Here is a 72089-nt window from a genome sequence, read left to right as displayed (position 1 = left end):
TCTAACTTTCATTTATTTATATAAAGTCGTACTAGTTTCGGGTTACTCCATCATCAGCGACAACTATAATGAGTACAAATCATAAGATAACATTCAAGAAAGTTGGTTTATACAGTTAAGTGATGTTAACTTGAACCAAATTTTAAAAAAGAGAATTTGATATATAAAAATTAGAAGTTAATTTAAAACATATATCTGTTGGATGAACAACATTTCATTTCTCATCCTCATTTTGTTCATCCATCAGATAGCACTTTTTCCACTTTATTTTCACTTTTCCTCATTTTCCTCGTGGTTAGTTTTCTATTACATAAAAAAGTTTTTCATTTTTGAGTGTATCTTGCCTCAAAATTTAAATAAGTTCATTATAGAATTTTTAATCGGTTTTTTCGTTTAATTGTTGAGATTTTTAATACATTTCCATTTATATGTTTTAATTTAACTTCTAATTTTTATATATCAAAATATTTTATCATAATCATTAATTCATCTTTTTTTAAATTTGTTTCCAGTTAACATCACTTAACTTTATAAACCAACTTTCTTAAATGTTATCTTGTGATTTGTACTCATTATAGTTGTCGCTGATGATGGGGTAACCCGAAACTAGTACGACTTTATACTTTATATAAATAAATGAAAGTTAGAAGTTAATACATGGTTTTTATTTGATCATTAATCTTGCAACATGGATAACTCTTTCAAATTGATACTTTTTATTTGGGTTCATTGGGAGTAGTACAGCTAAGGGGGTTCTGGGACCGAAAACTCTCGATGGCATGCCTGATGGCCATGGGGGGGTTACCACTCTTCAGAAGGGTAGTTCTTGTAGTTGGTACCCTTAAGCTGCTGAAGAACTACCCCGAAGAAGAAGTTACCTGATCTTACCTGTGACTCGTTGGTAGTGGTAGTGGTGGTGGGGGTTAGAAGGGTAGTTCTTGTACACGCAACCCTTGGTTAGCCCCGAAGAAGAAGAACTTACCTGACTTTACCTGTGACTCTGACGTCACAACGTTTTATCTAGCAGAGGTCAACAAGGTTATTTAGGTCAACGGTGGGGTTATCGATAACACACAGGTCAAAGGTCACACGCTGTATTTAATTGATGTTGATGAAAAAAAATTATTTTCCACAGTATTTAATAATATTAAAATTAGCAATTTTCGTAAACGTAAATTCAATGTAGGTGATCATGTAAAGATATCTAAATCTCGAGCAATTTTCGATAAATAATATACTCCTAATAGGTCTACTGAAGTTTTCACTATTAAACGTATAAAACTTAGAAATCCAACGTCCTATATAATAGAAGACTTTAATAATAAAGAAATTCAAGGTGAATTTTACGAAATACAACTTCAAAAAGTTATGTACCCAAATGTTTACTTGGTTGAAAAAATTTTAAAACGAAAGAAAGAATATGGTATTGTTTAAAAGTATAATACAGTAATTAATATTAATATACGTTTGTTTTATTTTCATAACCTTACACTCTCTCTCTGATTATCAACATCAATTAAATACAGCGTGTGACCTTTGACCTGTGTGTTATCGATAACCCCACCGTTGACCTAAATAACCTTGTTGACCTCTGCTAGATAAACGTTGTGACGTCAGAGTCACAGGTAAAGTCAGGTAAGTTCTTCTTCTTCGGGGCTAACCAAGGATTGCATGTACAAGAACTACCCTTCTAACCCCCACCACCACCACCACTACCAACGAGTCACAGGTAAGATCAGGTAACTTCTTCTTCGGGGTAGTTCTTCAGCAGCTTAAGGGTACCAACTACAAGAACTACCCTTCTGAAGAGTGGTAACCCCCCCATGGCCATCAGGCATGCCATCGAGAGTTTTCGGTCCCAGAACCCCCTTAGCTGTACTACTATTGGGCTTTCTGATGCTTGCTTTCAAGTTTCTGTAAAATGATGTAAGTGGAAAAGAAGTGGGCCAACTACGATATCAGGTTGCTACGCAATCCACCCAGTGTTCCCGCAGACAGAGTTCAATTTCGTCAATTTTGATTTTTAGGTTGTTAATTCGTGCTTTTATTAATTTTCGTGTCAACTTCGTGTAATGCCACTAACTAAGATGTTTTCATCTAGCTGAATTATTACGTTGACTGCTTTGCTAACAAACTTCCTTGCTTTTTATTTTCATGCATCATATAGTACGAACTATTCATCTAAAGAGATTTCAATATTTCTTTATAAAGCAGAAGCAGAGTACTGTATTTAGTAGCTTAGATTTTCGTGAACTTCAATTTGTAACATTTATATGGTTTTTTATTTTTACAATGTTTTACCAAGTTTTCAATTTAGTTCTGAATCACAGAACTATACTACTTTATTGCTCAATTGGATGATGTCAAAAACAATCGGGTTTGACGTAAATGATACGCTACCTGATGAAAAATGAAATCATTTTTCCATTCGATTGTTGAACTACGGATAAGCCCAAAATATGTACCAGATAGTGCTATCAACAACATAGTGGTAAAAGACGATTGGTGAGGTATTAATTACCAATAATTTTATCTAGAGTGTGATTTATTTTTAACTTTATGACTGTAAGTTGTAGATGTATTATTTTTTCTACTTATTTTTATAATCGAATATCTGTCATATGATGTTTTTTAACGTAGATTCGTCTGATGATGAGTAGTACACTGCTCGAAACCGGTTCTGAATAAATATATTATTTTTAAAGCATGTAAGAAGTAGTTTTACAAATTTTTTTAAATATACTTTTTATTTGGGTTCATTGAACTTTCTGGAGCTTGCTTCCAAGTTTCTGGAAAACGATGTAAGTGGAGAAGAAGATCCTGATTTATGTCAATACTTTTTATTATTTGTACTAAGTACTATGTCGTCTTTTTAGGTTGAGTTAACTGTTCATCGACCGTGGTAATCAGATATTAGTGAATGTTGTGTCTTCCGCATGAGACTGGACCAGGTATGTCTCTAATTTTATTAGTGCTTTTTTAGTGATTTATTATTAGGTTTTTGCTTATTTGTACTGGCGAAAGTTTTTATCGTCGCTCTTTCCTCAAGAATTACTGCTAGAATTAAGCGAATTAAGCTAGAAGTCTTACTGTCTTACTTTAAGATATCTAATTAAAGATAATTTAGCACTTTGACAATGGAAATTTATCCATATATCTGCTTTTACCGGTTTCGCCTTTGTGGCATCATCAGAAAGCAACGTCAATAAACGAATACTTGTAAATGTTTAAGTTGTTCCATGTGACAAGTTTAAAACCTTTTAAAAGGTGTACACAATAAGTTAAAATAACACAATGTAACTATTGTAAAGAATGCTGTGTCTGAGTTACACGTGGAATTAACAGAATGTTTAACATTGTTGATTATTAATTGGAATAAGCAAAAAGACTCCATTTAATTTAAGATATCTGTCTTGTTTCTTAATTAGTCATAGTCAATCTGTTTGCTCTTTTTTTCGTGTTCATCTTTCGCTATCCTTAGTCATCTTGACTCCTCCATGCGTTCAACATGGTTTATCAATTCTCGTCTTTTTTTACTGGTCCATGCACAATGTCTTGGATATCGTATATCTCCCCGATATCATCACTTCTTTTTTAGTCACATTAGGTGTATCTTCTTAATCACCTTAGCGTCATCATTTCTGCTGTTTTCGTGATAGCAATTTTAGATAATACGTCTTATACATGTCCTATATATGATAACCTTGCTTTCTAGGGACATATACTTGTTTTTCCATATTATATCCCTCAGGGAACCTGATATCAAAACTCTTTCCATTGTTTGAACTATAACTTCTTGGATGTCCTTATGACTCGTAGCATTGACAACAATGTATTTAAAACTCATCACATGTTCTATAGGCTTTGTTAGAGATATTGTTGAATCGATTTTTTGAACCTGTAAAACCACAATATTTCCAATTACAACGTTAAATTTTTCCAATACGGTCATCTCACCGTTTGTTGGAAAAATGTCAAATACTGGTCTGAAGGTTCTGAAACAATATCTCGATATCCTATTTGGACTTATTAGTCTCGTAAACAGGGTAATAATCTGAATAGATTCACTCGCATTATGTGCCATTAATGTATTTCGAATTATTGATGTTGTTTTCAAATCATTTGTGCAGCAAGATACCAATGCCAGAAGCTGGTTTCTTGTTCTCTTTTTATTTACTGCTCTACATAAAAATATAACCGTCGTATTTAGTGTGTCTATCGCATCTTTTTATTTGTAGTAGGATTTTCAAATCTTTGATATTCATAGATGCTACATTGCAGCACCCCATGTTGTCATAGTTCATACTTATCCTGTTTGATATGAAATTGTTTTTCCTTTGAGCATTTAGATCTTTTTATCTCAGATAAGTTGCTAACCTTGCCTGAGAATCCCTTCTCTTTTATCAGGACTTTGGACCAGCTCTAAAATCACTGTGCTACTCAATCCACCCAGTCTTCTCGCAGGCAGAGTTCAAATTCGTCTAATTTTGATTTTTAGGTTATTAATTCCTATTTTTATTAATTTTAGTTTCGAATTTGTGGCTGGAGTGACTTTGACTGCTTTGCTAATATCTTCCTTGTCATGTATCATATATGAACTATTAATCTAAAGAGATTGTTTATAAAACAGAACCTGAGTACTGTATTTAGCGATTTAGATTTCATGGTTTTCAATTTGTTTTTTATTTTTGCAATCTTTTTCCAAGTTTTCAATTTAATTCATCAAAGTATAGATAAAAAGATATTCTTTTAATGAATATTTAAAAAGAAAACAAGTAGGTATATTTTATGAATGTCCATCGTAAACGTTTATTACAGCTGACCAGAACGTTATTCCGGTTACTTATCAACGAAATTGGTCGGTAATTGTAAAATATATACCTCCGCGCAGTTAGATAAAAAATCCAACCACCCCGATGGCTAATTCATAGAAATTTTCGGGCCGGCACTGTGTAATTTTGTCGTATCCTTTTTTTCTTTGCCTCCCCATCCCGGCGTGGTACCATGCGTTTTCCACGGAATTCCTCTTACTACCACAACAAAGAGAGGGTCCGCGCCGGGACGAATTTTCCCTCGGCACCGTATAATCCCAACCCTTCCATATACTTAATCGTTCAACTTTTTTTTCTGAAGGAATTTTCCAGGAAAAATTAAAACCCTCGCGCATGCCCCTAAATTTTTCATCAGCTCTCTACTAATCTGTAATTGGAGATTCGGCGGTCGTTGTTCCGTTCAAATTACGCAACGACATTTGTCATGAATAATGTATAAAACGACGACGATGGTCGTTGTTCGGTACACAGTTCGTTTTCTATTAGATGAATTACCCGGGGGCCATCACAATGAACGTTATGAATTAATCAGAGATTGATCATATTTTGTATAGATTTAACCATAATGAACATTAAGCAAGTTTATAAACTCGACGACTCACTTGATTTATAATCAACTACAAAGTGATTTATTGGACTCTATAATATGCATAAATGACATAAATTTGATGACAAGAGAAACAATAATTATTAAATATCTATGTACCAGACCATAAAATGAAACCTAATAATAAATTAATAAATAACATTAACTCTAATTACGAGTTACAAGGAATTAAAAAGAAATAAGAGTAAATAACATTTTGTTTTGTCTACCTGTTTAATTATAGTTTAGTACATGTCGTCTGTTAAATAAGTATAATAATAATACAGAACCAATTTGGTTCGTGCTACTGCCGTTCGAATGAGAAATAAAAAGGAAAAAATAAGAATTATAAGAAGACGTAGACGATGTTTGTTGTTTTCGCCGCACCGGAAACCAACGGAGGCGAAATTGCGAATAATTGCGGATCCTTCGGGTGTCCTTTGTGCCCGCAATAATGACAATCATTACCGACGGCCCCTAACTCTAACACCGAACGAATCTATCTTTAGGTCTTCCAGTTGCACACGGCAGTTGTCTCAAGACCGGTGTTTTTGCCAATAACACCCGAGCAAATAGTGTTTCTTGAGTTCTCTGATGGAGGTATCCGAGTTCGGGAAGACCAGTTGGCCCTCGAAGTCGGTGATATTAGTAATTTTCCTCACTCTATGTAAATCTAGCAGGTGCTTAGCCCGACAGAATGCTTAGCTGTCATCTGTCGGACTTAGATTTATATTTCGCGAGCGAAGTGAGCCATCATTTGCGGGAAAGAAGGGAAGCAATAAAAAAAGAAGAGGTATTCAAACGGTGGGCACATGTCTGATGATACGCTTCTCAAAAAATACTGGTGTTAGCCATTGCTGGGAAACCAATTGACCATAATTACCCTGTACGGTCGGCAGTTGTGGCGCGGTTTAATTTCAACCGAACTTGGTTTAAATGAGTACTTTTGGACGATTGTGTTTCATTGCATATTTAGTTACTTTTTGTTTTAATATTATAAAGATGGATAGCTTATGCATACTTATAAGGGTGGATTAATTCTTGAAATAATGTATACTTTAAGTATTAACTTAAATCCTTCTTAAAAATTGCTTCTGCGACATCATTAAAATTTTCCATTGAAATTGCAACAAAAATAACAAAACTTAAAAGCTTATTTAAGATAATTTTGCAGACAATTTTAATATATTAAAGGAAATATGTTATTTTTATTGTATTTGTACCAATAAATGGCACTTCTAGTAATTATATAACAATTTATTGAAGAAAAAGATGTTAAGTACGAAGATAATACGATGCGAGACTTATTGGATGTCTTTGTCGAGCAGAAGCATCCACCATATCGAATTAGAATGAATCCTTTATCAAGCAAATACGATTTGTCAAGATCAACAAGAAGTTTGTCAATTATATTGGTTGGTGGTGAACATATTTAATTCACTCTCGATTATAAGAAGTTTATTTATAAAAAGCAGTTCGCCGTATCAACGTAAACAATTAAACAAATCGATAATTTTAACTCGCTACTATAAATTTATCTTCCATCTTGGAAGAACAATCATTTTGGAAACTAAAAGATGTCTATAGAAAGAATCTCCAATACTAATCCATTAATGTTGCAAAAGAAACTCTTCATCAATCTAGGAAGCTCAAAGATCTCGCTTGGTGTAACAGTATCAGTTAATTGTATTAACCCAACCCATCAACAACATAACCAAACTCGACTAAACTGGACAAACTCCAGAAAATAACAAGACTCATGAAAAAATGTGTTTAATGCTTGCTCAACTTACTTATCACAATAGCTCAATAACTAATTTGCTAATAAAAATCATAATTTAACACTTTAAAATTTCTATGACCACAACTATCTATGTTGTGATAATAATGATTTCAGACATGATACAAACAAGCATTATCTATAAATTCCATCCACAAATTATATTATACACAACACTCAAATAATACAACATATACATATAACATTTGCAAGTCACCAGCATAATCATTGAGGAAGAGAATGAAAAATCTAGAGCGGCCTACACTTAACTATAACATATTTTTAAACACATTTAGATACTGCTGCAATTTGCAATATGTCCACCATTTATCCGTGGAAAAATGAATACCAAGAAAACTTAGTTAATTTGAAAATAAAACTCAACCTAACAGCTAATAGATTTGGATAAATGAAAAATAGACGGTGATAATAGAGCTGTATTATTCAGCAACTGTAAGATCTGGAATTCTTCAACCACAAACATGAGTTCTGCAGTTATTTGAATTATACTCAATGAAATGGTTGATCGTTAGCTTAATCAGCTGTTCAAAAATCAACCAAAATAGCTGCTACTGTTACTTTTGGAATTACAAGTTAAGTTTTTAAAATTAACCTTGTTATTAAACAATTGCTGAATTCAGGGAATTTTTGAGTGAAACCAAAAATGATTCCAAAACTTGGAGATTTTCCCATAATGTTTAAATTTTCTATAAAACAACTTTGACTTGCTCTTCTTTGTTGAGTAACAAAATGATGTTTGCAGTCCCATCGAATTAATTTGACAAACATCAACAAGCTCTGTTTCGCAGTATCTTAGAAATACTTCCAAAAAAATGACACTAAATGTTCAATAGATGTTATTAGTTCATTGGAATCGTTTTGATTGAAACCAAATTCGCCTGCCTTAAATCAACATGGTATAAAATAAGTTAATGTTGTGTATCGACGTATTCGAAAATCTTTTTTACGACAGCTAGATATGGCTTAGTAGGATTTGGTTGGGTTGTCTGACTTGGACCATGGATATCGGATTAATTACTTCAGGATTATGAAGCCTACGCTAACATAAGACTGTTGAGCGTTGCGACCAGACGTCAATAAATAAGCAAAAGCTTTAACTCCTCCGGTATATTGATTGAATGCTGAAAGCTACGAGGGAATTTTTCTGCAATTGAGACCATAATTTCCACACCATAACTTCCTTTTTACAATTTTTAAACTAGGTATATGGTAAAAGTTGTCAAAGTCATAAAATTATGGTCACAGTATAACTCACGTCGTTTTTCCCTTACCACATATTTTTACCTTTGCCTACGTAGCGTCGTATGAATTTGCGTCTCCCCAACTTAGAGATATTGTAAGATATCATTCTCAACTGGTGATGTTGCTGTTTACTAGATAGAACAAATCGCCTACAAGTTATTTGTGTAGGAACTTATAAGTATAATTGGAGTTTTTTTTGACAAAATCCAAGGATTAGAGTAGTTGATTCTAACAACCAACTAGTTAAAATGATCTCCATCCTGGAGTTATTAATAATTTTCCTTGATAATAAGTTTCATCATTCCAGTATGTGGTACACAATGCTCACATTTAATAGCGCAATGAAATTAACCTCCAAAGAATTTGGGATGTCCAAATCTCGTTAGACCATATCTGGATAAACAAAAAATTGTATATATTGCAGAAAATCATTATGGATGCTCATGATTTATCCGGAATTGTTTCATTGAAATCGTTGTTGAATCACAACATGGCAAACAATACTTGCTAATTTCTTAAATCATTTAAACAGCTAGAAAATGTTCACCATGGAAAGAGAAAAAGGCAACCATTTATCATTCTTTGATAGAATAGTGACCAGGACCAATAATGGACCACTTCAACATTTAGTATACCGGAAAATAATGCAAGAGACTAGCAACAGTAATCAACTTATTGGTTTCACTTATCTTTCCATTGTTTTAGGAGTAATGCAAATAATAGAGGAACGACTGAAAAAGGACGACTTCGTGGTCTGACATAGAATAATCAGCAATCTTCGGAAAACCCAGTTAAAATTCACTTATAAAATAGATTGCAGCAAGATAAAAATGTAACAGAAATTTATTACCATAAGAGCAACATCAACAGAGAGGTCTTTTCAGAAATCAAAGATCACTTCAAATACACCACTTCAAATAACAAACAACAAAACTTAAATACGCAGAAACGTGATTACCGTGATTCAGTCACTTTGTTACAAACACTCTAATAATAAGTTTTAATCATGTATCTCTGTGTATCTCCCGTTAATTTAACACGTTTTTTTAGCGTAATCTAAGCATGTCTTCTGGACTATCGTCATCAACGATCGAAACTCGCCTCTTATTTCTTCGAACGTAACCGTGCAAAAGGAAGAGAGCCGACTCATTAACATAAAACAATGCGATTTCAGTAATTACGATCGCTTCTCCTCATAATTGAGTCTGTAATTACTGGCGCGGCGAAGGCGGTTTGGTTCTTTCCTCTCTCCTTCTTTTTTCTTTTACTTTTCGACTACGTTTTCTCAAGTTCCCGGTATTGTATGGTTTACGATCATGGGTATCATGACCGACGAGGATGATGCAAAGTTGATTTTGAAAAGCTAGTTAGGTAATTAATTAGTTGTTATATATGGCTATATTATAATTAAGAACAATAAAATCAATAAATAATTATATAGCATCATGACTTGAAACTTGAGTATCAAGTTTGATTTTGCTTGGGATTGATTAGGAGGTGACGCAACAAAGAATGTAACTATATATAACAAATTAATATAACAAAGCAAAACGTAAATATAAGAAAAATAAAAGTAAAGAGGGCTGTAAAAGTAGATGGTAAGCGCGAGCACAATGTAAAATGCGGCATAATGCTATGCACAAAAATGCAGAAGCCACGCCTGGGACCTCGAGTCCGTCCAATAGGGTTCAACAGCGCAGGCCAAGATTATCGGTCGGGCCGAGACGTGGATTATTATAGGTTAGGATCGGTTTATAAATATGTATGATCGGCGGGGAACACGCTATAACATACGTGTGCTGGTTTAATAAATCCCCTCTGCGTTGTGAATGTGTGTGTTGCACCATTCGTCGCACAATTGCACTGACTGCCCGAACACATCGACAACCTGAGGATATTGACTTTTATACATATTGTAATAATACATATTGTATATACATATATATTTCATTGCATTTATTTTTATATCTAATTAAACTCCTGATGATGATCGTCACGAATCGAAATCGGTAAAGGAAATAATGACAAATCGAAAGAATCTATTTTGAACTCAATTGAATCATCACTTTTTAGGATTAACTTGAAAATAATGTATAAATGTGATTTCGTGGAGAATATTGACAAAATTTTCATTAATTATTAATCACTATTGACGAAATTTTCATTAATTATTAATAAAAAAGTCAATTGTTCAATAAGAATATCTTTTCTTGAAAATCACTTTTAGTTCTTGAGATACACGATTTATAACTTACTCGAAATTTATGTCTATTGTTAAGTTTTCTCGGATTGACTTAAAAGTTTTATACAAAATCAAGTTTTTGGAAAATATTTACGAAATTTTCATTAATTATAAATAAAAGTGACCACTTTTCAATAAGAATATCGGTTTTAGAAAATCTCTCTTAGTTCTTGAGACACATGACTTATAACTTACTTGAAATTTATGCCTATTATTACGATTTCTTGGATTAACTTAAAAGCTTCATTCAAAATCTAGTTCTTGGAAAATATTTACGAAATTTTCGTTAATTATAAATAAAAATGTCTACTTTTCAATGGGTATATCCGTTTTAGAAACTCACTTTTAATTCTTGAGATACACGATTTGTAACTTACTCGAAATTTATGCCTATTGTTACGTTTTCTTGGATTAACTTAAAAGCTTTATTCAAAATCAAGTTCTTAGAAAATATTTACAAAATTTTCGTTAATTATAAATAAAAGTGTCTACTTTTCAATGAGAAAATCCGTTTTAGAAAATCACTTTTAGTTCTTCAGATACACGATTTACAACTCACTCGAAATTTATGCCTATTTTTACTTTTTCTTGAATTAACTTTAAAGCTTTATTCAAAATCAAGTTCTTGGAAAACAGTTATGAAATTTTCGTTAATTATAAAAAGATGTGTTTACTTTTCTGGAAAATCTGGATATATTTTTGAATTACGTAAAAATACACAGTTAGAAACTCTAAAATCCACCATTTTCATAGAATGAAATAGTTTATAATAAAGGTCGCTAATATCATAGAGAAGTCACCTTCATTTAATATCCTGCGACATTTACATCACTGAATAAATTCTAGTTTTAAATTAATAGCTGAGGTGGAACTTGTCTAATCAATGTGTAAATGTGAAATTAACACATACACACGTCAATGTTATCAGAATGAGTTAAGCTTGGCTCATGAGTGTTGTCAAAGACTAGTTGTAAATTAATAAAAAATAGTCTTGAAAATCGTCTTAAAACGACGAATTGATATAATAAGAATCAAATTATGGCGAAATTTTAGTTAATTATAAATAAAATTGTCTACTTTTCAATGAGAATATCCATGTTAGAAAATCACTTTTAGATTTTGAGATACACGATTTACAACTTACTTGAAATTTATGCCTTTTGTTACGTTTTCTTGGATTAATTTAAAAACGTTATTCAAAATCAAGTTCTTGGAAAATATTTACGAAATTTTCGTTAATTATAAATAAAAGTGTCTACTTTTCAATGAAGATATCCGTTTTAGAAAACCACTTTTAGTTCTTGAGATATACGATCTATAACATACTCGAAATTTATGCCTATATTGTTACGTTTTCTCGGATTAATTTAAAAGCTTTATTCAAAATCAAGTTCTTTCTAGGAAAATATTTACGAAATTTTTGTTAATTATAAAGAAAAGTGTCAACTTTTCAATGAGAATATCCGTTTTAAAAAATCACTTTTAGATTTTGAGATACACGATTTACAACTTACTTGAAATTTATGCCTATTGTTACGTTTTCGTGGATTAATTTAAAAACGTTATTCAAAATCAAGTTCTTGGAAAATATTTACGAAATTTTCGTTAATTATAAATAAAAGTGTCAACTTTTCAATGAAGATATCAGTTTTAGAAAATCACTTTTACTTCTTGAGATATACGATCTATAACATACTCGAAATTTATGCCTATATTGTTACGTTTTCTCGGATTAATTTAAAAGCTTTATTCAATATCAAGTTCTTTCTAGGAAAATATTTACGAAATTTTTGTTACTTATAAAGAAAAGTGTCTACTTTTCAATGAGAATATCCGTTTTAAAAAATCACTTTTAGATTTTGAGATACACGATTTACAACTTACTTGAAATTTATGCCTATTGTTACGTTTTCGTGGATTAATTTAAAAACGTTATTCAAAATCAAGTTCTTGGAAAATATTTACGAAATTTTCGTTAATTATAAATAAAAGTGTCTACTTTTCAATGAAGATATTAGTTTTAGAAAATCACTTTTAGTTCTTGAGATATACGATCTATAACATACTCGAAATTTATGCCTATATTGTTACGTTTTCTCGGATTAATTTAAAAGCTTTATTCAAAATCAAGTTCTTTCTAGGAAAATATTTACGAAATTTTTGTTAATTATAAAGAAAAGTGTCAACTTTTCAATGAGAATATCCGTTTTAAAAAATCACTTTTAGATTTTGAGATACACGATTTACAACTTACTTGAAATTTATGCCTATTTTTACGTTTTGTTGGATTAATTTAAAAACGTTATTCAAAATCAAGTTCTTGGAAAATATTTACGAAATTTTCGATAATTATAAATAAAAGTGTCAACTTTTCAATGAAGATATCAGTTTTAGAAAATCACTTTTACTTCTTGAGATATACGGTCTATAACATACTCGAAATTTATGCCTATATTGTTACGTTTTCTCGGATTAATTTAAAAGCTTTATTCAAAATCAAGTTCTTTCTAGGAAAATATTTACGAAATTTTTGTTAATTATAAATAAAAGTGTCTACTTTTCAATGAGAAGATCCGTTTTAGAAAATCACTCTTAGTTCTTGAGATACACAACTTTCAAATAACTCGAAATTTATACCTATTGTTACATTTTCTTGGATTAACTTACAAACTTTATTCAAAATCAAGCTTTTTGAAAATATATACGATATTTTCGTTAATAATAAATAAAAGTGTCTACTTTTCAATGAGAATATTCAATCTAGAAAATAACTGTTAGTTCTTGAGATCCACGATTTATAACTTACTCGAAATTTATGCCCATTATTACGTTTTCTTGGATTAATTTAAGAGCGTTATTCAAAATCAAGTTCTTGGAAAATATTTACGAAATTATCGTTAATTATAAATAGAAATGTCTACTTTTCAATGGGAATATCCGTTTTAGAAAATCACTTTTAGTTCCTGAGATACACGATTTATAACTTACTCGAAATGTATGCCTATTTTTACGTTTTGTTGGATTAATTATAAGCTTTCAATTAATTTGTTGGCAAATATTTTCGAAATTTTCATTACTGATTAATAAAAGTGTCTACTTTTCAATAAAAGTACCCGTTTTAGAATATAAGAGTACACATTCTTAAACTCAATCGTAATGTTTGCTAATTATTACCTTTTCCTGGATTGATTTGCAAATTTTGTCCAAAAACGGATTGTTGGAAAATGTTTAAGTAATCATTATCATCGATTAAAGTATGTAATTTTCAGTGAAATATTCATTTTAAAAAATGAAAAATTGGATTAATTCTTAGATTAATTTAAAATCTTTGTTAGAATGAAATATTTTATAATAAAGGTCGTTAATATCATGGAGAAGTCACCTTCATTTAATATCCTGTGACATTTACGTCACTGAATAAATTCTAGTTTTAAATTAATAGCTGAAGTGGAACTTGTTTAATCGATATGCAAATGTGAAATTAACACATACACACGTCAATGTTATCAAAATGAGTTAAGCTTGGCTCATGAGTGTTGTCAACGGCTACTTGTAAATCCATAAAGAATAGTATTGAAAATCGTCTTGAAACGACGAATTGATTGATATAAAAAGAATCATATTTTGGCATTCAAATACTAATAATATATTTATAACTCAGTTAACTTTAGAGTTGTAGTTTTACCCATCTGGATCATAATTTAAAGCAGTAATCCTTTACAAATGATTGTACTCTGTGTTGTAAGTTGTGTTAAATATAGCCGCCTTGGAGAAGTGTTTCTTCAAAGTTGATTGCGTTGTGGTAACGATTTTCATTCATCATTAAAGCCTAAACGATAAGTTATATTTCCAATAGATGTAATGTCTACGTCCTTATCGATTAAGCCATCTAGGTGGTGTAGAATCCCTGAAACTAAAGAGAATAATGTGACAATAGAAGGTTTGTGATATGATAAGAAAGTATTTGGATAAAGGTTATTTCCAATAGATGTAATGTCTACGTCCTTGGGGATTATGTCATCTAGGTGGTGTAGAGTCTCTGAAAGTAAAGAGATAGTTTCAATATATACAATATATACAGACAATATATAAACATATTAATAATTTAGTCTCAACCACAACAATGATACCTCTGGACATCACAAAAGCTAACTACTTTACTACAATAACTTTAAAACCAAACTTTCTGCCGTGCTAATTAATTTAGATAAAATGTTACTGCCTGATTTCATAATCACAATCAATGAATTATTTTGAAGCTTTTGGAACTACTTCCAATAGCTAAAATTTTAGTTCAATTGATTTAAAAGTGGTCGACTGCACAACTTGTAAATGTATCAAAGATATTTAACGAGTGATGTTGAATTAGTATATAGACATTTTAACAAACGTACTTAAAGCATCAGTTAATAAAATTATTGCTGCTGATGCTGATATTTCTGCAGATGCAGCAAATGTAATATAAATATCATCTAGAATAAATGTCAGGAAATTCCTTGTTATTATTTTTACAATTATACTTTGTGGAATCTTCGTTGGAAGGAATATCAGTCAGAAAATTTCGTGGACTTATTAACAATTAGACTGTAAGTAATTTTCGATTGGATATGAGCAAACTCGTTAGTCTTGCGTTTGATGGATATTCAACTATGGCTGGAATAGAATTGGGTATGCCAGAAAAAATTAAAATAAAAGTTTTGTTGTTGATGACTTATTTGATTCGGGAAATTCAAAATTGCTCTTCAAGTGTTAAAAAATTCGTAAAATTTTTTTCGAGAAACTAAAAAAGACGAGGTTGTCGGCAAAATATAAAGCATTTCGATTTTTTTCTGAAAACTGCCTAAATATTTATGAAGATCTTGCTACGAATCAACATTTAACGCAGCTACAAGAACGAAAGATTAACAGCTATATTTGAAAGACACACAACCAAACTTTACAAACCACTTGTTCCATTGAATAAACTTTTAGCACATTAAGAAGAGTGCAGTCAATGCTCAGGTTTACAATTACCGGTACAGATACTGACCAGCGATTGAGACTTTACATGTTAGGTGTCCATTAGGGACAATGATCAATTCTGCAATGATATTTTACATCCAAGGAAATTAATTTTTTTATTCAGAGAAGGTAGGAGTTATCTGGTTTCAAATAAAGGAGTTAGCATAAAGTCTATGGCTAATTAGATGTCCAAAACTACGTGAATGTTTTTCCTAAATAACTCAAGAACCGCAAAAGACTATTTTAATTCTTGCATGTTTTTGTTAACTTGTTGAAAAAATGTAGGATTAGTATCAGGTGTCTCTTTATTTCGCTGATGGAAAAAATTAAAGTGTGAATGAAATGAAAAGACTTGGTAGACTACCTACATTTTCTGTCGAAATAGAAAAGCTGCTTACTGAACACATTCTGAAAGTTGAAGAATGTCTTTTTGGATGTCGGAATAAAGAAAATAAGAAAGTTGGTTTTTAATGTCGCTGAAAAATACTCATTGCCACACACTTTCAACAAAGACAAGAAGACTGCCGGGAAGAAACGGTTTTACGATAAATTCCGAATTGTTCGTTACCTGGTTGAAACATTTTGAACATCATGTCAATTGCACCAATAACAAGAAGGTACTTTTATTACTAGATGAACATACCATGCAAGATAATGGAATAATATTCTTACAGTTGTCTGGACACACTACTCATCGTTTGCAACCTTTAGATGTTGCTTTCTTTGTCCCATTACAAATTTATTTTACTCAGCCACAAGAACCTTTTCTCCGTCAATGTAAAGGGGACAAAATAAGTCAAATATTTATTTGTAAATTGCGGAATGAAGCATATGGAAAAGCACCTACAGTTGCAACTGCCGAAAATGCTTTCCGTGCCTCTGGTATTTGGCCTGTAAATCGACATGTCTTTCAAGATAGCCAAATTATACTATCAGATATTTTGCAACCTAAACCATGTACTTAGTCTGGGCCAATATCGTATATAGGTAAATATATATAGAGCAATCGAAAAATTTGAGAACGTTCTCCATGAAGTGTCACCGCCTCCAAAACTGAATCCACTGCTAGGACCATCACCTTCTCGATCTAGAGAAATTCCCAGAAAGCTACATTAATAACATGCAAGAAAAATCTTTTAAAACTGCAGCAAAACAAGAAAAATCAAGAAAAAAGTTTTGTTTTATGTGTGAGGAAGAAAAAAAAGCAGACATGATCCGGTGCATCAAATGTCACATATGGGTGTACACAAAATGTGCTGAAATGAGCCCAAATGTCAAGAAATATTATTGCATTAACTGTATGTAATGGTCCAACCTGGGAGACTGATTACCTTGATTGGACCAAAAACACAATTTTTTTAAATGTATTTGTTTGCATTCTAAATTCTATTTTCAATATTAATAAATATACTAACATGTAGACAATACTTGTACCTTTTATGTGCTATTATTGTTTTCATCAAAAATATGTGCATATTCGCATAAAATTAAAAAACGTCAAAACAGTCCATCCTAGGTTACTCTCCCCTATCAATTGGAGTGTGTCTTTTCTCTCTGCAGTGTGTTTTGATACTTGAAGCCATAATAACAAAAAGAATTGCGTGTAAACTCAATACCAATATTTCTTCAAGTTTGACTTTCGAGCCAACCTCTTTTGCACTCGATGACGCATTATGTGCGCCACATAAGACTGTTATACGGTCCATAGATTCGTTATAACCTACGAATCACTCTTTCTTGTAAGATAATGAACTATCAGATGTTGCATCTATCAGATAGGCGAGGAACGTCTTTCCAGCGACTTCTTTTGTCCCGATTAAGCGAATGTTCCTATTAAACGGTGGACCAATTAAGCGGACCAATTAAAGTGGACGAAAATACTTTAGGATCTATTTTATTGGAATGATTAATTATGTTTTGCTACATTGTTATCATCCCAAGGAAGAAAATTGCTGTTCTGAAGGCAATAACTTGTAAATCCGATCCCTTACAAAATGCGATAATTTTTGCAAATAACACACGACATCCAAATATAATAATTAGGAAAGGAATATAACGAACTATTTTATAAATGGAGATTTAATTGTAAAGGTTAAGTCGTTCTAATGCATCATTATACGTGATTCCGTCGGACAATTCCCGTGTATTATGATAATCCGGGGTTTCGTAGGTTCTAGTTAAAAATTTGTTAGTCGAATTTTTTGGGTGAAAACCTCGGACCAAAGGGACCTGGGGTATCATCGCAACGACGGCGTCGTTCACCCTATAATTTAACGGTTGGACGCCGCGTATCCAAAAATTAGGTCGCCGGTACGCGAATAGTTTTGCATAATGACCACAATTTCGGGGTTGAATCCGGGATGGATTCGGCGTTACCATGGCGAAAACAACGTTATTAAAAACCGCCCGTCGTGTAATTCCCCCGAAATCCGTATTAAAACAATTCCCACCCGCTCCGTCCTGATGATAGGCTCTTCAACCGAAATATGGCGTCCGATTTTTTTAAAAATCTCGCGACGATCCGACCGATTATTTTCAAAATTACCATAATCTCGCTAAAATCGATTACTAACCCCTTTCCCCTTTTCTCGTCGGTTTTCGCGCAACTCACTATTAATATAAAACATGTGTTTAACGTTAAAGACAATGAAGAAGAAGAAGGATTCTCTATAACGAACGATGGTGAATCTTCTTCCTCCAGCACGGTTTTAGAACGCAAGATACGTTAAAAGGAGGGGTACAAAGTGAGGTAATTGTTGGTTGGAACCACGCGGACTTGCTGCGGTTCTTCTCGATGCATCGAATTTTTTTCTTCTATTTTCGTTCGCTTCGACGATGCTGGTTGTTTTCTTTTACCTTTTTGCCGCACGGCCGCCATTTTTTTACAACGTGATAGAACCTCCGGAGAGGTGTTCACTTTTCGACGACGACGGAGGTAAATTGAAGTTTTGTAATTGGCCGGAGATCCCATCTGTCGATTAAACGATGAGAAAATCGGGAAATGTCGACGCCCCGAACGAGGCTTTCGTAATCGTGAGGCTTCAGCCTTCTCCGTGTCCTTCGAGGTACGTGTTTTAATTATCATTTCCATTAATGGCTATGCGATGATCATAATAATAACATACGAGAAAATTGAAGACGTGAACGGATTATTGAGACTTTTTCACATCTTTAATATTTCGTGAGGGGGGAAATTTGTGTTCGAAAGGTTAGAAGTCAACGGTTCAATCAATCTGATGATCAATCTTTTATTTTGATGTAGTCGCGTGATTGGATAGTTTAATCTAACTTTACCGAATCAAATATTAATTCTCAATCATGTACGCTCTTTTCCAATTGACCTAAACCGATTGATTTTACGATAGACGATTTAAAAAAAAATTTACAAAAAAGCACATCCCCTAAAGGAGGTGTAGTACAATTTTAATAACCTATTTTGAACCCACCATTACACGAACACTTCCTCGAATTAAGCCCTGTCTCTTTGCATTTAATTGCAGTAGGTTTTAATTGCAAACGTTTCCTGGAAATTTAACGCAAATTAGACAGAGAGACGCAAAAAACGTTGCTCATAATCTTCGACTACGTTGCATTACGCACCTAATTCTATATAAAGTAGTAGAAGTAGTTTTTGATATTCATTCGTAATAATTGCACGTTTTTTTTATTTACAACCGGTCCAACTGGTCTCTATCTTTGCAATAAAGACGTAGTAATAAGTCTATCGAACTGTGGACAAGGTATAATTTTCCTTTTTTTTTTCGAATTAATGCACTCGGAATTTTACGTGGTCGCATCGCTGCGTTTAGTTCGGGGAAAATCCATGTCTGAGAGAGAAATGCTTCGAGAAATGTGACGGTAACGTCCTAAGGTAGAGATTTAATCGTTTGAAACGATTGTCGTTCGGCAATTAAATTGTAACGTTGAGAATTTATTTGTGGGAATCGCCTTTTTCTTCTCACTATGTCACTCAATTCTCAAAATCAATTTGTAACAGTATACCGAAGAAGAGAAAAGAATTTTATCTTTGACTCGAATCGGGAAAACTTATTCGCTAAACATTATTATTATTATTATATCCCATAAAATGAGCAACGTAAATTCGCGTGATCGCGAGATCGACTCAAAATTAATTCGTATAATACATAAGTAAGAGATAATTCGGTCAAATTGCACGTATTTGCGTAAACGTGAAATTACAGTACGGAGTACGAGCACCCAAATGTACCCCAGCAAACGGCAATTACGACGCCATTTGTGGTATTATCAGCGGTGGTCTGCATTAACGTTCGTCGTCGAAGAAAAGACGCACTCCTTCTGGCTGAAAGAGCTTTCACGAGAAAATGATGTCGTCGCACATCGTTATTGCGGTTGGACTTATTTGAAAATTATTCTGTTTAAAATTAAACCCGACTTATTTTTTAACGACTGTTTACTTTCAAGTATAATAGGGTGTAATTTGGAAGTAAAATAACAAAAATTGAAATTAGACAAGGTATTACTATGCATTCTACGACGTATACCTAAATTAAATAATTTATTTTTGAAGAAGTTGTCAAGGAAAGTGTTGTCAGGTAACTGTTAAATCTGTGCGATTATCAATCATCGACACATCAAGTCGATGATGACGATTTTTGTGTCTCCCGGCGTTTCCTGTTTGACGCAAAGAATGTTTAAGTCTTTATGTAAATTCGCATTTCGCACGTACCACGGACAATCTACGATCATCGGCAGTTGAATCGCTTTAAGAGCCATTCTATTTGAGCCTTGTGCCTACGTCATGTAGATGATTTGTGGTGTTATTATAGCGTTTTGACTCATTGAGTTTGATTTTCCATTTTAATGTCCACTGTTGAAGTATATCCCTATAGCTTACTGGTTGCTTCTTGTGGTGTTAATCCAATTGCAAGTATTGCCATATCCTCAACGGATATTGCTAAAGTTACACCGCCGTGTTTGGGCAAGATACATAAAAACAAAAGCTACCTAGATACAAAACACTACCTTTCCAATATTTGCACTAAAGTCTTTGAAATTTGAGTATCCCACTTTTTGCTGTACTCTAAAATCCTCCAGAAAGGTGTATTTCGAAGAATTATGTTGTTAACATTTTATTTAGCTTATGAATCATTTAGCCAAACCTCATCAAAACTATGAACTACATCAAGGAAAATCGCTAAGTAATATTACTTATTTTTTAGAATTGTCTCGATTTGATCTGTAATCTTGTGAAACTGATCAATGGATGAGCATCATTTTAAACTCATAAAGAGAAATTTTTCGAATACCATCAATATGATAGAATGCAATGATATTGGCCTGAAAAATTATGTCATTAGATGGTTTATTAAGTTTCGGCAACATGATGACTTCTCCTACTTTCCAGCAATCTTGCACTTGTCTAAATCAGATTACGACGTTGCATAAGTACAAGTTCTTAGGTTCAAGTTGGTGTAAATTTTTGTTACCACTTCACGTGGTGATACTAAAGTAATCCTTTCATCCTCAGTGTCCTCAGTGTTAATATTGACTGAAAAATCAATGTTTACGCTATGATGTGGTCTGAAGATAACTCTAGTCGTGATTTTTAATAATTGAGATTACTGAGGTTGCTCTTTATGTTTAATGCCAATGTCAGCTGACAATAATCCGTTCAGTTATGTTATAATTTTGAAACCACTTACCAAAAATACTTTATCTGCAGTTCAAGCATGCTTTCACGTTCATTAATAATAAAGTTTTGTATATACGGTATATAATCATATCCGAAGCCACTTGCTGCAGAGACCAGCTGCAGTTACCAAAAATATTTTGTGTGTAGCTCAACCGAATTTTATATTTGAAGAACGAACAGAGGAAGCAAATCTTCGTACAGCTACATTTTGCTGTAAAATTCGAATTGCCTTGAATAATATAATTTCCTACAGGAAATTAGGTTTATAGAGAGGCATTTATAAAGAAAGATTATCTTATTTACAAAATGAGCTAAAATTAACCGGAGTGATCCCAAGAAATAAATGAGCCCAGGACAGTAATCATTAATTTTAAACGACATCAAATTTATCGGAGGCAGAAATATTCTTTACAATGTTAAAGATAGTAACAAATTTATTTCATTTTCATGCGTGGTATCGTATAAGAAAGACAAGTTAACAAATATTCCAAAATAATATGATGATAATACAAAAATAAATAATATGATTATGCTGAGATAAGGATAATATCCAAAATAGTTATTTTCAAGTTACTTCTAGAACTTTTAGATATATGAAGACATTTTTATGCAAAATATCTTATAAGATAGCTTGATTAATAACGAATTGAATGAAATATAACGCGTTAGATTTGAGTATTTCGAAAGTGACAAAATCCAATTACTTTGAAGACCTTTACTTTGTTCATATAAAAATTGGTATTTACCTTCGGCATTTTTGAGATAAATGCGATATTTTCATATATCATATCTTACAAGAAAGCTAAATTAATAAATATTAATACATGATATGACTTATCTTAACATAGTATTTTCGGGAGATCCAGTTGTTTTGAAGATTTTTGTTTCATTCATAATTTATTCATCTTCTGAATAAATGCGACATTTTCATATATGGTATCTTATAAGAAAAATAAATTACCAAAAATTCTAAAATTATGTGACTTACCTGAGCATAATATTCAGAATTGTTATTTTCAAATTGCTCAAAATAGCTTAAAAAAAATCATGATCGCGAACTTTCCTTTCGACATCTTTTGGATGAATTAAGATATTTTAATACAGAATATCTTAAAAGACAGCTTGATTAATCATAAATTGACTGTGTTATGACGCATTGAATGTGTGTATTTCGAAAGTGGGGAAGTGCAGTTGTTTTAAAGATCTTCATTCAATTCATATTAGCTTTGGTATTTACCTTCTGTACCTTCTGAATAAAAAACCAACCCACAGCATTTGATCGTATATTATGTAGTTAAGCTAAAATAACACTCTCAGACACCAACTTAAATGAGAAAACACCAGGGCCAAATTTTACCTTACCAAAGCCATTAATCAAATTATCAACCCTACAGTGGCCATAGCATTGAGCTTCCAAAAAGAAGTTATTTAGATCGTCTTCGTTTTTTAAGTGTTGTGGAAGAGAATGAACCTGAAACCACGTTTTTCTCACTTAATAGCGGTATTCACAAGTTTTCTTAATTCTTTATAATAGTTCCAGTCAGCCTGACTTTCTGTTTTTTTAAATTTTGACAGAGCCTCATCTCTTAAGTTCCGCATCAATCTAACATTATCAGTAAGCCACGGATAGGGATTCTTGGCAGAAGTTACTCTTACACAGGGGGCATATATGTCAATAGCTAAGATCAACAAATGATTTAGCGAGTTTACATTGTCGTCAATGACATGTGGGTGATATACATCATCAAAAGGAAGTGAGTAGATGAAGTTTAAAAAGAGAGCTTGATCAGAATATTTCAAAGACCGACTGATGTCGACAAAGACTCGACTGTTAAATTCCAAGTTATAGAATATGAGTACATGATCACTTACATTGTGCACAGAAACAACTTTTGCTTCGGTGATAAAATCACTATGATTACAAAAAATTGCATCAATTTAACTACTTTTAGTCTCAATGGCTGATATCAGGTTTAGCTTTTACCTTCTGCACCTTCTGAATAAATACGACATTTTCATATATGCTATCTTATAAGAAAGGTAAGTTAACAAAAATTCCAAAATAATAAGACTTACCTCAGCATAATATTCAGAATTCTTATTTTCAAGTTGCTTAGAATAGCTTAAAAAAGACAATCATGACCGCGAACTTTTCTATCAACATCTTTTGGATGGATTGAGATACTATAATACAGAATATCTTAAAAGATAACTTAATTAATAACAAATTGATTATACTATGACTTATGAATTATACCATTATACTATATGATAGATATTTACCTTTTGTACCGCTTCGATAAATGTGACATTTACATAGGTATATGGTATCTCATAAAAAAAGCATGAGTTAACAAAATTTCCAAAATAATATGTCTTACCTCAGCATAATATTCACAACTGTTATTTTCAAGTTACTTAGAATAGCTTGAATAGAGAAAATTATAATAATGCCATTTTCCTTCAATAACTTTTAAGGGAATCCAGATATTGCAATGCAAAATATCTTAAAAGATAGCTTGATTAATAGCGATTGAATATGATATGACGAATTAAATTTAAATACTTCAAAAGTAGGGAAGTCGAGTTACTTTGAAAACCTTCTTTATATCTTACGCAAATGTGATATTTTGTATCTGATGTCTTATGAGAAAACGGTATCCACAAAAATTTCATCATGATATGACTTCCTTCAATCACAAATATTTCCTAATATTATCAGTATTGATAATTTAATTCCAAATAGGTTATTTTGGGATCATTATAATCTTTATACCGGGTGTTTAAAAAGTGTGTTCGGATATTTTGCCCACTTATGGTTCCCATCAAGATAAACAAAAAAGTCTTAGTAAACCTAGGTCCTAGAAGCAGTGGATTCGAAGATATAAACAATTCCAGTGTTATTAGTGAATGAAACGTCTTGGTCTTCAAATTTAGGAAAAATACAAACAGAACATAAAAGCTGATCAGAAAATGCTTAAATTAAATGCTCTACATGACCTCCCTCCGTTTGAAGACATGCTTGACATCTTCGTACAAAAGAATCGCGTACTCTTTCGAAGACTCCTGGAGATTGGCGAATAGTCTCACATGCGTTTTGTATTCTTTGCTGGAGATCCTCCAAGTTATTAATAGGTGCTGAATACACTAATGATTTTAAGTAACCCCATGTAGAAAAGGTCTATTGAACCTCCTCTTCCTATTCATCTACCATAAAATTCAGTATTAACAAAAATTACAAACAATGATTGCAAAATGTGCAGGCGCGCCATCATACTTGAACCATATTTGTAACCTATCCTGGAGAGGTACATATTCGAATAATATCGGCAAAGTGTTTCGCAGAAAGTCCAAATAAGTTTCACTAGTTAAGCGATTAGGAAGAATCGTTGGTAATATCAAGTATACCAGGCCAAACATTTACGGAAAACTTATACTGGCTTCTTGATTACACAACAGCGTGATGATTTTCATCCGCCCAAACGTGGTTGTTATGAGAATTTAAAATTCCGTCTTTTGTAAAAGCTTCGTCAATGAATAAAACACTAGGATGGAATATCGGATTTTGTGCAAGCTTCTGCAACATCACTTCACAAAATGGTCTTCTCGAAACGTAGTTAGGAGCGACAAGTTCTTGCATTCGTTGAACATAATATAGAATTGTTGCTGAGGTAAAATTCTCCAAACTAGATAGGTATTAATTTTTACTGCAGCAGAGATCCTTCTTACACTCCTACCTGGATTTATTTTATTCAACCCTTCTCAAAACACCCTCTTTTACTGCAGGAGTACTCACAGATCGAGGTCGACCAGCATCGTGGTGAGTTGTTTTAACCCTTTGTGTCCCAAGAAGTCAAACATTTTGAAACTTTGTGACAGAATCAGACAGAATTAAAACGCTATCAAAATACACTCAGTAAAGGCCTTTGGAATAAAATTTTAGCAAAATATGCAATCCCCCTATTTTCGCATAGTCTAAATGTCAAAAAAGATGCTAATTCAAAAATTCCTGGAAACCGTGTTTATTGAAATTAAGAAATAAAACTTATTTTAAATTGAAGCTTAAAGCTTTCTGTTTAAATCGATGTATAACAATCGATGGGTTGAATTAGAAAATATTGAGAAAAAGAGTATTGAGTTAAAACTAACATTTTCGTATAATCTAAAAGTGTCAAAAAAGATGCTAATTTAAAAATTCCTGGAAGCCGTATTTATTGAAATTAAAGAATGAGACTTATTCTATATTAAAGCTCAAAGCTTTCTCTTTAAAATGATGTATAATAATTGTTGGGTAGGATTGGAAAAATATTTTAAAAAAATTTTGAAATAAAAAATACATTTTCGTATAACCTAAGAATGCCAAAAAAGATGCTAATTTAAAAATTCCTGGAAGCCATTTTTATTGAAAATAAGGAATAAAACTTATTTTAAATTAAAGCTCAAAGCTTTCTCTTTAAAATGATGTATAATAATTGTTGGGTTGGATTGAAAAAATATAGAGAAAAAAAATGTTGAAACAAAACTTACATTTTCGAATAACCTAAAAGTGTCAAAAAAGATGCTAATTTAAAAATTCCTGGAAGCCGTATTTATTGAAATTAAAGAATGAAACTTATTTTAAATCAAAGCTCAAAGCTTTCTCTTTAAAATGATGTATAATAATTGTTGGGTTGGATTGAAAAAATATAGAGAAAAAAAATGTTGAAACAAAACTTACATTTTCGAATAACCTAAAAGTGTCAAAAAAGATGCTAATTTAAAAATTCCTGGAAGCCGTATTTATTGAAATTAAGGAATGAAACTTATTTTAAATTAAAGCTCAAAGCTTTCTCTTTAAAATAATGTATAATAATTGTTGGGTTGGATTGGAAAAATATAGAGAAAAAAAAAGTTTAAATAAAACTTACATTTTCGTATAACCTAAGAGTGTCAAAAAAGATGCTAATTTAAAAATTCCTGGAAGCCGTATTTATTGAAATTAAAGAATGAAACTTATTTTAAATCAAAGCTCAAAGCTTTCTCTTTAAAATGATGTATAATAATTGTTGGGTTGGATTGGAAAAATATTGAGGAAAAAAAAGTTTAAATAAAACTTATATTTTCGTATAACCTAAGGATGCCAAAAAAGATGCTAATTTAAAAATTCCTGGAAGTCATTTTTATTGAAAATAAGGAATAAAACTTATTTTAAATTAAAGCTCAAACCTTTCTCTTTAAAATGATGTATAATAATTGTTGGGTTGGATTGAAAAAATATAGAGAAAAAAAATGTTGAAACAAAACTTACATTTTCGAATAACCTAAAAGTGTCAAAAAAGATGCTAATTTAAAAATTCCTGGAAACCGTATTTATTGAAATTAAAGAATGAAACTTATTTTAAATCAAAGCTCAAAGCTTTCTCTTTAAAATGATGTATAATAATTGTTGGGTTGGATTGAAAAAATATAGAGAAAAAAAATGTTGAAACAAAACTTACATTTTCGAATAACCTAAAAGTGTCAAAAAAGATGCTAATTTAAAAATTCCTGGAAGCCGTATATATTGAAATTAAAGAATGAAACTTATTTTAAATCAAAGCTCAAAGCTTTCTCTTTAAAATGATGTATAATAATTGTTGGGTTGGATTGGAAAAATATAGAGGAAAAAAAAGTTGAAATAAAACTTACATTTTCGTATAACCTAAGAGTGTCAAAAAAGATGCTAATTTAAAAATTCCTGGAAGCCGTATTTATTGAAATTAAGGAATGAGACTTATTTTAAATTTAAGCTCAATGTTTTCTTTTTAAAATGATCTGTAATAATCACACCTAATAACCATTTATCAAAGAAATACCTTTTTGAACAACAAAATTCAACAGCACCACTTTTCACTAAACTTCTAACCTCACATCTGGATGAATAAGTTTAAAGTGTACCTGAAAATCCTACAGTGCGGATTGCGACGTTTTTTTATACAGGTTCTCTCTTGTATACACTTGTATAGTAGAAAGTACCGACAGCTTTAAATGCGCCGAATAGATAACTACAGTTTAAAATGAGTGTTTAAAATTACCGGTACTTTAAAGTACCGTCGGGACACAAAGGGTTAAAAGCCCACTTCCGACAAACGTTGATGCAATTTTGTGAAAAATTTATCACTATTTAAGTTACGGTTGCGGTAAGTTTCCGAGTAACAACAACGTGCCACATATACGTTACCATTTGCAGCACCGTACATAAAGTGCATGTCTACCATTTCTACATTTGTGTATGCATTTATGCTTACATGAAATAAAAGCACCCAACTACACCAACGAAAGTGACGTGAGATTGACAATAACTAAAGACAAAATGTGTTTAGTTTTGCATGGGTAAAACGACTAAACGATTATATCTCTGAAAGAATTGTTTTTTGGACATAACTTTACTAACACTTTTTTGTTTATCTTGATGAGAACTATAAGTGGGTAAAATATCCGAACACAATTTTTAAACACCCGGTGTAAGAAAACGGAAGAAAAAAGCTTTTTGAGTAACCGACGAGACGATAGCAACAAACTTTTTTCTTCATATTTCCACCTACTTCTCGGGCTCATATCTTCGTTATCTTGAAAGATAGCGAAAGACTAAGACTATACTAAAAACACGGTTGGAAAGCTAGGTCTTTTCTTTATCTTAAACCGAGTTTTCGTCCGCCGATATGTTGATAATAAGAGCAAGAAAAAGTAAAAAAACGTGACGCTGCATTCAATTTACATCAAAATTACTAAACTTCACGGCCTTATGCAGCCGTTACCAGATTGAAATTCAATAAATGGTTTGCATATTCGGAAAGAGCTGACCTTGGACTATTTTGGATAATTTTCACATATATCAACGGACTCCACAACATCAAATTTACGATAGAGAACGAACAAATGAACAAACTAAATTTCCTAGACCTTAATATAGAAAAGAAAGACAAACGCTTAGCGTACTATATACATCGAAAGAAAACTCAGACCGATATAATAATCCCATACAAGTCACACCATGAACACTTCCATAAATTTTCAGCGTTCCATTCTCTAATAGACAGAGCCCTCACCTCGAACATAAGTCAAGAAAAAATAGTCATAGAACTAGATAAAATTAAACAAATAGCTCACAATAACGAATACCCAGAAGAGGTAATAGAAAAATTCATCAACACAAAGCTCCAGAAATTCAACCTCTCCAAGAAGACCAGGTTAACATCAAGAGAAAAACCAGAAAATAAAAACTCGAACCATACAATATCAAGGCGAGATAAATGGGAAAATAAAAAAATTTTTTAACAAATACAACTTGGAATTGACTAGCAAAAACAATAACACACTGAGTAGACACCTAATAAACAACAAAGACAAGATTAACAAACTGGACGACAATGGCATATATAAGTTGCAATGTAGATCTTGTAGAGCAACATACATAGGACAAACGGGAAGAAGACTAGGACAAAGAATTTATGAACACAAGACTAAACAAAATTCTAATTTTGCAAAACATCTAATATTTAATACAGAACACGAATTTAATGATAACGAAGATGCTACCTTAATACACAAGACCAATAAAGGACATCTAATGGAAATGCTAGAAAATTATGAAATAAATAAATTTAAGAACAAAATTCCTATGTATAACTGCTTAAACGAACAAACAGGAACAACAAGAAAACCTCTATATCTATATTTAAGAACTCCTTTTACACCACTAAAAAAGATAGGCAAACCACCAGAAGAACGAAGGTTGCCAAATAAATAATATTTGGTTTCCGCAACTTCCGAGTGTGTATATATTTTGTTCCTTACTACAGTTGCATTCCCAAACACATCTTTCCTTAACCTCCAACAGTCTTCAAGATCTACAATAATTAAATTAACGCATGCGCGAAAAGTCTCACATACTTATTTTTCATTTCTCAAAGTTTTTCATCTGCATAACCTCTAAATTGTCAACAAATGTACAACGTGATTTCACCACCACACATCATTCGGTTATACTGCATATTTCTATCATAATTTGGGAATAACTCTTGTTGTTTAGTATGATTGTTGATCAAACTTTCCAACCATGTTATTAGTTTTTCGCTATCTTTCTAGATAACGAAAATATTGGCCAGAAAAGTAGACGGAAATACAAGGGAAAAGTTTGTTGCTGGGCTGAAAAACTGAGATGTGTTATATACTGTTGAAAAGAGCAGAAAATTTCCCATAAGCTTAATATAGTTTTAGAGCTTTCTCCCCGTCAAGTAAGAGAGTTATTAACCCACGCGTGGTTTAGCCGCGGCAAAAATTCGTGGCAGCGCGACGTTTCTTATTTTTTCTTGCTCTTATTATCAACATATCAGCGGACGAAAACTCGGTTTAAGATAGAGAAGAGACCAAGCTTTCCAACCGTGTTTTTAGTTTTTCGCTACCGTTATAAATAACAAAGATATCCGTCCGAAAAGTACATAGATGGAAATACAAAAGTAAAGTTTGCTGCCAACTATAGGCTCCTTTTCAGGACCGTTTTTTTTACAGACGCCGACAGATATTGACGGACGAAAACTCGGAATAAGATAGTCCAGGGTCAGCACTTTCCGAATATGTAAACCATTTGTTGAATTTCCATCTGGTAATGACTGCACAAGGCCGTGAAGATTACTAATTTTGAGGTAATTTGAATGCAGCGCGACGTTTCTTACTTTTTCTTGCTCTTATGATAAACATATCGGCGGACGAAAACTCGGTATAAGATAGAGAAAAGACCAAGCTTTCCATACGTGTGCTTAGTTTTTCGCTATCTTTCTAGATAGCTAGAAGATATGGGCCCGAAAAGTTTGTTGCTGGGCGGTTTGTTGCTATCGTCTCGCGGTTTTTGAATATACATTTAAAACACGAGAAGTAGAAATAAGAACGAGTAAAACATGAAACGAAAGGTCTAACTGTTAAAACGAAAGAAAGACGTCCGATGATAAATCGTTTGCGGCACACTTTAAATCTAGCAACGGAATCAATCAGCCGATCAGGGATCGGTGAAAAAGTAATCAGAATCGCCGAGCTCGGCCGATAATGAGCGGCCGCGAACCCCGATAATAACTCACTCGCGGTCCCCTATGTATGTCGCGCAGCCCCCTATGCGATCGAAGATGGACGGGCCGGCGCGGCCGCCCGCGTTTTTGCGCCGATCCGGTGTGTGAAAACAATGGCACATCGTCGGGGCCGGATTCTGCCTTTGAAGAACCGCGCTATGCGCGGACCGCCGCTGGTATCCCGCGACTTTTTTACCGCTAAAGCTCGCGGGAAACACTTCAAGATCGATTCACACCAAATAAACAAATTACAAATCTCGTTTCAAAAAATAAATTCTAAAATTACCAATTTTCGGTGTTATAGTCATCATCAGGAGTTATAACACAAACATTATGAAAAAATTGAAACGATACCGACAATAAATTCACTGTAACCATTACATTAAGGTAATTTAGTGTAATCCATAGTAGATTATCAAGTTTATTACAACATTTTAATACATCCATGCTTCACGTATATATGTAATCGAAACTTACGGGCAGCAAGGCGTCAGGTTGCAAATGCGTTTTAAATAGGTACGTTCGCGGTTATGGATGCTTCTGAACTACTTTCAAATTAACTCTAATTGAAATAATTGATAGCGATTTTTCCTTAATTATAACAAGAGTTTAATCCTTTACTATTAATTTTATAATTAAGGGGTAATATATCGTTTAAAAAAAAATTTATCTTCGCTTTTTAAAAATTATTTTGAATTTCAACGCCCTCCGGTCTTGTACGTTCGGTAGCCGGGTAATAATATGACGGAAACCGGCGGGGTTTTTTGTATACGAAACAAACATGCAGAAAAGTCTAAGACGAACCAAAAATATATGATAATGCATGCAAATGACGGACCGGCGGATCAGTTCCTTTTAATATTCGTCAAAGTTTCTGTTTGAAAACGAGAATCTCTCCGAAAAGGAACGAATAATTTAATATTTAATGAACCTACCTTCTATATGCTCTGTATATGCGAGTTTGGCGCCAGCCCCCACGTCTTTACGGGCACTAATTGCCCTATTTGATAACTTCGAAAAATATAAAAATTTAATATCTAAAAACCCGCTTTAAATTCTAATTCAAGTTTAACATACGCGACATCCAGACGACGCGACATAAATAACGGTATGTTGAAAGTGTAGTTTTTGTCGAAAAGATATAAATTACGGGATGTATGAAAATATATCATTAAATTTTAGTGAAATTACGGGTGTTTGGAAAGTAAGATTTTTGCTTAATATATTCTTCCTCATGGTGGTAGTGGTGAAAGCGGAGATTATCTAAATCTTGGTAAATTGGTGTTGATTTGGGATTAAATTACTTTTAAAATTGTTCATTAGAATAAATTGATTTAATTGATTCTAACGAAGTAATTAATTTAAGTAGTTTCTAATTATATGGATAAAATTCATCTTAAATCTTGTGATATTTTATGAAAATGATTATCTAAATTAGTCTGAAATAAGATAATAAATTTAGTACAATACTACCTATGTATTATATTATTATAGTTTATAGCTGGTTTAGTTAACTCGCATAACTCTAAATCATAAAACATCCCCAAAGTATTAGTTAGAAGAACGTTGGTTTTGGAAATACAGTAGAGCCCCGATTATCCGCGGAATTGGGTGGCAAGATAACCCGAAAAAGACTAAAAATAAGGTGGAAACACAAAACATAATTCACCATAAAGACTATTTTACTTAAACCTTTCTTCTACATGTAAATCACTAAAGACTAAAGTAAAGACTAGTAATAAACAAAAAATAATATGTACATATGTATTGTATCACTGTACTGTAAACAAAACTGTACTGTAGATCTGGAGCTAGTGACCGATCTTTTTAAAAAAATCGGTCACTAGCTTTTGCTTCTTGCTTTGGAAGCACCTTTTCTTTATTCTGGATTGTACGTTCCTTAGCATAAGTTTTTCTGCCAGATGTGCGTCGTCTTGCTCCTCTAAATATTGAAGCAATCCGTCTACATGCTGCAAAGCAGTTTCATGTGTCATCCGCGCAAGCACCTCGCCTTCTTCACTTTCAATTTCTTCGTTTTCTTCGTTCACTCCCATTGCTTTGTTTGTTATTTCTACGTCAGATAGTCGTTCAAACCCTGGCTCATTTTTGTCACATTCCAGCCACTCTTCTATGTTTTCTTGATTTACATTCTCACCTCCCGGAACGGATGTCACTAAGTCAATAAGTGCAGCGATAGGCATGTCTTCATTATGTTCTTCACCAATGTTTTGGTTGACATTTACTTCAATATTTGGAAAGAGTTTTCTCCACGATTTGACGACGGTTGACGGTTTAATACAATCCCATGCAAACGCAATATCGTAAATGCTATCCAAAATTGTATACATCTTCCAAAGCTGCTTAAAATCGTAACCTTCTTCAATTTTTGTTTTTACCAACTTTGTTCTGTATATCCTGTTCACAGTTGCAGTGACCCCCTGGTCCATAGGCTGTATGAGCGCAGTAACATTTGGGGGCAAAAACTTTGCAAAAATTTGTTCATCAGAAGATTTAAGCACACTTGCGGCAGGGTGTGAAGGCGCGTTGTCAATTAATAAAACGGCCTTTCTTGGTAAATTCTTTAAATCAAGGTGTTTACGTACTTGAGGCACAAAAATCCTTTCAAACCATTCTTGAAAAATCTGCTGGTTCATCCAATCTTTTTTTTGATTGAAATAATCGACTGGTAAATTGTCTGCTGTTGTCCCCTTAAAAGACCTTGGTTTCTTAGATTTACCGATTACAAGAAGTTTCAGTTTGTGGGTACCAGCAGCATTGCTGCATGGCAAGATTGTGATTCTTTCCTTGCTACTTTTGTGTCCTGTCACTTTATGTTCACTTTCAAATGCTAAAGTGCGAGTGGGAAGACACTTCCAAAAAAGCCCTGATTCATCAGCATTATAAATTTGTTCTGGTGACAAATCTTCCGACATTACAAACTTTTCAAAATCACGTTGAAAATCGTCTGCTGCTTGTTGATCACCGCTCAGCTTTTCCCCATGAAGACCTATCTCCCTAATTAAATAACGTTTCTTAAACCAACCGGACGACGCATCAAAATTTCCTTCCAGTCCTAACAAAAAAAAAAAAGAAGAAGACTTTTGCTTTAGCTGCAATGTTAGGACCGGATACAGGGGTGCCTTCACTTCGCTCTTGAGCTAGCCACTCCGCTAATGCCGAGTCAAGTTCACTGTACGTGGATTTCTTCATTGTTTTTCGTTTTTTCATTCCAGAAACACTATTTGAAACTGTTGCAAAAGCCAATAACTTTTCTTTTTGCTTTAAAACATCTCGCACTGTTTCCCCAATCCCGTATTGTAAACACATCTACTTTCTTCATGCGCCATTTTCTATTTTAGAAATCATTTCTATTTTTTGTGGAATCGTTAACACAACCTTCTTTCGTTTTTCAGCCATTATTTATTTCAGGAACAAACTAATAATCTGCTAATAACCACCGACAAAGAAACACTACTGTAGACGTTGTGACAAGTCGAAACACGCTTTAAAATGAGTCGAAACACACGTTCGTCTGATCAATATCGAGTGCAATTCGCATAAACACACGAACACATTTCGATATATAACGAAAATCAAATTAAATTTAAAAGAAAAGAATATTTCACGGCACTCGCGGATAATCCGCTCGCGGATAATCGGGGCTCTACTGTATTCCAGTAATTTTGATTGATTTCTAAATGGATTCTCGGTGATATTCTGGGGTTTCCGAATACAATCAGCGATTTAGTAATATTCTCCAAAAATTTTCGAAACAAAGCAAAAAGTTGTACCAATTTCAAAGGAATTAGAAGCATTTTAAGAATTTAAGGTATACCAGAGTATATGTATTCGAAAATGAGTAAATGATATATAAAAATTAATATCTTAGAAACTAAAAGTTTCATATAAAGATTTCAATTCTTTTCAACTCCACAAAACATCTGATTAGTAAGTTGTCTTCAGATAAATTTTCATAACTTGCTAAGACATATTTTAATACATCTGGATGGTGTGGAAGAGGATGCCTCGCTAAATGATAGAAGTATAATCCAGTTGATTTAACAAAGAACGCGCTCTAGAAAAAGCTGTTATTACACCATAAGTTCTTAAAATATCGCTTTAACACGTTCGCTACCGGCGCACAGAAACGAATTAGTTAAAAATCTTGGTCAAAAAGATATTTTTGTCAATTTCTTACTTCAAAATTGATGGAAATTAAAAAGTATCTATACAATGAATAAGAATGCAGTATTTTATGATATACTGCGATTTTATTTAATTGTATCTAAATTTTTATATACAGGATGTCCCGTTAAGCGTACGGAGCGGCTGTATCTCAACAACGGTAAGGCCTAGAGGTTTGGGAAAAAAATCCTTATAAGCAAAGTGGGCAAGAGAAATAGCTGGAAATTATTTTGAAGTTCGTAATTCGACCGCTAGGGGGCGTAACTGCCATAGAGAAACATAAAATTCCCGCTATCTCAGAAAGTTAGACGATGAGCTATAACTTTGACAACATCTAGGAGTAGTAACGGTCGTTACTGTTAGGAACTAAAGTAGTTTATTCGGATACACGACCAACACGACAAAGGCTAGATAATTGAAAAGAGGCTTCCTTTTATCTTTACCGAGCTTTCGGAAATTTTATTTTTCCTTCTTCATAGGTAACTACAATATTGAGAAAACAAAAGTTACAATAGTTAACAAGCAAAACAATTGAACAACTTACAAAAATGGATTGCATAAAGGAACCGAACCAAAGCTAAACATGAGGTCGCAAACTTTGAGCACTAGACATATCTTATAAAGACTATACTTCTAATAATTCACTAAAGGTGAGCAATTAAAGATCAAAAGATACTAAAAATCATTACAAAGTTAATAAAAAAAAAATACTTATTTTAATAGTTTCAAAATTAACTTTGTAATGATTTTTAGTATCTTTTGATCTTTAATTGCTCACCTTTAGTGAATTATTAGAAGTATAGTCTTTATAAGATATGTCTAGTGCTCAAAGTTTGCGACCTCATGTTTAGCTTTGGTTCGGTTCCTTTATGCAATCCATTTTTGTAAGTTGTTCAATTGTTTTGCTTGTTAACTATTGTAACTTTTGTTTTCTCAATATTGTAGTTACCTATGAAGAAGGAAAAATAAAATTTCCGAAAGCTCGGTAAAGATAAAAGGAAGCCTCTTTTCAATTATCTAGCCTTTGTCGTGTTGGTCGTGTATCCCAATAAACTACTTTAGTTTGACATCATTTAGTAGCTTGGATAATATCGCATCGCTTTTATTTTGTGATATTTCTCATATCTGTCATAATAAGGGAGGGGGAGGCCAATGCGTTTTCAAATGTTTACATTTTAATATCTCCTGGACCATTCAACCGATTTGAATATTTTTAGTCTTGTTTGAAAGAGCATTTCATGCTCTTTTAAAAGATATTTTCAGTAAGACCGCTTGCTTTAAAACAAATAAGCTAGAGGGCGTTATCTGCAGCGGTTACATATTTTTGTGATTTAAAAAAAAAATTTAAATGGAACGGTACTATTTACTTGCCAGACCGTTAATCACCATAAAATTTGCTAAATATTAGTGAAAAGCGCATCTCGATATCTCCATCCATTCTCGAATTATAAAAGAAAATGTTAAAAATTCGTATATCTTAATCGGATCAAGTTACCTTAAGAAACAAATAAGAGAGAACAATAATTTTATTATCTAGAACCTTCTAGAACACTTTATCCAAGCTTAGAACTGCTTCAAAACTACTTTTGAGGCGTGTTGAAAAGCCAACGGATCAATGAAACATCAACAATGATAATAAAACAAAATAAACCAAAACACTAAAATAAACGACGAAAAAAAAGCGCTGCTTAAGTCTCGGCCCTAGATACGTTTCTACTGGTATTTAGTGTTTTGTCATATTTTCCCTGGCTATTGGTTTTTCTTGAAAAGTCAGGTCGTTTAGTCTACCCAATAAATAAAGGGGTGAAAGCAATGTGGGTTTTTCTCGAACCAAGAATGCATATTATGCAAGTTTACATCAGCTTGTGGACAGATGCTTCATGCATCCATAGCATTTGTGATAAAAGGTTTGGATTTGCCCAAATCATATTTAAAAGTCAATGGTAATAGTTCAGTCTGTTATCATAATCGGTATCTGTTAAGGCCTAATGTAAAACAACGTGGTGGAGATATTATTCTCTTGAGAACTCTTGTGGACATTTGTTTTCGGAGTTACCAGATTATGAGGGATCACATTACGCACCAATGTGATTTACGAATTCATAGAGATGTCTGAATGGGCTACACGTTGCCAGTTTTCCGTAATCGCTAAGTCAATCTTACAAACACTTCTAGAGAAAAATGTCTTTCTTTGTCGTAATTGCATTGCACATTTTTGCCATGCAGTTGCATCGTATTCGAAACATTGAAAATAAATCATCATACGCTCTATCATACGCTTCTGCGTTAATAAATGACATGTTTACAGTTACCATGGTTATGTGCTTTGTTTTTCTCGATGAGGTAACTGGATCCGATTGATGGCACTCGAGTTTTTAACATTTTCTTCTATAATTCGAGAACGGGTGGCGATATCGAGATGCGGTTTTCACTAAAATTTAGCAAATTTTAAGGTGACTAAGGGTCTGTGAAGTAAATATTATCGTTCTATTTAACTTTTCTTCAAAAATCACAAAGATATGTAATCGCTACAGATAACGTCCTCTAGCTCATTTGTTTTAAAACAAACGGTCTTACTGAAAACACGTTTAAAAAGAGCATAAAATGCTCCTTCAAACAATACCGAAAATATTCAAATCGGTTGAATGGTCTAGGAGATATTAAAATGTAAACATATGAAAACGCATTGGCCTCCCCCTCCCTTATTATGACAGATATGAGAAATATCGCAAAACAAAAGCGATGCGGTATTATCCAAGCTATTAAATGATGTTGTCAAAGTTATAGCTCATCGTCTAAGTTTCTGAGATAGCGGGAACTTTATGTTTCTCAATGGCAGTTACGCCCCCTAGCGGTCGAATTACGAACTTCAAAATAATTTCCAGCTATTTCTCTTGGTCACTTTGCTTATAAGGATTTTTTTCCCAAACCTCTAGGCCTTACCGTTCTAGAGATACAGCCGCTCCTTACGCTTAACGGGACACCTGTACAGGATGGTCCATTACTAATGGGACACAGAGGAACAGTGAATTCCTTACATTAAATTGTTGCGATTTAACCCAATTTATGTTAGTCCTATTGTTAATAATAACGAAAATACAGATGATTAAAGTTAATGCTTTATTTTCGCTTTTCTTTGAAAATTGTGAAAATGAAAATTAGTACATTACCATTTTTAAGACGATAAATAATAATTTGGTATTAGTTTTGATTTATCTTTCAGATAGCACTGCCTGCCTTAAAAAACTCCTTTAAAGTAGGCATATCTTTTTCATCGTTAAAATTTTTGCAACTCACACAACTTGAAACAGTTTCTCAGACATTTTTACATAAATTTGGTATACCTACCAATCTTCTCTAAAGTTCTCTGTTTCCAAGATAATGGCACTTTGCAAAATTTAAACATTAGTTGGCGTTGAAAATCATTTTATTTTGTTAAACACTAGACTAACAGCGTCAATTGGCATTAATACTAGAGTATTAATGCTAATTGACGGTGAAAATTATTAAAGAAACACGAAAATAAAGTATAAACTTTACCCATCTGTATCTTCGTTATTATTAACAAGTGGACTAAGGTAAATTGGGTTAAATCGTAATAATTTAATATAAGGAATTCACTGTTGCTCTGTGTCCCATTAGTAACGGACCGTCCTGTATAAGACTTATGGATAATAATTTTCAAGGAAAAAATCTTGCAAATAATAAATTGAATTGATACAATAACAACTTTTAATATCTTACCAAAAACTCAGTGTGTCAATTCAATTTTTTAATTTCTATCTAGAAAATTATTAACTTTAGAACGCTAACATATCATACTAAAATTAATTAATGTTTCAGAAAATAAATTGTAATTTTGGTTAGAAACTTTTTTGTGGACCCCTATATTATCAATTTAATGGTGAAAAAGTGTCCCTTTATGTTTATTTTCTAACTGCAAATGCGCTCCCCAAACAAACAGCACATAGCAGAATAATGATTTTTTTTCCAAACTTTATACACACACTATAATAAAAATTTATTTTAAGGTAAAACCGCAAAATACCGCAAGAATTTCTAGTAAAATCTACAATAGTAGGCCTTATACTACAACATGTATACAATATTACTTTTGAACAATGTTAAACAATTTATTTTTTGCCCATCTAAATATCGTAAAATAAATTATTTTCTCAATTTAAACATATGATGTAATCAAACAATATTACAAAAAACTAATAACCGAATTATTGCTTTCTGTATATTATACAATTCTACTTACCACCAGCAATAGGTTCTATGATAAATTTTCGAAATATATAAAAAATCGTTTTATCTAGGTGATAACTGCTTACTAAATAATCAATTGACAACTAAAATATTTTGGCGGCGATTGTTACAATAATTATAAATAAGGTGTTTCAAGGCACCTTGGGGTTTACATAATCAAATAACAATAATTGCATTTTCAATCTTATTCCTTAAATTTTTCCAATTTTGGCCGAGATTTTTAAAAAATTTGCCTTTGTGCGGCGTCCAGTCTACTGGACGTTGAGATTTTTCGTAGTAAATGGTGTTTATAATATCGTAGCCTGTACTTGAACTGTATTACACACTGGAAGGACACAAGATTAGTGGCTACGATATCAACAATGCATAAACACCGATGGTAGAGGCAACAAATAGAAAAGGAAAACAAATAATAAAACCAGCGTGTGTTCGCGCATAAAATAAGGACATGTCTGGTATAGACGGATCAAACCAGATGATGGGATACTATTGAACCTATTACATATATAAGAAGGAAAGAGGTAAAACCAAAATTGACCTCTTGAGGTTCAGAGAAGAAGTAATAAAGGATATGCTACAGATCAATGATGGATATACTAGGCCAACCACAGACCAACAATCAGAATTCCATTATCTGGAGATAATTCCCTCCACACAGAAAGACAAATCCGCGATGAAAAGGTGTCGCCAGTGTAGCAGAGGCGGAATTTACAAGAAATCCAGATACAATTGCCCGATATGTCCATAAAGCCCTGATTTATGCGTAGATCCATGGTTCAGAATCTAACACAGTGCACAATAACTATGTTTTGTAATATCTTGAGACTTTGAAAAAATTCAGATGTGTCCAGGTGACTGCACCTTGGTACAGAACTTAGAAATTCCAGTACCGACGTCCAGCAAACTGGACTAGGTCTTTTTTTACAAAAATTTAGCAAAAACGTCATATACAATAAACCAACATGTAAATAACACAAACCTGATTCTCGAAATTAAAGAAACTACGAATGTTACACGGGAAAAACTACTTTAGAAGACGTGGTAGCAAACGTGTTAATATTTTACTATCACATTCTCAAAACAAATTAATTTAATTGCCGTAATGATGATTGTGGTTGTAACCATTCTTATTTTTTAATAAACTTAGGCAAAAATATTTTAACATGAAGTCGTTAATAGAATGAAATGAATGAATGGGAATCGACAACAATGAGGATACCTTAAACACATTGGCATTCATGCAATAAAGCGCTTTAAGGGCTGTCAAAGGACGATCAACGTACAATATCAGATCGAGATGATTTTGATTTTTAAGTAAATTCCATTATGGGTAGAAATTGTTGTGCAATATTAGCTCACGTCTATCTCAAACTGGGACCGAATAGGTTACCACAGCAAAGCGAAAATTTTGCCAACCACAAGAAGATGAAAAAATAATTATTTTAGAATGTATCGAAATATATTTTCTTCCAGCTTTGTGAAATATCAAGAGACATAACCAGATGCTGGTAACAGCATCTAATTAAAAAGTTTAATTCTTTAATTATGAAATTTAAAGTAATCATCTCTGACGACTTTTGCATTTATGGGAGAAATTCTAGAGAAAGAAGTTCCGTTAATGATATTGCCAGGACCCAATTCTTTTCTGCCAAAAGAACTCCGTGAAATATATACATGTGTCTGACTTGTTTCTAAATATTCTTATGTATCTGATATCTGATTAAATATTTAGGAGCTAATATAACAAACTTTAGAAATCTATATAATAAAGGCCGGGAACAAACAATGAAAGCATTCCAAATCTTAGGCAGCTTAAAAGATATCGTATAGAAGAACCCATTAATTTTGCGTCTGAAATAAGACTATATAAGAAGGATTCATGGAACAGACTATATGACAAAGTTAAAAGTGAAGACCTACGACAACAAAACAACATGCAAGACTTGGGAAAGTGGATAAGAAACACCATGGATAATGATATGTAAAACAAAATAGAGGGTGGTAGACTTGAAATCTGGCAGACCACCTAAGCACCAGAAAATATGTAGGATATCTACATTCGAAGAGGCATAGTAAGGAAATAACCAGGGGCTACCTACTACGCGCAAATACAAAGATCTTCTTCTTTGAAACGCTTTGGAGTTTGATTCCTTAGTGGTTGAATTTCTTTCAGGTTCGGTTTACTTGGTTTGATATTTGGTTCCTTAATAAATAAGTTCCTATAAGACAGGTATGTCTTGTGTATATCTCTTGATATTTGCTCACTGGCTTATAAAGTTGTTTTGAGGTTGGATTTGGATAGAATTGGATTTTTTTTCAGTTTGGTTCCTTAACTGTTGAGTTGTTTTAGAAGTGCATTAGATTGCTTTAGTGTTGGGTTGCATCTGATTTGCAGATTTGGATTAGAGCTTGCTATGTCTTAAATTTAAGATTATGTCAGCTTACTTATATGTTAGATTTCACTGCGGTTAAGGTAATTTAAGTTGGACTAGCTCACTTTCTAGTATGCTTAGTGTGGGTTCGCTTCCTTTGGTGTTCGATTGGCTTAATTAGATATTTGATTCCTTAATGGACTATTTCCTTTGGGATTAGGACGGCTTGCTCTGATATTTGTTTACATGGGATTCGATTGCATTGCTTTTCAGCAAGGTTCCTCTATTATTGAGAGGTTTTAAAATTACATTAGCTTGCTTTAATGTTAGGCTGCATTGGACTGCGAAAAATTAGATTTAAGATTATATCAGCTTGCTTTAGAGAGGCTTACTTAGATGTTGATTATAATTGTGATTAAATTCTTTTATATTGAATTAGCTCACTTTCAATCTTTCCTCCATCTTGTTTACTTTGGGTTGGGTTGTTTAGGGGTTGAATTGCCTTGATTTAATATTTAATTTCTTAGTGGTAGAATTTCTTTGGAATGGCTTACTTTGAAATTTGGTTAGCTTCTTTTTGAATTGCTTTGAGGTTGGATTACCATAGGATTGGGTTGGATTATTTATGAGTTTAGTCTTTACTTTTAGTGTAGGTCTAACAATTCCGAAGAGTTTTCACCTCTGTACTTCGGAAAAGCCTTTTAGTTGTGATGTATTCCGCCCTTGTTCAGTGGCATAGGTCAACACAGCTCATATAATCATCTTATACTACCTCGTATGTATGTTGCTTGTATGTATATGGTTTGTATTTAGATTTCTTCTTTCTAGTTTACACCGTCCTGGTCATTTGGCTAATAGCGAGACAATAATACAGTACCTGATGGTAATACATTATATTGATACCTAGATCAACGCTAGTCAACGAATTTTCTTTGTTCAAAGAACTTTCCATACCTGCATTTTGGAATAGTACACAAACAAGAATATTGAGTTGTGCCATGGCTGAATTATGCATACTTTCACTAATATTTGCATCCCCAACTGGTTAAGGTTTTCAATTTGAAGCAAGTCGTAGAATTTCGTCTTTTTGTCTTTTCACTCTCATCATCAAGTTTACAATGAATTATTTACCGTTATACGTTGGCTATGCAGGTATGAAGAAGAAAATATATTTTTTCAAATTGCGTAAATGAGTACGTGAAATATTAATTAAATTTTGAAATTAGCAACACTATAAACGAATCGTAGATAGATCAAGACTACTACTTTAGATATTAGCTTGCTTATTTAACATAGTTTTGCGGTCTTTGAGGATTGTGACTCATTGATCCAGCATTTATTCATTTTCTTAGGAATGACGTTGTGACCAATACTGCATGCTTTTCTCATTTTTAGCCAAAATCTATATTAATGTTAAAAACCCAAATTTTTAAATTTTTATAACAAATCGACAACTGTAAGCAATGGATTTAATACTTTGGTTACTTCAAAATAAAAGTTTTAGATTTTCGAATCAAATTTATTCGTAATTATAAGTTTTGTTTCAAATTATAGAAGGTAATCCCTATTTATGTTAAGAAATTTAATTAAGATTCCTACCATCCACAAGATTTAATTGCAAAGATGTAATCTAGTTACTAAAATCAAGATAAGATTCAGAAAATTTAATGATTCAAGGCCAAGTAAAGCACTTTGTGTGTCATGGTATCGCGAATCCACAAAAGATCCATTAGTTTTAATGACTTAATTAACATTGGATTGAGGTGTTTCAATCACACAAGAATCTTCGAAGTTGTTCTTGTGAAAAACGTTTTGTCGAATTGTTTCTAGTTTCTGAACTCTTAACTAGATAGTTGATACAAATCTAAAGTAGGTGTATTCAAAACGAAACCTTAGATTTCGTTTAGAATTGCCATACTTTTATGAGTGCCCCCTCGGGGTAAAATCTCGATAAGCATTTCTCAACGAGACCGCAACAACTCATTGCTTAAAGCGTCTCGACTCAACCAGAACGTTGTCTTTCATTTTTCATCGCAAAACTTACTCGCGGTTATGCCGTATAATATCACTGATTAGCGAGAACGCGTCGTTTACCGGAAGTGCATACATGTATGGTTCTTGTTTGGGTTCCTTCGGGGTACCTTTTAAAATTGACTAGGAAAGCTATGAGTCTAAAGTGTCGGCAGCTGAAGTTTTTTTTCAGTTTCCGACGGAGGAAATGTCGGACCCGAACTACGTATTAGAGGTAATAAAGGTCGAAAATAGTACAAAACGTAACGAAGGCGGAGCGCCGGCGAACCGATTTAATTGTGTCGTGATCTGGGCACATTTAGAACTGGATCATGCTACTACTACTAACTCCAGGAACTCGCACGATATCTCGAACTGATTATTGGCTGAAACTGCTGAAACTTACTAGTTACTATGTTGCGTTTATTGCGAAACGAAATGATACATTACGTGTCGGTTTTAAGCGGAAACTACTTTTATTGCTTGTATTCTTATAAACTCAATAAGTTTATTATCGATTTTCATAAACTCAGTACTTATAACTTCTTTTAGAAATAAGTAACAATCTCGGTTGAGTTGTTCTCGAGCCATTTTCCGTGATGCTGTGATCCGAGGTTTGCGTGATTGGCACCAAACGAACGACGACTACATCCCGGGTCCAGTCTGATCGTTACCGCGGATGACGCATCAAGATAATAAACAAAAGGACGGCAAAGGAGCGGCTCCTTCTGTCTCCCGCGGAACTTTCCCAGGCTACCACGAACGACGACGACGACGGCGTACTTGCATACCTACACTTTTTCAACGCGTCGCCGCTTTGTTTTACCTCTTTCATGACAAAGGGATCCCAGAGGAGCACTCGTCGTCGCGCCATTCCTGCACCAACTCATTGCTGTATTGAGAAAAAAATTGAGAAAAAAGAAAATGACTCGTAAAAAACTTACATAGCAAGCTTAGAAGAAAGAAGAATTCTTTTTTTGTGAATCTCGATTTAGAATTTCCAAAAGTTTATTTCAGTTTCTTTTTGTATTTACAATTAGTTGATTACTGGGCGCTGCTCTCTTTCATTTTCATTTTCACCGCGTTAACGTGTGTGGGCGCGCCCTAAAAATGTCGAATTAGAATTAGAATTGTGACGTTTTCCTGTCCACCTACGATTGTTTCGAGTTGGATTCTCTCGTCCTTCAACCCGTTTGTTTTTCCACATGGTTGCCCTACGTCTTCTTACATTTTTTTTTAGAACTCACGCGTGTAAGTATGTCAAATGCAGGAAGTTGCCACATTCTAAAAGCAGTTCTCAGCTCAGGAAATTATATCTGCTTCGGGCAACGGATTTCAAGAGAACAACACTTATTTGCAATAACACCTAATTTTTGTGGTTTCATTTATTGATTTCTGAAACCATTTAAGAAGTAAAATTGGAAGATAAAAGAAAAATGTATAAAGTTTGAAAGGTTTTAAGGAGATAGAGTAAAAAGGAGTTAGAAAAGAATAAAAAGATTTGTAAGCGTGGGTAATAAAGAAAGAGACAAACGCTACAACGACGACCACGTCGACAACGACGACGACGACGTCTTTACTGTGACAGTTGAAAGAGTACGAACTTCCGGTACCGGAACAATCGTACGTGTCCACCCGACCATGGAAGATTGCGCCGAACCTTTGAGTGAGCACTGGTTTGAATCTCCCCTAGTGTTCCTATTTTTCAAGTCATCCTCAAAACGGAAATGTAGCGAAGAGAACGTAAAACAAAAAGATATTTATATTAATATTTAAATAGAAATCGTCACAAATGTAACAAAAATATCAATCTTATATGTAGATTCAAAGTCTTCAGTAAAATAAGAACGTTTTAATAAAGTCAGTATATAATAGAACTTAAACAGTATTGTTTTTCCCTAATCAGTCACAATGTCTAAAAATAAAAATATAATAGTTATTAACTCTGCTGAAATGACACAAAAAAACAGAAAATTAAATACACAATGATCAAGAGAATGTTAGAATCAGAGGTTTAAGAAAGCTCAAATCAGGAAGTAGTTGTCAAGATGAAAAGATTGAATACAAAAAGTTGGACATTACATCAAAGAACCTTAACCATTACGACTAGATGTGGAATTTTAGAAACTGATAGTGTAAATGAGCAAGATACTTAGAAACGTTCATTAGTAGACGAAGAACGCGATGTTGAAGATAACAATGTAAATGTAGAAGATTCAGATGCCTAGTAATTACATTTACCAAAGTATGATAGCGCGAATGAAAGTGGTTGAGGTGAAAAATTGGAAGTAGATCCAATTAAATCTTCCGCAAATGGTTATACAGCTAGCAATGGTACAATTTGGGCAGATCAACCACCTTTCCTATTTCTATCGCATACATTTCTTAAGCAGACCGCACACTATCGCGGAACGGAATGGATCGGAATTATTCTAAGAATTTATCTCGAACATTCATTGCATTTCGAGTATAATTACCTCCCTATGTCTCCATATTTCTAATAGGGTCTAAACCTTGTGGCACTTCTGTTTGCTGTAGTTTATCAGGTTACCTAGAACATTTATCATTTCTTAAAAAGTTGTGGTATAACTTTAAATAATAATAACGTTTAATTTTTTGAAAAATGTCCTAATCTTTTTAGGAAGTAGACCAAAGGCATTTTAGCTACATCGTCTAGCTCTGCTATGTTGGTAATTGTAAATTTTCTTTTTGTTATTATTTCGAAGTTGTACTCCAGGATATGGACGCATGAGATTTGTAGTTAGAGAAAAAGCTTCATCCCCTACAATTACATGAGGCATTAAAATATTAGTTCCAGGCAACTTTTTTGGTCTATTCAATGTACCATCATTTAAAACTCTTCCTAGTATTGAATTATTAAAAATTCCTCCATCGCTGTTTTTACCATAAGCCCCAACATTGATGGTAATAAATCTAGCGCCATCAGGACAACACTGAATACTTTTTTATAATTAAAATAAGTTGACCCACTGTTTTGTGGTTTTTCATGCTTCCCATCCAAAGCACCTATACAGTTTCGGTAGTTACATTTCGTACAAAAATCTTTTTCAATGTTTCGCCACTGTATCGTTATTAGTGATGGCATAACAATGTTTCGTTGACTCCCCTAATCTGTAACTAAATGCCAAACTAAGGAAAGACACCTCCTACTTCAGACACTCTTAACACCTTTCACTACATCAACCACCTCTAAACCGAAAAGGCGAAAACTACAGCAAACTGTAGGAGGATTAAAGCTGATATGAACAAGAGTATAGTAAAATGGTAAGATTAATTTATAACTAGATTTCAAATAAAAAAAAAAACGATTGTAGTTCCATAGAGTCACAAAAGTCTTGCTTAAAGGATATATGTAAAGAAAGAACGTATACTTAATGTTGAAGTTGTTGCGCCCAGTTATTACATAAAGGTTATTTTTCCATCATGCTTGATAAATGAATGAGATTTCTGCTACAAAATCACGTTTTAGAGAATTTGTAGATCTGAATAATTCACCACAAGATCTGCAATAGTATTTATAAGAGGGAGTCATGTACATCATATGAGGGTGATATGTTGGATGTGAAATATAAAAAGGACGTTGTAAGATGTTAGAAGAGTGAAATAAAAGGACGATTTTCTTAAGTACTTATGTAGTAAATGTAGAAGGTGAAATCTTTACGATAACTGTATCATTGGGAACAATATTTGGAAAGTGGACGTGCAATTTTAAAGTTTCTGGAAACATTATGCAAAATTTCAATAGTATTAAACTTGAAGTAAATTGAAGTCGTTAATACAAACATCGGTTCGGAAAACTTATAATGAATGGTAATGAAGGAAGGTTAACTGGCTTTCAAAAGTATAAAGAAGTCAATCTATAGATGCCATTCATTGATACACAATTATTCCAATAAACATTATAATTAATCAGCATTGGGTAAAGTTATGTCAATATAGCTGATACTATTAAATAATTTAATGCAAAGTTAGTCTACAAGTGTTGTTAACTTTATTTCAACCACTAAATATTGATGTCTTCTCCTCTAGCCCTATCATCCGCATCTCTCCATCAATACATTCCTCCGTGGACATCCTCGATCTTGCTCCATTTTTATGTCATCTAGAATAAAATGAGTAGTATAGTAATGAGTGTTCTGGAGCAGAAGTGATCCTTAAGGGTCGCAGGATTGGCGATAATGGCGACACCTACGTCACGTGCCAATGTTATAAGTATAGGGAGGGGTGCCAACCAAAGTGTGGGGGAAAAAAGTTTGGTTGGTAGTAAATGTACTAAATATCCGGTGAACGTCATATTGCGGGAAATTTGAAATTTCAAAATTTATATGACGCCAGATAGCGTGTAGTGAAACTAAAAAAGGGGTGGTTTACCTGATGATCGATAGATGGCACAGCTTAAAATTTACCTGATGATCGATTGAAAGTGAATTTCTAATTTCCCGCGCTATAACGTTCACCGGATATTTAGTTACTTTTACTATCAACTAAACTTTCTTCCCCCAATCTTTGGTTGGCACCCCTCCTTACACTTATAACTTTGGCGCGTGACGTAGGCAGCACCACCATCACCGATCCTACGATCCTTAAGGATCACTTCCGCTCCAGAACTCTCATTACTATAGTACTAAAATGTTTTACTTTTATTACACCTCTTAAGTCTTCGTTTCAGTCTAAACTTTTCAACAGTTCTTGTCCAGTAATCCATTTTTGTTACACACTTCCTCTTCCACAAGTTCCACAATTCTTCCTCTTCTCTTCCAATATCTACATCCAACCATTTTTTTTTACATCATCCATCCTTTCTATGTCCTTCCTTTCAGTCTCACTCCTTGCTTTTTTCTGTTTATTAGTTCAGCTTATAATATTAACATCATCTGCATATAGAGTAAATTGAACGATTTTATTGGGCAGTAGGTTGGATCTTCCTACTTCCACTTTTGTTATACATTTCCTTGCTTAACAGTTGTGTGATGACAAATGTTTCGGCTAGCTAATTTTGTGGATGCACACACGCCTCTGAGCTTATTAGCGTGGTTTTTATTAATCTTACTAGCTTTTAGGGATGATAAATTCTCCAAGAGCATTAAAGTCGTATGCTTGTTTGAAATCTATAAATATGTTGCATACATTTACATCAATGTTATGTTAGAAGTTTGCAGAATCGCAAAAATTTGTGTATAACATTACGAAACAATTTTAGCTGTAGGAGTAGTATATATTTAAAAAGAAAGAATTTTATTAATACTTTTATAAGATTTTCCCATGAAATCGAAGTAAAAGAATGTAAAAGATGTTGGTTAAAGAGATGCATTAATCCAATTTGGATCGTGTACGCAAGAAACGGGGAGGCCGAAGAAAAAGGATCCGGTAATACTTTTCATTAATCACGTCATCTCGGGATTCCGCCACTATCATCCTATTAAAAATAAGGGGGCTCCATTCCGCGCGTCGTCCGCAATATGTTGATCGCAATTTACAATATGAATTCCGCGCATTTGAATATCAGCTCGTCCGCGGCTCGAGATCAAAGAGAGTCGGCGATCCGTCGCCGGTCGCGGCAAATGTGACAAAATGATTACCTCTTTACCGGCCAATCTTTCGTTTGATCTAACCGACAACATTGGTAAACTCTTTCTTAAAACCAAATCACAATGCTGCTTTTTTTTTATGGACAAGATTTTTAGAATCGCTTAAAAGAAAAACACTAGAAAATTGTGGTTAAACAAAATTTATTACGAAACAATTTGTATGGGTGGTACCACTGTGGGCCAAGATAAATTGATTCGACCACTTTAGATGTCATCAATTTTAATCAACAGTTTATAAACGGAACCCCTATCGGTTATATATACCAAATTTTTAAGTGGTTTCTTTTAAAAAATAAAAAAAAAGTTGAAATATATGAAAATGAAATCATTAACAATTTTTAATAACAATTTAACAAAGTTTTGCATTTGTCTTTGTTACATGTTATTTAATTAAAATCAAAGTCTATTATAACAATCTAATGGTTTTTTCATCTATTTAAGTTAATTGGCAATTTAACAAATTAGCATAATTAGCTTTGCAACCAGACTTGTCTACACACTATGATTATGTTGTTAATTATCGTATCCTTTTATAATGTATACATAAAATTATATTAAAAAATATGTTGTAAAAAGGCAATGAAGTCTTAATTTACTTGATACTAGTATTGTTATTCTAAATATAGAATGTTGTGGAATAACCACCAAAAAAGTTATTGTGAGTCTCCTGAGTTATAAAGAGTTCTAATGAAAGCTTTAAAGTAGTAAAAATTTCTGCTTGAATTTTAGGTAAGTAAAAGTAAGTATAAAAAGTTTTAGAAATATCAAGTGCTTTTCCTCTCTTTATCGGTACTTTTCTCGCAATCTATACCATAAGCAGTTTTTTTTTCACCTCCCCAGAATATTTTTGAATCAGAACCAACATCATTCTAATTACAGCATCAGGAGATATCATTGCCACAACAGACTTGGGTGGATCGAGTAGCCTAGGAGTTGTTATGCCGGTCTCAAGTCCTGATAAAGGAGGACGGTTGCAAGGTTAATCTAATTACCTGTATAGTTCTATTCGTAACTGCAAATTTTTGCTTGCTGGATTGTAAGGTTATTCAGTGGAAAAGATAGAAAAATTATGGAAGAACTTAAAGAACACGAAATAGACATTTGCGTTAGCTTCGAAACCAAGAACTAACGCTTGAAGAAACAGATTATGGAGACTATACGCTGCTGTTATATTCTCGTAAGTCTAAGGACGCACAAGCATCATTTGGTGTGGAAATATTGGTCAATCAAAAGATCGATATATGTTACACCATTTTTATTGTTAGACAGGTTGTTGAAAAAGCAATAGAGTATAATAAACCTGTCTTCCTCTGTTTCGTCGATCTAACCAACGAGAAATAGACAAAGTAGGAGCTGCAGGATTAAATGTGCAAATCTCCATAAGCAAAACCAATGACAATATCAAAAGAACCCTGTAGATGCAAAATAGTAGTTAACAGGCAGATCATCGCTGATACGCTAAGGCACACAATCTAGTGAAACTATTTTTTGTTGACTAAAATAAAATGAAGATATATAAGACATACTTGAGACCTGCGGAAAAACAAGAGCTGAGACGGCAGAAACAACACGAGCGTATCGTAAAAGAGATGAAAATTCTAAGAACAATACCGGGTAATGCTGATGGATCATGGTAGAAGTATAGATGTAGTGCAATATGTGCGGGTGAGAAGGAGAAGTTGCAATGAACAACTGATTAGTCAAGATCGCTAGAAGAAGAAAGTCACTATCAGGGTGCCCACCAGGACAGCCTCATCTTAGTGGTCATCTATGTACGCCTATTAAGCGGTGGACATCCGCTATTAACTTGCAAATTGCTCAAAATATCAAGTTCACGAGCTTTCCTCAATCTTAGTGAACAACCCACCTATTTAATCTCTGCCATGACTAAACCATAGATAGCTATTAACATTCCCCTCCGCATTTGTAACCCTAATATTTTTGAATGATCGTAAAAAGAATATTAGAGACTACGAAATTTTCAGAAAATATATGAAGGATGAGTTACCTAAAACCTCAACTTCAAAAGTTCTCGTCAATCATAGTGACCAATCGATCTCAATTTCCTCCGTCTTGAGAAAATCACAGTCGTACCATCAACTACTTATCCTATGCTTGTCATTCAAGATTCTGCTTATCAAAATCTATTCGTGATACATACAACGGGCAACTGTTCATCCTGGAAATTTGAAATTTGGTACAACCTAATCTCAAACAATTTCATATAACCTCGAAATAGTTTTATTCTTAAGTTTTACTCCATTCTGGAGAACAGAGGGCCTTATTTAAATTTTAATTAAGCCTTTTAATTAAGTCTAAAACTGAACTAGCACTTAATGAATACAAATCTTTTAGAAAACATGTTGCTTGCGCAATAAAGACCGAGCAGAAGGCGTACTATGAATCATCTTTTAAAAATAAAAGTTCTAGGGATCTCTGGAAATCACTAAGGCATCTGAATGGTATCAAATCAGAAGAGCAGGTACTTCCACAACATTTGAATGACGTTGAAGTTATTAATGATAACTTTTTACAAGCTGCAGTAAACTCAATGATCGCTGATCCAGACTTAATTCAGACTTATACTACTATGAAAAAGTCTACCTTTAATAAATTGTTTGCTTTTGTGCCTGTATCTGAGCATATTGTAGTGTAATATCAAATCTGGCTGTGTGGGATATGATGAACTCTCGGTTGTGATGATACATTACTGTTGTCCCTTCATCATTCCTTACGTCACACATATATGCTTATCGAGGTCAATCTTTCCAAAATGTTGGAAGAAATCTTTGGTAACACCTTTGCCAAACACATTTTCGGACCTGCGAGCAATTAGTATTTTACCTGTTTTGTCTAAAGTATAAGAAAAAATTATGAATGACCAAATTCGGGAATTTGTCGATAAGCATAATATTTTGCCTAGGACACAGTCTGGATTTCGTGCTAACTACAATTGCGATACAGCATTAATGCATATAGTTGATGACATATTGTTTGCGGCGGATCAAAATAGGCTTACTGGATTAGTTTTGCTAGACTACAATAGGGCCTTTGATACTGTCAATCATAGAATGTTATCAGCTATCTTATCCTTCATTGGGTTCAATGATTCTGCTGTAAGCATGATTGATAGTTATATGTCAGATAGACAACAAACCGTTAAATTGGGTGTTCGGAGATCTGAACTGCGAGGCTTGAAGTCAGGAGTGCCACAGGGTTCTATATTGGGGCCTCTTCTATTTTGTATCTACACCTCTAATCTGTCGACAGTTTTGAAATATTCAGAGTCACATTTTTATGCGGATGATTCCCAAATTTATCTATCGTTCCTGCCTACGGACATGGCCACTGCTCAAGTTAAATTGAGTGAGGACATCAATAATTTGATAGATGTATCCACTAAACACTCCTAACGTTTTATAGTTAAGAAAATACTTTTCTATCAAAATTAACATAACACACTATTCCATTTTTTAAAAAACCGAAAATTATTAAAATTAAACTCAGTCAGAGTCCATGTGTTGAGCACAAGTGGAAAAATTGAACTTATTATGTTATGCTCTTTGGCAGCTGGAGTGCACGAGCCTCTATTGCAGAAAATTTTAAAATCAACATTGGTGGTGAATGTATTGGTGTTAAGGAGTGTGCTAGAAATTTAGGATTACGAATCTTAGGTTCGAAAAGCACATCCTGAACAAAACAAAAATCTTATTTGCTGCTTTGAAGCTCATATACAGCATGAGGAATATTTTAAATCGCAGCACAAAGGTTATGCTTTGCGATTCCTTAGTGCTGAGCCATTTTAACTTTTGTGATACAGTATATCATAGTTGTCTGAACTTAAAAACATCACAAAGGATTCAGCGTGTTCAGAATTCATGTCTCCGAATGATTTTCGGGCTTCGACGAGGGTGCCATGTCTCACACAGGCTGATCTATCTTGGGTGGCTGAATATGTGTAACCGTCGTATATACCATATGGTTTCATTTTTTCATAAGTTACTGTTGCTTAAATGTCCATCTTATTTGTATGATACGATTAAATTCCGCACTGATATCCATAGCTTAAATGTTCGAAGCAAGGGTATTGTGACACCACCGCTGCATGTGACTACATTATTTGAGCGATCATTCTCTTACAACTTACCGAAATTTTATAATAGTTTACCCCAATCATTGAAAATGTTGAGCTTGCCGGCGTTTAAAGTAAATATCAAAAAATATTTATATGGAGAACAGTGTGATCATATACAGGGCGGGACACGTGGAATGCGATGATTTGGTTTTGCTTTTTATGCAATTATATTATTATTTCTAAAAAATTTTTTTCTTTCGTTTATTTTTAATCGCTGCGCTATTATTATTATTAGTTTTTTTTGTACCTAGTTTAGTTTTGTTTTTTTTTTATTATTATTATATTTTGTTTATTTTTATGGCAGGGTTGAGTGGAAGAGAAGACGATTGTCTTAACTTCGCCCTTGCCAACCAGTTACATTTATATTGTTATTTTGTGAAATGCCATTCTAATAAAGTCTATAATTATTATTATTATTATTATTTCAAATAGCTTTATTATTAAATAAACATACTTCCCATCAAGTTCAGAAGACCTTGTCAATCTTAGTGATCAACCCAATTGCTTTATCTCTAAAATGAGAAGACAACAGTCGTTCACTATCATGCCAGCCCCTCATAAACAAACAAAATTACATCTGAATACTATAGTATGCGCAACAACAAAAACTATACTACTATAAACTTTACTAAAAAGAAAACTACCCCTTAAATTTTGATTTAAAATGCTTGGGATTTGTCGATTTAAATGATGCCGAAAGAAACTTCAAAAACTGGTAACTCTGAAACTAAAAGAGTGCGAAACGCGGACGACACGTGACGAGGAATTGTAAGCAGATCTCTACGTTGAATATTTATATTATATATGTATATCAGCACGATATCTAATTTTTTTATGTAAATATACCGGAATCTTATCAACTAGTATTTTGAAAAATAGTACTCCTTCACGTAATCTTACCATTTAACATGTTTAGCCATCTACACTCCTCAAGCTTATGAGAAATTCTATGGTATTTGCGGATACCATAAATAAACCGTAAACAGCTATTCTGAACATACTGAATTCTCTTTTGGTATTCTTTAGTAATACAACTGCAATAGACCGAATCACAGTGATTAAATAAGGATAGAATAAAAGAGTCGGTGAGTGAACGCTTGAAGAATACAAGAATACAATAAGATTTTTGAGTAATAATATTTACATGAGTATGAAATTTTAAATCGTTATTTATCCACCAACCTAAATTTTTAACCGTTTTTACATATTGTAGTTGTTGATGATTGACAAAAACTTTCAAACTGCACTCCACCGACTCAATGTGACGGCTATTACCAAATATAATAACATTAGATTTAGTAGGATTAATTTTTAAACCATGTGCGGTAGAAATGTCGACGAGGGATTAAAAATCTCTATTAATTTGAATAGCAGCTAATTCAGTTTCAGTATGATGGAAAGAGTAAGACAGGAATTTGCAAAAATTAATTTCTTTACTAAACATGTATACTAAACTTGTAAAAATAATAACTTACTTCAAATTCCCAATTATAATATTTTTATATGAACGTAAAAAGAATAATAAAGACTACTAATAAATAAAGGCAGAAAATATATGAAAAATTCTTTTTATGATATGTAATAGGAAAGTTAAATGTTACGCTTTTCTTGGACACTTGCATATATTTTTTAAATTATTCTGATACATTTTTAGTTTCAAAATATTTTTTTTATCTCTTATCGTTTTCGAGTAATTAAAAACAAGTATTTTTCCGTAGATAAAAAAAAATTGGTATGTATACACCTCAATACCTTTACGTTTACAAAATATTTAAAATTTTTCCGAGCTAGACAATCGAAAACCTTTCCTTGTAACTAAAACAATTAGAACATTTACTTTGTAGTTCTTAATCCTAAAGAATTGTTAATACATTTAGGTTTTATTGATATCAAATAACCTTTCAAGAAGTGCATACATTTTAGTTATAACAAAAAATTCTATTTATTTAAAAATTCTCCCATTTCCAGCTTTACGACATTATTATCAAGATTGTAAGTCAAAAACATTTAAAAATAATAACTTTAGAATTAATAGTTTTTTTGGTTTAATTCAAGCATTTTTTTGTCTAATTTTACTATTTTATCCCAAAATAATTGAATTCGTGTGTTCCAAACTAAATCAAATTTTATAGGATGTAGGGATAAAAAAAGGTCATTAAATCTATTTGTGACTCATTGTAGGAATTTGTGAAATTATAAATATTCGTTGTGCACGAATATGATGAAATGTGTCTTAGGTTATATTGCAAGCTTGACTTACGATATCCGTCGCAGTCGTTTCTTGCACGTTTCCGGTTAATTTCTTGGAATTTCATTTCAAGATTTGTTTTAATGTTAATCGGCGGAATAATTTATTCTGTAACGCGAAGTTCCTCAAAACCCAGAACAAATCTCAAATAATGCTCTAATTTTGAGTTTCACGTAATACATATTATCTGAGTATTCGAAATAAAATGTCAATTGTATTCAAATGAAAAATACTCCGAATTTTAGTCAGAGGAATCATGTAATACAGAAGAATGATTCAAGAGAAATTCAAGGTAGTGAAGCTGATATATTTACTGTATGAGAATCGGATAAAAAAAATAATGATCGAGAAGAAATGGTCTGTGATTGTTCATGGAGATATATTGCGGCTAAAATTTGTAGCGACGATGATATAATTAAAATTGTTACACACACCAATCAAAAAACTATTACAGATTATGCTACTATTTCAAAATTGTGGAAAGAAGACGAAACTTCTTCTTGGAAAAAACTTCTAGTACTAATACAACAGAGGAACAATTAGTGACATATCAGACGAAAATATTGTCACTTTGCGACGCTAGAATTTTGAAAAAAATGAGGTTGTAAATCATTTTAGCAAAAAATTTAATTTTTACAGATAATTTTTTTAGAAGTGTTGACTTAGCTGAAATAATATAATATAATTATATTTATTAGATATTGGCTACTCGGTAGGTACAAGGTTTTATTATACTTGTTGTTGATGTACAAGGTGATGGCCACTGTCGCTATTTTTACATTTTATAAATATTGCAGCTTATAGTGTTAATTAATTACAGTTGTAATTTGTTTGTTAAAAAATCCTGAATCCAAATCTAAACGTTGTATCAAAACGTTTTCTTCAAATTATAAAAAAAATATTGTTTGCAATAAATATTGAGCACAAACAACAAAAACAAAGAAACAAATTCCACCAACAATTTCAAAATGATTACGTTGTAAACAAAATGTGCGAAAATTCTAATAAACAACGAACTAATCTTAACAATAATATTTGATAAATAATGTAATGGTACTTATAAGTATCAACAGGTTTTTCACTGCTTATTGCGAAAAAGTTTTGTGAATTGGTAATTAAAATTACTGTATTATAAAGCCCTGGTGTTAAAAAAAATGTAGAATAGAACTTCGCTTAAAACTATCTTCACCAAAACATTTTAAAGCTTTGGGCGATGAACCATTTTTGATCTACATTTGACCTTCAAAATCGTCTTCAAGCATATAAAACTATTATCAATTTATATTTCTCAAACGTTAAGACAGAAGTAATCATACAACATAATACATACAGGGTATATGATTGCTCGCAAACGTGATCGGCTACTGAATCTAAAATGACGAAACATTTAGCATAATTGGGATTTAATCATAAATCACCATAATGTAGGTATTGCTGGAATTCAGCAAAGATTTAAAAGTTTCCTTAGTTTCCCAAATTGTGTCAAAAAATCGTGTTTGGCATAAGAGAGGTAGTATGTTTGAAATTAACAGAAAAGGAAAATGTGATTTATTTTGATAACTTATTTTCATCTAATCCCTTATTAGAAAATTGAAATCGGAAAGTACTTTTGCTTATGGTACTATAGGTGAGGAGAGGAAAGGAGTTCCCAAAAATCTAACTAATGAGAAGTATCTTAGCCGAGGTCAAGTGTGCTTTTTCAGGTGAAAAGATAGTAAAATTGTGACCTTGGTAATCAAACCACATTTGTCAAAGTGTCAGAAAGAAAGAATAATCAAGTGTTATTCCATGACTAGATATTGTAGCGACAATAACAAGAATAAGATATTACTTTTATAAGTGCTTGTATTGTTTATTGCCCATCATTTGAAAAGGTGACTGTTAGATTTTCGAAGGTCAGTTTCTTTGGGTATTCTAAATAAAAAACCTTTAAATACTCCATTAAAAAGAAGCCGAACATCTTTTTGTACAGATTGTCGAAAGAATGGTAAGATGTGAACTTTGCAATAGCAAAAAAATTGTTATGTAATGTATTTTTATGTTGCAATAAAAGAAATTGTTTTGCAGAATATCACGAAGTCAGTATGTAAAATTATTTTTAAGTAAATATTATGTTTAGACGGCGTTAGAAATTTTGAAATTTCCAGATTATTTATGATCCAACAAAATAATGAGCACATCGAGAAAAGTGTAGGCTACTGGCTGTTACATAATGTTGCCCATCAATTACACATCTTTTCAGTCACTAAGTCTCAAGCCCATTGAACATCTATGAGATGTGATAAAGCATAAAATTCGATAACACTTCATAACAAAATTTAAAGGAGTTAAAAGCAAATAAGAATTGAATGAAGCTAGATTCTGCTATTATTCAAAAGTTTTTCAATATCTAAACATTAAGAACTTTAAGAAAAATTGATTTGCATGAAACTTTTTGTCAAAAAAATTATTACAATCTTGATAGTATGTCTACTCAGTGTTTGATAACAATAAATAATAATAAAACTAAATCCAATTCGTTTTCCGATACAAACATCTTTGTTTCTCCACCACACGAAGTTAAACGTAACACAATATAAATCGACCAACACCAACATTCCTATTTCCTCAATTATCTAATTATTAATAAAATCTAATCTCAATTAATAAATAATATAAACACGATAAGCATAAATATATCTGCGCAATTATCTACAATTACCAGCATATCTCTATACCTGTACCAAAGGCGCCATCTCTCAACGAAAAGCTAAACTAAACTCAATTACCGCAACTTTAAACTAAGATCCCTGTAACGGAGATATTTCTTATATATACTATAATTTAAAGTAATTGATCGAAATTGATGGTAAATTTCGGGTTGGGTTTAATTACATATTTCAGTTATCAATTACGGTTGTCTGAATACGTCAATCAAGAAAAAAAAGGGGGGAATCACGTGGGCGCGAACGATTTCATTGTTGATTGTTGACGCTTCGCCGTCTGTCGTTATTAAATTATTATTAAGCGATTAAATCGTTAGCGGTTTAATTTATACGATTCGTAAACACTGTTATCCGGCGGTGCGAGTACGGTAATCGTCGGTTTTCTCGCCGGTTTTCGACTATTACGCTTAATGACCGTTCATTTTCGCCAAATTCGTCGATAGATTTTACGCTGGCGCTCGCGCTTAGTTGGCGCCTCAATAGCAAATTGCCCACTTTCGGCGATAATCGACGAAAATTGTCGTTAATCTGCTTTAAATTGTTCGCTTTCTTTTTATACTTGTCGTTTTGGGAGGGTTATTTTTGTCTTTAATGTTTCAATTAACTACTACTTAATAGTTATACTCTATTTTTTCATTTGAAGGAGTGTTTTTAAATTGAAGCGCCAAAAAAAAGAGTTGCTATTGGTCAGTTTTAAACAAAAATTATACTAGGACAATTCGAGATGTTGCCAGTCGCCTAGAAACATTCGGTTTTAGCCGCACGTCTCTTAGAATGGCTAAACCCAAATGATTCTAGTTCTAGGTTTTGTGTTAGTTCTAGTGTATGGTGCTAGTATAAAACTAGAACCAACACTAGACCTAGAACTAGAAAATATCGGGTTTAGCCGTGCGTCTTCAACCCGAAACTTTCTAGTTCTAGGTCTAGTGCTAGTTCTAGTTTTAGTTCAATAAAAATATACAACATAGTAATATCTTATGCTAACTAGCGCTACCTACCATTGTCACTAGAACTAGCACTAGACCGAGAACTAGAAACCGTAGAACACTAGCACTATCACTAGAACTAACATAAGACCAAAAACTATAATCATTTGGGTTTAGCCGTCTTGACAGACGTGCGGTCTTAATGTAACGTGATAACTCTACATCTAAAAACGATGGAAGTTTGAGTTATGAATAAAAATTGTTCCAAATTAACCATAAAGCCTTATTACATAACCTACTTTAACCTAATTCTATCAATTTTTGAGTTAGAACCCAATAAGTGCCGAAATCTCTGAATAAACATGCACGTTATTAATATAGGGTAGCAACTTTAAAACTTGAAATGGTTCAGGTTAGAGTTATGAATAAAAATTGTTCATAATGGACTATAAAACTATACTACGTAACCTATTTTAATGCAACACTATCAATATTTCAGTTAGAACCCTGTAAAAGCTTAAAAACTTAAAATGAACGTATTTGTTCTTAATGTAGGGTGATAACTCCAAATCTAAAAACAATGGCAGTTTGAGTTATGAATAAAAATTGTTCCAAATGAACCATAAAAACTTATTACATAACCAACATTAACCTAATTCTATCAATTTTTGAGTTAGAACCCATTAAGTACCGAAATCTCTTAATAGACATGCATGTTATTAATATAGGGTGGCAACTTTAAAACTTGAAATGGTTCAGGTTAGAGTTATGAATAAAAATTGTTCATAATAGATTATAAAACTATAGTACGTAACCTATTTTAATCCAACACTATCAATTTTTCGGTTAGAACCCTTTAAAAGCTGAAAACCACAAAATCAACGTGTTTGATCTTAAGAGGATAACCTATTAGCGAAAACAACGAATACCATTTTATTCAGCCATCGTTTAAAATTTTTGTATGTTTGTTACATCAAAATTTCTATTTTTTTATATAGTTTTTAGTGATGCATTTAGTTTTTTCAAAAAATGTCGCGTAGCGTTTCTAAAATCACGTTTTAAAAAATTTTTAAAAACGGAATGCATCACCAGGTAGCGAATTGTAAAGTAAATCATATTTAAAGAATTCAATTTTTTTATTAAATGCAGCAAATTTAAATAAAATGGGTTTAAAACGTTTAGTCGGTTTTGATTGCTTTCGGAGTATAAATACGGCAACATCGCAAATATTGCTCCGTCCCAAACATTGCCCGAGACATAGTGGAGCTTGGTATTCTCGGTAACCGAGACGTCGGCGTAGTGTCTCCCAAGAAAAACAAACCTGAAGCGATTAATATTTTCAGATATATCAAAAAATTTTTATATCACTAATTTAAATTTAAACATTTAATTTACGTAGAATGCAAAACAATGTTTAAGTGTGGCAATAAATTTTTAATAATAAGAATATTTGCACAATTATCTGATCATTTACTATTAGATTAATTATTAAAATAAATACCAAAGGTATATTTTAAAATAAATAATACAACATAAATAATAAAAAAATATATTAACTCATAAAGAACTAAAAATGTTCTTAATAAACAACTTTTGCATTTTTTCAAAAATTTTCTGATATAAGGGTACTAAAATTTGGAGAAAAACAATCTCTATCAAATGAACCTAACAAAAGGGTACATTGCCATTTAAAACAATTCAAGTGTTATTCGTTGCTCATTTGTTTTCTGAAATATAAACAATTGAATGTTGTGTTGCTGTCCTATTATGACAAATAAAATATTAAACAACTTTTGTATAAAATGTTTTTTTATAAAGTCAACATTTACCGAGATATATACTATATTCCATAAATAATGGGCACCCTGTATAAAAATATATGGTGGTTCTGTAAGTGGTGGCATAATTTCAACCACATATACTGCTAGAGCAAAAATTATGATAACTAGTGTAAACGTTTTTAATCTTTAAATACAGGATGATTTATTAGCTTACCATTAAACTTTGACATATGTAATATATATATAACACTTTAAAGTTTTCTGCAGCGAATGTATTAATAGTCAGTAAAAACTTGTCATTGTAATATGTCAGTTTGCTGTAAGGTTTAATTATTACATACAAGAAGAAACTCAAAATCTACGCTTATAGCACTGAAGAGTATGCTGATATAATTTTCGTGTATGGTTTTTGCAATTGAAATGCTCGACAATTAGTACCAGAATATCAAGAAAGATTTCCACAGCGTCATTTGCCATATTATTCAGTTTTTAGCAATTCTTTCAGAAGACTTCGAGAAACAGGTAATCCTATTCGACCGCATGTAGTTAATATAGAGGACGAAGAAACTGTAATTAATGCTGTCATTGATAATCCTTATATCAGCACTCGAAGAATAGCACACAACATACATGTAAGTCAAAATTTTGCATGGCGCGTATTGAACCGCCAAGTCCTTCATCCGTATCGTAAACAGAACGTTCAAGCTCTACAGCCAGGAGATAATCAGCAACAGTTAGCATTTTGTGAATATTTATTGCAGTAACATGCTCAAAATAATGACTTCATTTCAAATGTTCTCTGGACAGATGAATCATGTTTTACACGAGATAGTATAAATAATTACCATAATGAACATATCTGGGTATTACAAAATCCGCATGCGATTAGACTAAGAAAATTTCAACAACGTTTCAGCATCAACGTTTGGGGTGGAATATTTAACAACAATTTACTAGGTTTGCTTGTACTTGATGGACGTTTGAACGCTGTAAATTACAGATTTTTTTTGAACAATACTCTTTTTGATTTACTTGAAGATATACCTCTTAATGTAATTCAAAATATCTGGTACTAGCACAATGATGCCCACCTCATCACGGAAGAGTAGTTGTCGAGTGGTTAAATCAATATTTTCCAAACAAGTGGATTGGTAATAATGGTCCATTTGCTTGGCCACTTAGATCCCCCGATCTTAATCCATTGGATTTCTACTTATGGGGTCATATGAAACAAATTGTGTATGAAGTGGAAATTAACACACGAGAACAGTTATTAAACAGAATACAAATGGCTGCTACTGAAACAAGAAATCAACCAGACATTTTAATTCGACTGAAGAACTCTTTAATTCGTCATTGTGAAGTATGTATTCCTCCTTCAGAAGGAGGCTATTTTGAACAATATTTGTAATATTTATGTGTTTTAAAAAAATGTAGCAGTTAATTATGATATAAAAATGAAAACTTTAAAGTGTTATAATTTCGTAAATAATTAAAATAGGACATATGTTCATTAACATTTTTTTTTGTAATTGGATTAGCTATCATATGACAAAGTTTGATGGTGAACTGATAAATCACCCTGTATAAATCAATAAATGCCTAAGGTATAGATTACCTTCAATAATTTCAGTGATTTGTCATATACAGATAAAATTTGGTATACTGTGAAATTTTATAATGAGGAATCTGATAAGATCGGCATCCACCAACATCCCTTTTCGAGAAAATATATAATTTTAACTAACAATCGATAATAATGAAATACTAGTAATAACAGCTATGTTCCAAAAAGCGGCCCCGACTCGTATTCAAATGCATTCAACTAACAATAAGAATAAAATCAACGTCGCTGATTGTCGGGGAATTACCCGACAATCGGACAGTCCTAGTCGCCATCGGCCTGGCACGCCAGCCCGATCGAGTACACATGGAGCGGTGTTGCCGCATTAGGCGTGTTCACGACCGAATCTCGTTTCGAATTTTTCGCCAGCTAGGTAGGCCTCTTAATAATATATATGTTTATTCAGAGATTTCGGTACTTATTGGGTTCTAAGTCAAAAATTGATAGAATTAGGTTAATGTAGGTTATGTAATAAGTCTTTATAGTTCATTTGGAACAATTTTTATTCATACGTCAAACTTCCATCATTTTTAGATTTAGAGTTATCACCCTACATTAAGAGGCCTACCTAGCTGGCGAAAAATTCGAAACGAGATTCGGTCGTGAACACGCCTAATGCGGCAACACCGCTCCATGTGTACTCGATCGGGCTGGCGTGCCAGGCCGATGGCGACTAGGACTGTCCGATTGTCGGGTAATTCCCCGACAATCAGCGACGTTGATTTTATTCTTATTGTTAGTTGAATGCATTTGAATACGAGTCGGGGCCGCTTTTTGGAACATAGCTGTTATTACTAGTATTTCATTATTATCGATTGTTAGTTAAAATTATATATTTTCTCGAAAAGGGATGTTGGTGGATGCCGATCTTATCAGATTCCTCATTATAAAATTTCACAGTATACCAAATTTTATCTGTATATGACAAATCACTGAAATTATTGAAGGTAATCTATACCTTAGGCATTTATTGATTTATACAGGGTGATTTATCAGTTCACCATCAAACTTTGTCATATGATAGCTAATCCAATTACAAAAAAAAATGTTAATGAACATATGTCCTATTTTAATTATTTACGAAATTATAACACTTTAAAGTTTTCATTTTTATATCATAATTAACTGCTACATTTTTTTAAAACACATAAATATTACAAATATTGTTCAAAATAGCCTCCTTCTGAAGGAGGAATACATACTTCACAATGACGAATTAAAGAGTTCTTCAGTCGAATTAAAATGTCTGGTTGATTTCTTGTTTCAGTAGCAGCCATTTGTATTCTGTTTAATAACTGTTCTCGTGTGTTAATTTCCACTTCATACACAATTTGTTTCATATGACCCCATAAGTAGAAATCCAATGGATTAAGATCGGGGGATCTAAGTGGCCAAGCAAATGGACCATTATTACCAATCCACTTGTTTGGAAAATATTGATTTAACCACTCGACAACTACTCTTCCGTGATGAGGTGGGCATCATTGTGCTAGTACCAGATATTTTGAATTACATTAAGAGGTATATCTTCAAGTAAATCAAAAAGAGTATTGTTCAAAAAAAATCTGTAATTTACAGCGTTCAAACGTCCATCAAGTACAAGCAAACCTAGTAAATTGTTGTTAAATATTCCACCCCAAACGTTGATGCTGAAACGTTGTTGAAATTTTCTTAGTCTAATCGCATGCGGATTTTGTAATACCCAGATATGTTCATTATGGTAATTATTTATACTATCTCGTGTAAAACATGATTCATCTGTCCAGAGAACATTTGAAATGAAGTCATTATTTTGAGCATGTTACTGCAATAAATATTCACAAAATGCTAACTGTTGCTGATTATCTCCTGGCTGTAGAGCTTGAACGTTCTGTTTACGATACGGATGAAGGACTTGGCGGTTCAATACGCGCCATGCAAAATTTTGACTTACATGTATGTTGTGTGCTATTCTTCGAGTGCTGATATAAGGATTATCAATGACAGCATTAATTACAGTTTCTTCGTCCTCTATATTAACTACATGCGGTCGAATAGGATTACCTGTTTCTCGAAGTCTTCTGAAAGAATTGCTAAAAACTGAATAATATGGCAAATGACGCTGTGGAAATCTTTCTTGATATTCTGGTACTAATTGTCGAGCATTTCAATTGCAAAAACCATACACGAAAATTATATCAGCATACTCTTCAGTGCTATAAGCGTAGATTTTGAGTTTCTTCTTGTATGTAATAATTAAACCTTACAGCAAACTGACATATTACAATGACAAGTTTTTACTGACTATTAATACATTCGCTGCAGAAAACTTTAAAGTGTTATATATATATTACATATGTCAAAGTTTAATGGTAAGCTAATAAATCATCCTGTATTTAAAGATTAAAAACGTTTACACTAGTTATCATAATTTTTGCTCTAGCAGTATATGTGGTTGAAATTATGCCACCACTTACAGAACCACCATATATTTTTATACAGGGTGCCCATTATTTATGGAATATAGTATATATCTCGGTAAATGTTGACTTTATAAAAAAACATTTTATACAAAAGTTGTTTAATATTTTATTTGTCATAATAGGACAGCAACACAACATTCAATTGTTTATATTTCAGAAAACAAATGAGCAACGAATAACACTTGAATTGTTTTAAATGGCAATGTACCCTTTTGTTAGGTTCATTTGATAGAGATTGTTTTTCTCCAAATTTTAGTACCCTTATATCAGAAAATTTTTGAAAAAATGCAAAAGTTGTTTATTAAGAACATTTTTAGTTCTTTATGAGTTAATATATTTTTTTATTATTTATGTTGTATTATTTATTTTAAAATATACCTTTGGTATTTATTTTAATAATTAATCTAATAGTAAATGATCAGATAATTGTGCAAATATTCTTATTATTAAAAATTTATTGCCACACTTAAACATTGTTTTGCATTCTACGTAAATTAAATGTTTAAATTTAAATTAGTGATATAAAAATTTTTTGATATATCTGAAAATATTAATCGCTTCAGGTTTGTTTTTCTTGGGAGACACTACGCCGACGTCTCGGTTACCGAGAATACCAAGCTCCACTATGTCTCGGGCAATGTTTGGGACGGAGCAATATTTGCGATGTTGCCGTATTTATACTCCGAAAGCAATCAAAACCGACTAAACGTTTTAAACCCATTTTATTTAAATTTGCTGCATTTAATAAAAAAATTGAATTCTTTAAATATGATTTACTTTACAATTCGCTACCTGGTGATGCATTCCGTTTTTAAAAATTTTTTAAAACGTGATTTTAGAAACGCTACGCGACATTTTTTGAAAAAACTAAATGCATCACTAAAAACTATATAAAAAAATAGAAATTTTGATGTAACAAACATACAAAAATTTTAAACGATGGCTGAATAAAATGGTATTCGTTGTTTTCGCTAATAGGTTATCCTCTTAATATAGGGTGGCAACTTTAAAACTTGAAATGGTTCAAGTTAGAGTTATGAATAAAAATTGTTCATAATGGACTATAAATCTATAGTACGTAACCTATTTTAATCCAACACTATCAATTTTCCGGTTAAAACCCTTTAAAAGTTGAAAAAAAAAATCTAAATCAACGTATTTGATCTTAATGTAGGGTGATAACTGTAAATCTAAAAACAATGGCGGTTTGAGTCATGAATAAAAATTGTTCCAAATGAACCATACAAACTTATTACATAACCTACTTTAACCTAATTCTATCAATTTTTGTGTTAGAATCCAATAAGTACCGAAATCTCTAAATAGACATGCATGTTATTAATATAGGGTGGTAACTTTAAAACTTGAAATGATTCAGGTTAGAGTTATGAATAAAAATTGTTCATAATGGACTAAAACAGTATAGTACGTAACCTATTTTACTCCAACACTATTAATTTTTCGGTTAGAACCTTGTAAAAGCTTAAAACCATAAAATGAATGTATTTGTTCTTAATATAAGGTGATAACTCTAAATCTAAAAACAATGGCAGTTCGAGTTATGAATAAAAATTGTTCCAAATGAACCATAAAAACTTATTATATAACCTACTTTAACCTAATTCTATCAATTTTTGAGTACTAAAATCTCTAAATAGACATGCATGTTATTAATATAGGATGGCAACTTTAAAACTTGAAATGGTGGAAGTTAGAGTTATGAATAAAAATTGTTCATAATGGACTATAAAACTATAGTACATAACCTATTTTAATCCAACACTATCAATTTTTCGGTTAAAACTCTGTAATAGCTTAAAATCTTAAAATAAACGTATTTATTCTTAATGTATTGTGGTAACTCTAAATCTAAAATAATGGCGGTTTGAGTCATGAATAAAAATTGTTCCAAATGAACCATACAAACTTATTATATAACCTACTTTAACCTAATTCTATCAATTTTTGTGTTAGAATCCAATAAGTACCGAAATCTCTAAATAGACATGCATGTTATTAATATAGGGTGGTAACTTTAAAACTTGAAATGGTTCAGGTTAGAGTTATGAATAAAAATTGTTCATAATGGACTATAAAACTATAGTACCTAATCTATTTTAATCCAACTTTATCAATTTTTCGGTTAGAACCCTTTAAAAGGCGCAAAACCTCAAAATCAACGTATTTGATGTTAATGTAGGGTGACAACTGTAAATCTAAAAATGATAGAAGTTTGAGGTATGAATAAAAATTGCTCCAAATGAACCATAAAAACTTATTACATAACCTACTTTAACCTAATTCTATAAATTTTTAAGTTAGAACCCAATAAGTACCGAAATCTCTTAATAGACATGCATGTTATTAATATAGGGTGGCAACTTTAAAACTTGAAATGATTCAGGTTAGAGTTATGAATAAAAATTGTTCATAATGGACTATAAAACTATAGTACCTAACCTATTTTAATCTAACTTTATCAATTTTTCGATTAGAACCCTTTAAAAGCTTAAAACCTCAAAATTAACGTATTTGTTCTTAATGTAGGGTGATAATTGTAAATCTAAAAACAATGGCGGTTTGAGTTATGAATAAAAATTGTTCTAAATGAACCATAAAGACTTATTACATAACCTACTTTAACCTAATTCTATCAATTTTTGAGTTAGAACCCAATAAGTACCGAAATCTCTAAACAGACTTGAAATGGTAGTAGTTAGAGTTATGAATAAAAATTGTTCATAATGGACTATCGGATATTTTCTAGTTCTAAGTCTAGTGTTAGTTCTAGTTTTAGTTCAATAAAAATATGCAACATAGTGATATTTTATGCTAACTAACGCTACCTACCACCTATTAGCCGTCTTATGAGAGGTACAGCTAAATGGAATGTTTATAGTTCTAGATCTAGTGTTAGTTCTAGTGCTAGTGTTAGTCTAGTTTTATTTGTTAATCAGCTCTAGATTATTGTCTACTTTAATTGAGCTATAACGGACCCTACCTTCCCCGCATTATTATTTTATTACTTTATTGAAAATTAAGTACTTACCTCATTTTCATTTTTTTTTCCATTACAAAATCTTTAATAATATAAAACGGAAAGGAATGAATGATTTAATAAAAAGGCCATTTTTTAAAAATTTGTTTGTTTATTATCGTTCTCGCGTGTATTTATTTTCAATGTAACTTATCCATGTCGGGAAATTGCTTTTTCTTTTCAACGGACCGATCGCAACGACCATCCATTAAATAGTAAAACCACCCATTACTCAACGCGACCATCAATTTCCCCGTGAGCGCAGACCAACCTAAAACGTATTATAAAAAAATGGAAAACGACCAAACTGAATACCGTTCCGAACAAATTCGATAATTTGTCCGTATCATCATCCATCTTGAGTAATGGCCACACACACCGTGTCTTTTTGCTCGACGGCCATCGTTTAAAACTCAAACACTTACCTCATTCTACCGGTAACTTCGTTCATAAATCATCCCTAATCGCATTAAGGCTAATGCACGTTTGAAAACTCTTGTCAACAATAAAGAAAATTCACGTTACATTATGCATATGATATTCATTTAAATAATCTTTGATATAATAAGCTTAAAACAAGGCAAAGAAAATAAAAAATAAAAGTTTTTTTCTTTTTAATTCTATTTCTATTCAACGATGCGAAGCACACGGCATCAAGAACGGGAGAGAAAGAGCGATTATACAGGCTTCGAGTTGATTATACACTTTGATTTTTGTAATGCATCTCTCAGACAGTGTAATAACCACGCTCGGGGCGAGGTGATATATTCAACCAGTCGTTTTGCTCGGGTTACAGGTCAAATTCGAGGTGGAGAACATAATAGTATTGTTCGTCGGTTTTGCCCTTGGACGCGCTTCTTCTGTTGTACTTTTCACTCCCGCTTCTTTTCTCTCCCCTTCGCGTCATCCTCTTATTACTGCGCCCCTGGGCGCACCCTTCAAGGCGCAGTCAATTACGTGTACTGCTTAGAATTTGAAGGCTGGCGATCTTCGATGGATGGTAATTTGTAATTCTGATTACGTCAGTTAATATTACTTTGTTACAATGAGGTTAAAGATAATCTCTTGGAATTAAAAAAAGGAATTTTTGGCATAATATTATTGTTTTATTTACAGAATTTAAAAATTTTCAATATTTCCACACTTTGGTGCAGATACCTCCTAACAGAAAATTCATTGTTGCGACAGTCCCAAGTTGTCATCTAATAGAGAGTATACATGTCGACATGGCAATCGAGAAAGTCATACAAGATATTATAAAGGTACAAACAAAACAGACGCAACCACCAACAAAAATGTATAAATATTGGTTTTGCTGATGATGTCGATGTTATTTTAAGGACAAGAAAAGACATGATAGAAGTCTTCTACCTACCAGAGAGAGCAGTGCATAAATGTGGGATAAAATTACATACAAATAAAAAAAACATTTGCACACTCATCAAGAAGACATCTGCGAAACTTGGCAATTTGTATTCCTGGCTCACTGGTCACTTTGGATAACAACACTGCTGAAGAGATCAAAAGATTTCTTCTAGCAAATAAAACTTACTACAGTCTGATGATCCAATATTGCTACCAACATTTGAAAGAAAGATCTTGTGATCAATATTTGGAGGTGTGATGGAACATGGCCAATGATGAAGACGCTATAACTTTGAATTATATACAGCGTATGAGCACCAGACATTGTCAAATTCATAATATCTTGTATAAAATCAGCTGTTTGCGTTGGATGGATCAAGTTGAAGAGAATAAGGGACGAAGAAACCTCTAACAGAATTACTAAACATTGAGGATTGTCGAAGACTAGATACATAGACCAGGTGGAACAAGACATTAAATCTTTCAATATCATCAACTATAGAAGCAAGATGCAAAACAGAATAGAGTAGCGAAGGATCTTAAAACAGGCGATGATTACGTTTATATTTTGTTTTTACCTTCAAAATTTTAATCAATTGTTACCATTCAATATTTAACAGTGTTGCTAATTTTGATTAAAATTAAAATTACACGAATGATTCAAACTTCCTGATTTAGTTGCTAACCCATTAATACTTAACTGCTCTTACTAACATAAGGGTCTAAATTTAAGACCAATGTTACTTAAAGTTATATATCTCGAAATTAGAATTTTCATGGATTATTTTGATCGAATAGGACTCTTATAAAGACCTAAAAAGTTTATAAAAAGTAGCTTAACATACTGAAAACGTTGATGGTCCAAATCAAGAAAGTTGGTGATCGTTTTCGGATAGAGAGATGACGGTTCCTTTCAGTTTCTGAAAGGAATAAACATAAAAGCAGTATTGTTATTAATGTTCTGTATAAGTCCAATGGTGAGTCTTCTTCTGAACGTCAATATCTGAAAATCTGATAGTCATCAATATCTGAAAGTCACATTTTCCTCTGAACTTGAAACTAAACTGGTGTTTTATTTGTAATAGGATGGCTAAAAATTTATAGTACACTAGGTGATAATCCGAGATCTTTTATTATAGGGATGGTACGTTGATGCAAACACGTTTTATGCGACATGCACAGACGAGGTGAGCGAAGATAAAGTGAGTCTTAGAATTATATGTCGCATTGGTATCTCAATAATTGTCGGAGATTAATCGAACCAAGAAACCTAGAAGGACCAATTATTCACAAAGATTATTGATTTTTAATTTGTAAAATATCCTTTTTAATATGATATATTAGTTATCATTGGAACTGGTCTAAATGAGTTAATTAATAATTGTATTGACTGATATACCGCCAGGAACCGGAATTAGTGGAAGAAGTGGATGGAGGAAGAGGAAAAAATTTATCCGACGCCATCAGGTACTCGGATCACGAGAAGAAGAAGAAGAGGATTTGAAGCAACACAATGAAAAACGAAAAAAAATCACCAACTTCTTGTATCGGTGTAGCATGATAGTTTTCCATAGGTAGTGTAAAAAGCATCACTCGGTCTTTAATATTCATTGCTCGATTCTTACATCTAATTTATGGAGAAAACTATAGATATGTGCAAGATAAATGTACACCAGAACTATTTATAGAAATTTAAGGTATTTAGATGTACTCCAAAACCTTTTCCAAAAGTAAACCAAAACTAATAGGTAGTATACCAGAACTATTCCGGTAGCTATTTAGGAGCTATTTATAGAAGTTTTCCTATCGCATCTGAGAGGCTATTTATAAATGACAGGGCAGTTCAAGAGTACTCTGAAATAGTTCGAAAAGCAGCTGCCCTCCAGAAATATTCTGGAAAATGCTAGAGCTGTTCCGAAATATAACAAAACAATTCTGAAGTATACCTAAACAGTTATGATGTATAACAAAGCAATTCTGAAATGTGCCTAACCAGTTCTAAAGTACTCCAATATTATTTGATGTACAATAGAACTGCTCTGACACGCATCAGAGCCATTTATAAAAATTTGAAGTGTTCCTGTCTGGATTACAGCTTTTGCGGTAAACACCAGTGCTATTTATAGAAAATTGAGGAGTTTAGCTGCATGCAACTGAAAATAGTTGATATTAAAAACAATATTGGCAATTAAATTCTTAATGTATAGGGAATTCGGAGCACACAACAAGTATTTGTAGACGTTTGGCAGATTTGTTCAGAAATATGTATACCAAAACTGTACTAAAGTATATTCGAAATATTAAGATATGCATCAACGGCATTTGTAAAAGTTTAAAGTGTATAGGTCCAGACAAGAACTCTTCCGTTGGATACCAGAGTTATTTTTGTAAATTTTAGTTGTTCAAGTATACTCCGTAATAGTTGACAATACAAGTGCCCACCAGAAATGTCCCGGAAAACGTTAGCACTATTACGTAGTACGACAAACTATTCTGAAACACAACTAAAACAGTTCTGAAGTGCACTGAAGCTATCCTGAAGTACACCTAAACAGATTAGATGTATGCTTGAAGAGTTCTAAGGTATATCAAAACTCATCTGATAACCCCAAAAACTGCATCAAAGCTGCTACGGTCAACACTAGAGCTATTTATGTGAGTTTGAGATGTTCAAGTGTGCTCCAAAGATTTTATGGGAGTTTGAGTTGTTCAGGTTTACTTCATAATAGTTCACAAATCAAGTGGCCACCAGAAATGTTCCGGAATACGTTACAGCAGTTACGTAGTACGGAAAAACTATTTTGAAATACATCTAAAACAGTTCTGAAGTACATCAAAACAGTTTTGAAGTATATCTGAAGAGTTCTAAGGTACATCAAAAATAATTTGATGTGCATATG

At 32.6% G+C, this 72089-nt stretch overlaps 1 protein-coding gene across 1 annotated transcript; it reads right to left on the bottom strand.

Moving 5' to 3' along the window:
- Positions 1-32269: 32269 nt before the first annotated feature.
- On the bottom strand, positions 32270-33785 carry LOC139430501 (jerky protein homolog-like). Its single transcript, XM_071197564.1, has 2 exons — positions 33605-33785; positions 32270-33531 (listed from the first exon to the last, which is right to left on the bottom strand). Exons 1-2 carry the CDS (start codon positions 33783-33785, stop codon positions 32270-32272), a joined length of 1443 nt encoding a protein of 480 aa, XP_071053665.1.
- Between the last annotated feature and the right edge of the window lie 38304 nt (positions 33786-72089).

Source organism: Onthophagus taurus, chromosome 7 (genome assembly GCF_036711975.1).
Source record: "Onthophagus taurus isolate NC chromosome 7, IU_Otau_3.0, whole genome shotgun sequence".
Lineage (NCBI taxonomy): Eukaryota > Metazoa > Arthropoda > Insecta > Coleoptera > Scarabaeidae > Onthophagus > Onthophagus taurus.
This window is presented reverse-complemented; position numbering and strand designations above follow the sequence as displayed.

What these genes read in the sequence shown, in the direction of transcription:
- LOC139430501 (XM_071197564.1), bottom strand. Translation starts at nt 33,785, where the DNA reads ATGTGTTTACAATACGGGATTGGGGAAACAGTGCGAGATGTTTTAAAG. An exon ending in GTGGCTAGCTCAAGAGCGAA is followed by an intron (nt 33,532 to 33,604) that starts GTGAAGGCACCC and finishes TTTTTTTGTTAG; the next exon opens with GACTGGAAGGAAATTTTGAT.